Below are 72,089 nucleotides of genomic sequence, written 5' to 3'. Positions count from 1 at the left end.
GTTTGGAATATGCAAAACAAATTGTTAGGGACGTAGGATGTAGAGGGTATACTGAAATGAAACGACTAGCACTAGATAGGGAATCTTGGAGAGCTGCATCAAACCAGTCAAATGACTGAAGACAAAAAAAAAAAAAAAATTTTTTAATATTTACCAGGATTCCATTTAATTTTTAATTTTAAAATATCGCTTCATAATGTCATTAAAATTTGTTCTTTAAAGAACTTTTATTTATACCGAATAATACCCGTTTTTAAACTACACATTTTTCAAAATATAATCTAAAAATATACTACTTCCTTTAAACCAAATAGTTTCTTTATATGAGCTTTTACAAAGTGCTTCACTACTTTCTTAAACAAATTTTCATACTTTTACTTGTTAAAAAAAAGGTTGAATAAAAATTTTCTTATTACTAAATACAACTACACGTTTGATTAAATTATTATAACTACGTTTCAGATAATTTTTTTCTTTTAGTAATCTTTATGTTGTAATAAATGAGATATTCATTCAAAAAACAAAAAAAAAAAAATTTAATAAATTAGACCCTCAAAATATTTTAAATGGCAGCTAAATAACTTTTTTTTTGTTCACTTCTTAAAGGTCAGGTTAAGAACTACAAATCAACTTTGGGTTTTATCAAAATGAGAGATTATTGATTTTTAAAAGATACATAGATAGTTAAATGGAAAATTTAGCATGTTTAGACCAATGTTCAAGGGAAATTTTTCATTTTATATATAGAATCATTTATCAAAGTTGAGGATAACTTTCCGCAATCGCTATATGTATTTATTCTATATAATAAAATTGGTTCATCCGTTTTTAAGGTACAGAAATATTCATCAGTAAAAAGAAAAAAGAAAATAATTCACCCACCCAAACATAATAATTACTTTAATTCCGATATAATCAGGAAAATGACATTTACATGCATCGAATAAGAGGAATTCTTAACAAAAAAAAAAAAAAAAAATCGAATTTTTTTTAATCTTTCTTCTAGAATAGATTTTCTTATATGGAAAGGGAAGAAATCAATTTAACGATATTAAAAAAGCTGAAAAGTGGAAGAGAATAATGATAAAATAAGATGATAAATTTGATAGATAAAATCAAGAAAGTGAATGGGGTATTTTTAAGGTCTACGTAATTGTTTACAAAAGATTCTGTGAAAGGGAAGAGTATAAGCAAGAAATAAGAGGAAAAAGAAAAAAAGAAAACTGAAATTGATTGACAGCGTGAAAATTGAAAAGTCGTTGGTTGGTACTTGAGTGGATGGATAGAAGAAAATAGGAAAACGTGAAGAAAGCCAGTTTGCCATAAAATCCACGCAGAGAGCTACCTATAGGCAAATCATTGAACCAGAAAAAATCAATGATCTTGTTTGAATTTTAAAATTAAAGAAATTAAAAGGTCTCTCCATTTAATTATTAGTATTTAATAATCAAAATAAATATTTATAAAAACTGACTTAACTAAAATTATGTTTTAAAAACTTTTGCTGTAGTCTCTAGAATGAGAACTTCATTCATGAAGATAATAAAATGAAACGATAAAACATATCATTGAAATTCGTACATACATCGGCTTCTCACCTGATTGTGAAGCCATCATAATAACAACTATATTAACTAAATTAAAACTTATAATGTTATAGTTTCGTATAAATGTGTATGTTAAAATTTATATTTATATAAACTGCTTAAAACATTTTAAGCAATGGCAGTTTATTTTAATATTATTATTATATTTGTTTCAATTTTTTGTTTTATTAAATAAAGTAGGAGTATATATTACATGTTCATTATACCCAATAGAAATAATTCGAGTCTTGTGTTGAACTGATTTGATGTCAGATGCAGATAATTCTTTTTTGCTAATCTTTTAACCTCGATATAAATTACATATTTAACTTCCTCTGTTATTTGTACTATATATAAAATTTCTATATAGATTATACCTCTATACTTTCTATTTTTCAGAATTAATTATATCTTAATGTCTCAATTAAAGATCACCGACTTAGTTTGTCTCTTTTACAAGACCGTACCACTAATTTATCTCTTTTTTCGTGTTTAGACCTATTCGCTTTGAATTTCATAAATCTTAAATACTTCGACGCAATATTGCAGCGATTCTATTCTTTCCCTAGCTGTTATATCAGTTGGTCATGTTTTACTACTATAAAGCACTACTACATTCACAACAAATATTCCCAAGATTTAAAAAAAATTCTTTTTTTTTTTTAACTTTAAAGGCCGCAAAGGACCACTTTAGTCAAAATAATTCAAGTATTTTGCCGATATTTTGGCCTTAAAGTTCTTAGCTTTTACTTTCTCCCAATATTTAGTCATTCTTAATGATCTTGCTTTACGATCCTCTTATGAATAAACCCTTTTTGTATAATTAAAAGTTCTTACTTTAAAGTCGGTATTCGGATCTTTAATAATAAATTTAATTTTTCGGATTTATTAAGTAAATCTTCGTAAGTCAAATTTAATTCTTGCATGTCTTCTTTAATTTCTTTGATCCATAACGGCGGATTTTTTAAAGACCAAAATTGATCGATAATTCTCTTTTTAATCCTATCCTGCGGTAATCTTAACAAGTGCGCGCAGAAGGAAATTCGTTTATTTTTCAAAGTATCAATTAAGGATTCCAAGTTTTCGTACAGAAATTTATTAGGCAATAATCTGTACTGATTTTCATGTTTATATTTATTGTTTATGCAGTTCTAAGAATCCTGCGTTCAATTTTAAGCAAAGGTTCAGTCCTATTTTTCTGATTTAATCTAAATAAAGTCTCGCTCGCGTAAGTAATTACTGGTTTAACCACAGTTTTGTAATGTCTAATTTTAGTGTTAATCGAGAGCGATTTTTTGTTGTAAGTAGTTTTGGTTACTTGTAGCACTTTAAATAATTTATTAAGTCTTTCGGTCCAATTTTGTTTCTCGTTACAAATGCAGGTAATGATCTCTCCAAGATATTTAAATTTTTCTACAAGTTCTATCTTGTTTCCATTAAGATTCACAGAATTAATAACTAAAGGATCTATAGCCATCATTTTAGTCTTTTCGTAAGAGATTTTAAGTGCAATTTTATTCGCAAGTTCTTGCGAATACGTGTTACTTGTTATTTGTATTCTGGCTTCCGCGATACTATTAAAGCCAAAATACTAATAAAGCCAAGTCGTCGCAAATAATAAAGGCAAAAGTCCGTCGCCTTGTCTCAGTCCGGATTTTATGTAAAAAGGTTCCGAAAGTTCGCCACGAAACTTCACTTTAGATTTTGTATTTGTCAATGTTAAACCGATCATATTTATCAATTTAGGATCCAATCCAAGATTTCTCAGAATTTTTAACATCGAAGGCCTATGTATGCAATCGTACGCTTTTTTGAAATCAATAAAAAAAATAATCATATGTTTTTGCTTTCTATTATAAATATCTATAAGTAATTTCAAAGTAATAATTTGATCTGGATAACTGCCCCAAGGCCGGAAACCACCTTGGTAATCGCCTAGCTCGCTTTGTAGTTGGTCCTTAACTAAAAAATTCTTTTATATATATATATATATTTGATAATAAAGAATTTATTTTTTTTTGCATTAAAGCTCTTATTGCTTTCGTCAGTCTGTTTTGGATGTCTTTCATTTTGCCTAGGTTTTTAATTTTATTATCTAAATATGAAAATTCTCAAATTTATTTTGAATTTTTTTCCTTTGACTTAATTAGTTTGTTATTTACTTTTTTCTACCGCATTCCATCTCCTCTCTTTTAACTTTATTTATTTTAAATTTAAATTTCTAGTAATAAATGCTATTCTCATTTTGAGTTGGCGTTCTTATGCCAACTCAATTTTGATTTAACCTAAATTAAGAATGTTAGTAATGAGTTTCAACTTTTATACTTAATCGTGAAATTTATCCTTTAATTCGTATGCCTGCTTTTATATACATTAAAATATATTAAATGAAGAAGGTAACGAACGGGAAACATAATTTTCATTTTCAAAGTTACCCTTACATGGGATGCGTATAAATAGTAAGGAATCCTTTAGATTTGTCATATCTAGTTGTCTAAGGGAAATTTACAAAATTATCACCTTAGACACATCCAAAAATGAATATAAATTTTTCGATTGCCCTGTTTATTAGGTAAAATTCACAAATGAACATTAATTACAACACACAACACAGGATATTTTAACTTCATTTTTTTTTTATAGAGGAAATAAACATTTTTTCCAAAACTTTTAATGAAGTTTTCTTCCAGTAAATTTTGAAAAACTAGAATAAACCTTTAATACGTTAGTAATTAAACCTATTTAATGTGAGTGTAATGTGATATTTTAGCACCCAAATGTCTTAAAATTGTTCTATTTTGCATGCAATAAACACTATTTATAGTTAGAAAGATGGTACACCAATATATAATACGAAAGGTAAAGTCGATAGATGGGGGGAATATATTGAAGAGTTATACGGAGGAAATGAATTAGAAAATGGTGTTATAGAGGAAGAAGAGAAAGTTGAGGAGGATGAAATGGGAGAAACAATACTGAGATCTGAATTTAAGAGAGCATTAAAAGATTTAAATGGCAGAAAGGCTCCTGCAATAGACGGAATACCTGTAGATTGATAGATTATACAAACTGGTGTGTAATATTTATGAAAAAGGGGAATTTCCGTCAGACTTCAAAAAAAGTGTTATAGTAATGATACCAAAGAAAGCAGGGGCAGATAAATGTGAAGAATACAGAACAATTAGTTTAACTAGTCATGCATCAAAAATCTTAACTAGAATTCTATGCAAAAGAATTGAGAGGAGAGTGGAAGAAGTGTTAGGAGAAGACCTAACACTAGGTTTCAGGAAAAGTATAGTGACAAGGGAAGCAATTTTAGGCCTCAGATTAATAGTAGAAGGAAGATTAAAGAAAAACAAATCAACATACTTGGCGTTTATAGACCTAGAAAAGGCATTCGATAACGTAGACTGGAATAAAATGTTCAGCATTTTAAAAAAATTAGGGCTGAAATAAAGAGATAGAAGAACGATTGCTAACATTTACAGGAGCCAAACAGCAGCAAAAATGCTGTTGCTGAAAGGGAGTCCGACAAGGATGCTCCCTATCCCCGTTACTTTTTAATCTTTACATGGATCTAGCAGTTAATGATGTTAAAGAACAATTTAGATTCGGAGTAACAGTACAAGGTGAAAAGATAAAGATGCTACGATTTGCTGATGATATAGTAATTCTAGCCGAGAGTAAAAAGGATTTAGAAGAAACAATGAACGGCATAGATGAAGTCCTACAACAAGAAACAAAAGTAATGAAATGTAGTAGAAATAACAAAGATGGACCACTGAATGTGAAAATAGGAGGGGAAAAGATTATGGAGGTAGAAGAATTTTGTTATTTGGGAAGTAGAATTACTAAAGATGGACGAAGCAGGAGCGATATAAAATGCCGAATAGCACAAGCTAAACGAGCCATCAGTAAAAAATATAATTTGTTTACATCAAAAATTAATTTAAATGTCAGGAAAAGATTTTTGAAAGTGTTTGTTTGGAGTATCGCTTTATATGGAAGTGAAACTTGGACGATCGGAGTATCTGAGAAGAAAAGATTAGAAGCTTTTGAAATGCGGTGCTATAGGAGAATGTTAAAAATCAGATGGGCGGATAAAGTGACAATTGAAGAGGTATTGCGGCAAATAGATGAAGAAAGAAGCATTTGGAAAAATATAGTTAAAAGAAGTGACAGACTTATGGGTCACATACTAAGGCATCTTGGAATAGTCGCTTTAATATTGGAAGGATAGGTAGAAGGAAAAAATTGTGTAGGCAGGCCACGTTTGGAATATGTAAAACAAATTGTTAGGGATGTAGGATGTAGAGGGTATACTGAAATGAAACGACTAGAACTAGATAGGGAATCTTGGAGAGCTGCATCAAACCAGTCAAATGACTGAAGACAAAAAAAAAGTTAGAAAAGAATGTAAAACTTAAAATAATTATAATCATTATTATTTTAAAAAGTTTTTCTTTTTATAAAAAAAAATAATTTTATCAATAGATGATCAACTGTTACAACTAACTTCAAATATATAAATATTAGCGTTTTTTGAACTGCGATTATTTTCGATAGCAGTTTTTGAGATTTTGTGAAGTCTCTTTATTTTGAAAAACATGCATATTTAGAATGTAATCATAAAGTCTATTAAAATTTCATCTGATATTGTTATTTTTTTTTGTGTTAAAATATGTACTTTTCTACTCAATTTTTCAATATCTGGATAGTTTTTAATTTTGTTATATTGTAACCTTTTCTGTGTGATAAATGAAAAATGTTGATTGTGTTATTTTTTTCAGTAGTTTTATATATATGTTGTTTGTTTGTCTTTAGAATGTTTAATTTATATTAAATGGTAAAATGAGCTTAATGTTCACTCAATTTTTAATGGTGAATGGTTTAACGTAATTTTAATAAATAGGAAATGTACGATTTATTTTAAATCATTAAGGTATCTTTAAAACTTAATTTTTTTGACAAATTATCTTTTCGGTGTCATTATTGATTTTATTGCAGGTCACCCAAGACAAAAATTATTTCCAGAAATAACAAGAATTGCATGTCAGGCTAAGAAGGGGAAATAAGCGAGTGGTAAAGTGTATTTCGGGAACGTTTTCATTGAGCTATATATATTGCGTATTAGTGCACTTTCCCACCGAAATATTGCATATATTCAATCCAAATATCTATATTTTCAGTTTTGTCCTTACATCTAATTTTTACGTAGATTTTCATCATATTTTTTTTCTCAGAAAACAATCTTCACCTGAAATACACCACAGACAGATAGCTGTGTAAAGTAATTATTAATTTTTGTAATATTTTTGCTTAAGTATTAATGTAGTAGTTAGGGAGGTTACATCAATAGCATCATTATAGATTCGATTCCCGGTGTAATGCAAAATTAATATTTTATATTTTTAAAAAAAGTGACGGTAACAAATGATTTTAAAAAATTGATTGTATTTTCATAAATGATCGTATCTGGCTTTTCTGATTTCATTTGATGAAAATTGAAAAATTTTAATTATTTTTTCAAATGTAGCTTTCCCGATATGTTAAAAAAGGATGTGAAGAATATTTCAAATTATTACCGTACAATAACATATATACCTTATTACACCGTAAAATTCTAGATTTAACAGATATTAATCCATAATCGCATAAATAATAATATAATTAAAGATTAACGGAATTAATATAATTAAAGATATAATTCTAGATTTAACAGATATTAATCTATAATTGCGTAATAATAATATAATCAATAATAATATAATATTGTCCATAATATTGCATAAATAACAAGAAATCCAATCCCGTCTACATTATCACAATGGGACATAGCTTATGCGTTTTTATGCAAGAAGGAACGCATTTATATTTTTATCTTTATAAGAATAACTTATTCTACATTACAGTATAAAAAAGAGTATAGGCTACACAAACACTGTGTTCAAAACAAAATATAAACACATTAAATGTTCGTACAATATAAAATTATTTTCATCATTTAAGGTTTCGGCGGAAATCGTTCCCTCATACACAATTATCAATGTTTACACGATCACCTATGAACAGATGATGCTAATGATATGGTAGCATCACGTACTAGATGGCACACTAATAATAATGTTGGTAGTAATCTTGCCACTGCACCACTGCTACTATTCCCATGTTGCATTGCGGCAGGCTGTTCTCCTGAAAAAAATGAAATTAAAATTATTAAATTGCACTAAAAATTGTCTGTAATTTTTGTTATTATTAAGAGAGAATACTGGATTTTTGAGCATTTTCTTTTACATGCATCGATTTCTTAAGCTCAAGAAACGTTTTGTACCATTCTAATTTAATATAAAATTCTTATTTCCCAGTAAATGTAAAATTCACTCTATGTACGGAATGTACAAATGGTTATCTGATGATTATTCTTCGGATGATAGTTTTATTATAATAACCTTTTGAAAATAGAAGCATAAAGTATTGAAACTTTTAATCCAGTTTTACCTTCTTAAATATAGTCAATTTTTTGATTGTATTTAATTTTAAAAAATGTTACACTAGTAAAAAACAAGTGGAATGCTGAATGAAGGATTTTAAATACAAAATTAAACTCAGTAAAAACCTCTCCTTATAAATGGAAAAGCGACTTTAAGTTGACTCGCCGTGAACAAGTAGCGGTGACCAGACTTAGAATCGGTCACACGCGATTAAAAAATTCATATTTGTTAACCGGCGAAGTGAGACCAATGAGCGGTGTTTGTAATAAAACACTGACAATAAAGCATCTAATAGAAGAGTGTACCATATATGAGGACTTCAGAAAGAGGTTCCGTCTAAAAAAATGTCATTACTGCTGATCTGGATAATGGAAATGAACAAAAAATAGTTCCCTTTTTGCACGCCAGTGGACTTCTTAGAAGTCTGTAAAAGTTTGAAAATTTTAAAGCTGTGAGAGAATCGCTAAGATGGAAATTTTATATGTATGGGAGTCTCGAAGCGTGGCACGTGTAGTAACGAGAGGTAGCCCTCTTGCCTAGGCCATTTTGGCTCACCTGCACTCAAGAGCAGTGAGTCGGGGTGTGTCCGATGATGGCATGGGGGACCCTCAAGGGTGGATTGAGGGCGCGAGGCTATGGGTGTGCGCGGTGCATGCCTGTAGCCTGTTCATAAGAAGGAGTCAACTGCCACGGCACCCTGGCGCGACTGATATACTGCTCAACGGCGGTTCTGGTCTCCCCGAGGGTGCTTAAACAAACTATAAACGGGACTCGTAGAAGAAAGAAAGAAAGAAATGGTATTTATAAGTTGAAATTTTAATTTCATGGTCTTTTGGGAACCTTATCTCAAATTTTAATATCGGGGCCCTTTACACCCCGTAAGTGTTGTGTGTTGTACTTGTCTTTTGTGTCTTAATGTTTTGTGTAGTTTGTGCTTTTAAATAAAATGTAAGGGCCCTTTACACCCTTACATATGACGATCCAGATGGTGATAGTAATTTCTTTTAAAGAATGTGACGAGGGCTAATGACCTTAGCAGTCGATGCCCGTAAAAATTCAGATAAAAAAAAAAAAAAATATTACACTAGGAAACAGAAAGTCATATTTTCCCTGTCTATCCATTTACAGGTATTAAACAGGTAAGCAAAAACTTTTTTTCGGCTATTATTGGGAACTATATTCGTAGTAAAATTCTATTTTGTATTTTATACACGGGTTGGCTTATTTAAAATATATAAACAGATTAAGAAATACAATTCCAATACACGGGATAACAATTTTTGTTTTAAGAAAAATTCCTAATTTAAAGTAAATATTATTCACTGCATTGTAGGTGTTTTATTTCAAATGGAGAGTTAATAATTTGTTAAAACTTAACCAGTTTTAGGTGGAGCGGGAAGAAAACATTTGTTCTTATCAGTTGGAGTCACTTTAGTTACTTAATTAACCAGGTTTTATGCTTTTTCTTTTCTAGTTTCGACAATCCTTTTACAAATGTTTCTCATTTAACTTATTAACGTTTGTTAATTCAAATAGATTTTCTTTAATTTTCTTAAAGATTCATTTAAGAATAACATTGATACATTTTCAGGTTCTTTGAAAAATTGGAGAACTAGTGAAAAGTAAAGAAGGAGGATTTTTCTGTTTGAATTAAAACTTTCATGTTTTAATGCTATGAATTCGATGTAGAAATACTGTAGTTAAATAAAATCGGACCTCATCTCTCACTGGACTTGTGACGGAAGACCATAACATAATGACATCAGAAATTAAGTTTATATCAGAAAGAGCATAGCTGTAAAATTTATGGAAATTCTCCCAATTAAGAGGAGGCAAAATTGAAATTACGGGGGTAAAGCTAATTAGGAGAAAAAATTCTAAATATATAAGATGTAGATCACTTGACTGAATTATCCGGGTACGTCATGATAGCAGTTATTAAATCCAAAAAGGAAACACTCCATCATATTAAAAAAGGAAATTTAAAAATTACGTCAAATATCCAATCAAATTACGTCAATTTCAGCTTTTCCAATTCTTTTTTATATTAAGGTTTTTTATTTGTTAAATGCTGTAACAAACCGCTTGTAGGTGAACAGTAATGAAAGAAATGGCATTCGTGAAGGTAGTATGGACATTTGCATAATTAATAAGACCCGCATTGTAGATTTACAACGAAAAATGGTCAGTGAGGTGGTTTTAAGATGCCGTTCATTGAGCTTAATATATTATCGCAGATTAGCATCCAAATACCGCTGAAGTGCAGGTATTATGTAGAACTACAAACAATAACTATTCTCCGTAAGAATTTTTTTTTTGTCTTCAGTCATTTCACTGGTTTGATGCAGCTCTCCAAGATTCCCTATCTAGTGCTAGTCGTTTCATTTCAGTATACCCTCTACATCCTACATCCCTAACAATTTGTTTTACATATTCCAAACGTGGCCTGCCTACACAATTTTTCCCTTCTACCTGTCCTTCCAATATTAAAGCGACTATTCCAGGATGCCTTAATATGTGGCCTATAAGTCTGTCTCTTCTTTTAACTATATTTTTCCAAATACTTCCTTCTTCATCTATTTGCCGCAACACCTCTTCATTTGTCACTTTATCCACCCATGTGATTTTTAACATTCTCCTATAGCACCACATTTCAAAAGCTTCTAATCTTTTCTTCTCAGATACTCCGATTGTCCAAGTTTCACTTCCATATAAAGCGACACTCCAAACATACACTTTCAAAAATCTTTTCCTGACATTTAAATTAATTTTTGATGTAAACAAATTATATTTCTTACTGAAGGCTCGTTTAGCTTGTGCTATTTTATATCGCTCCTGCTTCTTCCATCTTTAGTAATTCTACCTCCCAAATAACAAAATTCTTTTCCTCGATAATCTTTTCTCCTCCTATTTTCACATTCAGTGGTCCATCTTTGTTATTTCTACTACATTCCATTACTTTTGTTTTGTTCTTGCTTATTTTCATGCGATAGTTCCTGCGTAGGACTTCATCTATGCCGTTCATTGTTTCTTCTAAATCCTTTTTACTCTCGGCTAGAATTACTATATCATCAGCAAATCGTAGCATTTTATCTTTTCACCTTGTACTGTTACTCCGAATCAAAATTGTTCTTTAACATCATTAACTGCTAGTTCCATGTAAAGATTAAAAAGTAACGGAGATAGGTAACATCCTTGTCGGACTCCCTTTCTTATTACGGCTTCTTTCTTATGTTCGAATTATGTGTAAGAATTTTAAGAACATTATTCTTTTATACTAAAAGAACAAATATAATTAATGTATTTTGTGCGTTCCGGCGGAAAAAAGAGTGAAGCAATAGAATACAGTATAAATCTACAAAGTATAGTTCGCATAAAAATTCAATATTCATATCAGTCATTTTTGAGCTGAAAAATGTAACTTATATCAAAACATTTAAAATAGTGAAAAAACTAAAGTTGAAAGCTATATATAAAGAGTAGATTCATTATAAAAATTATAATTCAGCTTGATCATTATTAAGCACTAGCAGACCCGGCAATGCTTCGCTATTACTAGATTTGATTTAGAGCTATTGCTCTCTCTCTCTCTATATATATATATATATATAGAGAGAGAGAGAGTGAGAGAGAGAGAGAGAGTGAGAGCTTAAATGAACACATTTGAAAATTTGATAAAAAAATTAAAAACTGAACATTACAGAACTTCACAAATTTTACCTTTCACTCGTCGCCTTTTCCCTTTCATCCTTTTCCCTCACCCCTCTCACAGTTTCCTTTTGACCTTTTCCCGTTTTTCCCTTTTCCCTTTCCACTTTTTCTCCGTTTTCCATTTTTCCCTTTTTCCCTTTTGCCCACGCGTAAATCAGATCATTAATTTTTTGGTCTTTAGCGTACACACATACGAACATGCCTTTTATATATATATGTGATATATATATATATATATATAGAATAAAAAAGTCTGTTTGTATATTTGTTTGTTTGTTTCGTAAATATCTCGACACCGGCCCCCACCTAGGGAGTATAGTTTTTGCAAAAATATTTCTTTTCACGTAACTAGTATTCATATTCTGAATATGAACCAAATGGGTCCATATATATAATTTTTTTAAATATCTCAACCCCAGCGACATCTAGCGCATCCATTTTTTGCAGTGATAATTCTTTCCATGTAAGTAACACGTATTCTGAATATGAGGCAAATCGGACCATAAATACAACTTTTCGAAATATCTCGACGAATTAGTTTGGACCTAGCGGGCCCAAACTAATTCAGAAACCTGGTATGCGTCCAACCATTCCCCAGAGTTTCATCGCTATCGGATGAACGGTTTAGGAAGGCATAAGAGACATACAGACAGACAAACATTCATTTTTATAATTATTATTATTATTATAATGCTTTTACGGCCAACATGGGACCACTTAAGTCAATTTTAGTTGGATCTTTTCTGAGAAAAGCGTGTTATTTTACTCTTCCGAGCTGCCCAGTATTTCTTCATCCGTTCAGATCTTGCTTTCTTTTCTTCATCCGTAAACACCCTCTTCGTTGTATTTGTTGTTGTCGTTTGTCTGTCTTTTGTTTAAATCTAATAATTTTGTCTTTTAGCTTTGTAATTTTTCCAATTTTATTCGCAGGTCAGTCAGGGAAATTCCCAATTCTTTCATATCTTCTCTAATTTCTTTGATCCATCCTACCTCTAGTTTTTGGAATCAGAGCTTTTCAATGATATTTCTTGACGGTCTTGTTTCCGGTGTCCTTATGAGATGACCGAAGAAAGAGATTCTTTTTTTCCGCATAGTATCAGTAACAGGCTCTATTTCTCGATACACCACCTCATTTGGCACAATCCACCATCGGCCTTCTTTTTGGTGTTTTTTATTGATACACGTTCTGACAAATCTCCTCTCTATTTTCAGAATTCTATCAATTCGGTTTTTCTGAGTGATTTTGAAAAGGGTCTCGCTTCCGTAGGTGACTTCTGGCTGAACTACAGTTTTATAATGTTTCATTTTTATATATATAGATTATTAAGTATGTCAGCTTGGTCATTCTTTCTTTACAAGAATATCCTTTTAAGTAAAACAGTGAAATACGAACGAAGAATAATTTCCAGAAAATGATAATTAAATTTCCAGTAAAAATTACGGTGTACTAAAATACTAGTATTTGCTAAAATTTTTTTTTTTTTTAGTTTAACCTCCGGGACCACCATCAGGTATTAATTTATTCGATGAGATGAATAATTTGTAACGTGTGTGAAAAATGCCATGCCTGACCGGGATTCGAACCCGGGACCTCCGGATGAAAGGCCGACCGTAAGGTTAGAATTGTTTTTTCCCTTTGTATTTATGATCTTAAGCCCTACGTATTCTTTATTTACACGTATTTTATTTATTTACACATATTCTTATTTAAATAAAATTATAAGACACTAGTCGGTCGGGGCTTTGCCCCCTGGACCCCGACGGGTTCATTATTCTCATGGTTTTGAGAATAAATGTTTTACAGATATTCATTAAAGAAAATCAATTAGTTATATTACTTTATTATAATTCTGTTGTCATGGTGACAAAAGCATAATGAAGTAAAAAAATTAATTTTTGTTTCTTTAATTAATAAATAATATTTTAACTTCCAAGGGGATGACCTCAATCTATAGCTTAAAACATCGCTGGGATAACATGAATATATCCTGAAAATTTTAAAACCAACGGTCGGTTAGTTCACAAGTGATGCTGTTGCAAACAAACAGACAAATTATGCATTTATATATAAGGTATATTTTAGATGTTTTTATTAATCTACGTTATCATTTATACAAACTAACATGAATTAAAATTCATTTTTTAGTAAAACACAATTAAAACATCTGAATAAGAATGAATGACTGCTTTATAAAGAAAAAACAAATTAAAAATATACTTGCTATCATTTCTATACATTGAAAACTATTAACATTTCAACAAAATATCATAAAAAGTAAAATAAACTAATTTTATCTATTATTTTAAATCCATTTCAATGATATAAATTTTCATAAAAACTTCGGCTAAATATTTTAGAATAAATTAATAAATTGTTTATCAGTAAATAATATTAGCTCAATATTATAATAAATAATATTATCAGTAAATATTAGGAGGAAATGAATTAGAAAATGGTGTTATAGAGGAAGAAGAGGAAGTTGAGGAGGATGAAATGAGATCTGAGATCTGAAAACAATACTGAGATCTGAATTTAAGAGAGCATTAAAAGATTTAAATGGCAGAAAGGCTCCTGGAATAGACGGAATACCTGTAGAATTACTGCGCAGTGCAGGTGAGGAAGCGATTGATAGATTACACAAACTGGTGTGTAATATTTATGAAAAAGGGGAAATTCCGTCAGACTTCAAAAAACGTGTTATAGTCATGATACCAAAGAAAGCAGGGCAGATAAATGTAAAGAATACAGAACAATTAGTTTAACTAGTCGTGCATCAAAAATCTTAACTAGAATTCTATACAGAAGAATTGAGAGGAGAGTGGAAGAAGTGTTAGGAGAAAACCGAATTTGGTTTCAGGAAAAGTATAGGGACAAGGGAAGCAATTTTAGGCCTCAGATTAATAGTAGAAGGAAGATTAAAGAAAAACAAATCAACATACTTGGCGTTTATAGACCTAGAAAAGGGATTCGATAACGTAGACTGGAATAAAATGTTCCGCATTTTAATAAAATTAGGGTTCAAATACAGAGATAGAAGAACAATTGCTAACATGTACAGGAACCAAACAGCAACAGTAACAATTGAAGAATTAAGAAAGAAGCCGTAATAAGAAAGGGAGTCCGACAAGGATGTTCCCTGTCTCCGTTACTTTTTAATCTTTACATGGATCTAGCAGTTAATGATGTTAAAGAACAATTTAGATTCGGAGTAACAGTACAAGGTGAAAAGATAAAGATGCTACGATTTGCTGATGATATAGTAATTCTAGCCGAGAGTAAAAAGGATTTAGAAGAAACAATGAACGGCATAGATGAAGTCCTACGCAATAACTATCGCATGAAAATAAACAAGAACAAAACAAAAGTAATTAAATGTTGTAGAAATAACAAAGATGGACCACTGAATGTGAAAATAGGAAGAGAAAAGATAATGGAGGTAATTGTGCTGTTTGGGAAGTAGAATTACATAGATGGACGAAGCAGGAGCGATATAAAATGCCGAATAGCACAGTCGAAACGAGCCTTCAGTCAGAAATAATTTGTTTATATCAAAGATTAATTTAAATGTCAGGAAAAGATTTATTTCGTTAAAGAAATGTTGAACTTCAATACGATGGAAATGTGAACGATTATTTGTCATTAGGTAATATCGATAATAATTGTACTGATGACGGAAACTGGAGCATTGATACAGTAATAAAGGTAAATAGAATACTTATTATAATGTAAATGCTTTTAATTACATTTTTATCGTTTACTGACAATATACAAATAACGGATACTGTTATTCAATCTTCTATGCTGATTTTGTTAATTAAATGGAAAAAGTAACAACATTTTTTATAAATTTTGTCAGTTTTTCAAAGCTGGGTGCGTGTGGTACATGGATGTATATGTCGCTCGACATAAGCAAAATTTACAGAATTTCGTATTTTTAGATACGAATTATCACGTCGCAGATAAAAGTGATACTAATTCTGTTTTTAAATTGAAGAACCTCAATGTAGCAAATATAAAAATCTACAGAAGGTAATTTTTTTAAGGTAGCCTTAATTCTACTTAATTGCATTCTACGGTATAATAACTGTGATTATTTTTACGTAATGGAACTGCAATATCGTTTTAATTTAAGACATACGACATACATTATTTTTCTGAATTATTTAATTGTTTAATATATATATATATGTAAAACTATTTTTTATTGTGGTATTTTTTTTTAATTATCATACAATATTTTACTACGAAAATATTTAAATGGATTGCTTCTATCTATAACAGTAAATAATATTGTTTTACCGGTAAAGAACGATTTTAATTTCCTTTTTAAACCAATATACGACCATTTTGTTATCTGATCATGTTGATCGCTATGTCAGATATCAGTCAAATTTATTGATATCCATTAGTTTGTTATCGTGCCTATCGATATCGTTCTCTTTGTTAATACAAAGCAACTGTACAATCAGTTGTTGGTTTTTATGTATCGAATTTTTTATTTCCGTTTAAAATTAAATTAGTTTACATCCGCCCTAAAATTAAATTTATTGTTGTATGTACGAGTAAAATGTACGAGATTTAATTTCTTATAAACAGAAATAACACGAGTAACTAGGTTTTTTTTTGTTTAACTTCCGGGTTCACCGTTAGGCATGTTTCAGAGGATGAGATGAATGGTTTTTAACGTGTGTGAAAATGCCATCCCTGACCGGGATTCGAACCGGGGACCTTCGGATGAAACTAGGTTTATCTGTAGCTAAAAATTTAATTTAAAATTTTTCTATAGTAAATTTAACTAAATTTTTCATGTACTGTATTCATAATAAATGAAAACATTATCTAATCAAATTAATTTTTATAGGCTTTTTGAAATTATTGGTATTTTTTTGTTTTAATTTATTTTACTTAAAGTATGAATATGCTTAGAAAAATAACTGCCACTCGTACGAAAAAAAAAATTGTTGAAAGGGTGAAAAATCTGTCTTAATAAAAGTAAGTCTGATATCAGTAACGTTTTGATTTGGCGGACGGTAGGCAAAAGATCTGTTTCTCACCGGGTTGGTCTAGTGGTGAACGCGTCTTCCCAAATCAGCTGATTTGGAAGCCGAGAGTTCCAGCGTTCAAGTCCTAGTAAAGCCAGTTATTTTTACACGGATTTGAATACAAGATCATTGATACCGGTGTTCTTTGGTGGTTGGGTTTCAATTAACCACACATCTCAGGAACGGTCGAACTGAGAATGTACAAGACTACACTTCATTTACACTCATACATATCATCCTCATTCATCCTCTGAAGTATTATCTAAACGGTATTTACCGGAGGATAAACAGGAAAAGAAAGGCAAAAGATCTGTAACGAATATAAAAGGCTAGTTTATCAAATTATAAACATTGACAACCTGTACTGGACCCACACTATATTTTGACAACTGCTACCTACCTCGCAAGGGGCAGTATCCCATTCTTCTTGCTAATACTTGTTCTGTTCATATTAGGTTGTTCAACATAAAATCTATATGTTTATAACACAAAATAAAACTATTACACAACATCAGTAAATCATATTTACATCATGAAATTCTGTTAATGTATTAATTGACTATGGTTATTTAATGAATGAAATGGTTATTTAAAAATTTACGAAAAAAACAGTTATTTAATTATTGAAAACATTAAATTTCTTAAAAGTTAATTTAAATCTAAAGTTGATTAAATTTTAATAGTAAATTTGTTTACTAGGCTGTTAATTATGCTTCTCAATGGTGTTACCCTCGTCAAGGAACGCGAAGATATTAGATTTGTGACAGAAAATGAAAGAAAACAAGTTGAAAAGTGCATCGATGTCAATGGAAGAACTTAGGAACATTTATTGTAAATTACTACAGTATAAATCACAATGAGTATTTTTTTAACGTAAATTAAAAGTATTTCAATTTTTCAAAAGTCTAAATTTATTGTATTAAAAAAAACTGGTTTTGGTTTTTCCAAATTCATAACATCTTTCTGTTAACCTTTTTGTTTTTAATAATAAAAGTTAATTTTTTTTTCATAGACTTTATTACATAAATTTTTTCAAAATTTAATTTTCTACAAGTTTTTATAATAAAGTTTATTTATTTATTAATCATTTAACAAAGTTATTGTAATTCAAACCTAAAAAAGACGTGTCTTTCGTCACCGAATTTTTCTGTTTTATGTTAGATCATGAAAACTACAGGGTGATAGATTGATGTAACCTGTTTTATTCGAAACTAAACACAAGAAACTATCAAGTTTAACTATAACACCCTAAAGATTTCAGTATTACCTCATTTAACCAGGGGTACCGAAATTCGGTTGAAAGGATTACGCTAGCCGTAACTCGATAAAGCGTTTTTGGACATATATTTTAATTTTTTTTTTTTTTATTATCTCAAGCTCTAGAATCAGTTTCCAAATTATTTTCCTTTCTTCCTGGATCCTCTATATAAGTCATTTAAACTGGAGTCAACTTGTTACTCCAGGAATCACTGTCAATAAAAACCAGTATAATCAGCAGGTTATAAAATAGTTTTTACTTTTAAATCACTATAACTGCGTTTATCGCTACTACTTATTGAAATAAATATTAGTTTCGTGAATGATATCTACTGTCCTTGCTTCAGTAATTTTCAAACACCTCATCAATATTACAAAGAAAGTAAGACAATAAAATTGGAACAAAAAATCTGATGTGTACATTATACGACATCCTTGTACGCCTATTAAATTATATCTATTTATTTATTATGTTTTTTCTTTCCGTAGAGGGAGGAAAAAGCTCTGTCAGCCGCCGTCAGGCCTGCACTGAAAGCAGTGCGGGGCTCTCATCCGCTAAAAAACCTCTCCTCTTATCATGCAGGGGCCGGATCTAAGCCATATATATGGTATGTACAGCCCCTGCATGATCACCCATTATTATTATTATTGAATTATTATTTATTGTAAAAACTTTTCTACAATTAGAGGTTAATAATTATTAATAAATCAATATATTTAAATTAAAAAGAAGTTAAAAAAAGGAAATAAAGTCGGATTCGAACCGATTTGCCTTCCCCTTTTAACATCCAAATGTTTCATTAATTAAAGTTTTATTGGGGTATAACTCTGGAACCAATGAAAATAAGTACCACTTGTGTTATATCGTTGAAAAGCTCTCAATGAGGACTTATTACTGCAGTTAAGAAAAAGTACAAAATTCAAATTTTTTTGGATACTTATAAGTTTTTGGAGAGTTTTGGTCCAGTCGATTGCATTCAAATGGGGAGGGCAAAACTAGATGTTATAACAGTCCTAAATTAAAAATTTCAATAATCTATGGCTAATCGTTTTTTAGTTATGCGAAGTACATACGTACGTACGTACAGACTTCACGCCGAAACTAGTCAAAATGGATTCATGGATGGTCAGATTGGTTAGTTTCGTTGGAATCTGAAAACCAAAATTTTTCGCGATTACAATACAATAGTCATTCCAAAGAAATGACTATGTATAAAGAATATATTGAGCATGAATCAATGCGCTCTAGAATTTAGAAATATATATTCTTTTTTTTTTAGGTTTTCAGGTAATTTTTTGGGATTATTTTGGTGAAAATATTTGGAAGATAGAAATTATTTCTAACATACATAATAATATTGTTTAATATAAATATTGATACGAAGTAATATATAAAGAAATGATGGCAAAAAAAAGTCTTCATATTGTTTAAGAAACAATTTAACAATTTCCCATTTACGTTATTTGAATCAAAATTACTCAGGACAGGTCTGAGAAAATTCCTCAACAAAATAAAATTAACTTCACTTAAATCAATACGCATTGAAGAGTACGCGGCTTGAATATACATAAAAAAAGTGTAGATCGAATTAAGTTTATTGTCATTCTTTAAAATCTATTAAAAATAATTAATAGCCTTTGAAACATCATATAAAATGAAATAAACCGAAGTCAGTATTATTTAATTTGTGATATGATATTTCAATAAATATTTTACATATATACTTTTACATTACGATGACTCTGATTTTTGCTTAGTAGTAGAAAAAAACTCCACCAGTAGAAAAAAAAGGAATACTGTCGTATTCCGTTTTTCTTCAAATTATTTTGTTTTCATGGTTACAGTCGCTGATTTTTTCCAGATTGTTTCAGAATGATTTGATTATAAGAAGACATTGTTTACCTTATTATTACTCAGCACATTCCTCTATAAAACAAAATATTTTATGCATTTCACAGACTACTGAAGCCCTGTCAAAGAATGATATTTTCCATATTTATTTATATAAAACAAGGTTACTTTCTCCCAGCGTTCTATTACATAATTAAAGAAAAGTAGTGCTATTGGTAGTAATTAATTCACCCGTTTTTGGAGTAAATCTACATTTGAGGTTCCTGAGCCGAAAAATGTTAAATTATAATTAGATAAATTATTGATTTTGTAAAAAAAGGATATGGGGTTGAAGAGATATTGATGGGGTAATATATCGTAGGGAATTAGTATTAACCCTTCTAATGCGGGCTATCTAAATAATTTGGACCATTTCCCAGCGCCTCAATTCCGGCCTGTTAAAGGTTTCAACATTATTCTATTTTCAATATATATATTCAGACAATTATACAAAAATTACACAAAAAGAATAAAAATAAAATAAAATATGAAGTAATAACAATAAATAAATTTATTTATAAACCTACTTAAAAAGTTATTAGTAAAATTTTAATTTTTGAATAATGAAATTTAAAAAACATTTTGTTCGGAAAATGTTGACTTATCGAAATTTATATTTCTGTCTTCGTAAGGAGTGAAATATATTTTACGTTGATAATTTTCTAAGAATCAACTATAAGAAAAAAAACTGAAAATTTTATTTAACTTACTCTGAAATTTGTGAAATTCATTTAAAATGATTCTAATTGATGTTACTCGTACTTTTAAGTAGTTTCGTAGGTTAGTAGATTTCAAAATGTTCATGACTGTTGGTGAATTTGGATTAACTCGAATGAATCGCTAATCAAGAAGGAATTAAATAAATTATTATCTTAAAATTAAAATACAGAAAGAATAAAATAAGATATTAGCAAATTTCAACTAAATGCTAGTAATTTACATCGTAGGTACATTTTTATCCAATAAGATTACATTTTTTTTTAATTATTAAATTAATTCGTACTAAACAAAGGTAACTATTTCTATTATGATTATTTTTCTTATGTGCTTTGACTGGTCTAGCTGTTTATAAAAAGGTTTAGTTAATGAAAAATAATCAAAAAATCAAAATTCGTTTAAAGTCGTTTGATCACCGCTCGCTTGAGCAAAGTACTAGAGAAATAGTAGGGGCTGTTAAAAGAAGTTATTAAGGGGCTAGTTATTAAGTTATTCTGAGAAAGCCAGAAAAATAAAAAAATTGGTTCAAACTGGCATTACTTAGTTGATAAATATATGTTATAAAAATTTAAGGAAAGGATTACTAACATTGCCTAACAAAGAATTTTTTTTAAATTTTTCTTCGACTTCGTGAGTCAAATCTTACTAATTTTGGGTTGAGAAAAACAAATATGACACAGAAAAATTTTTTTAGTTCTAGTTTCTGTGATATACAATAGGTGGAAGTATTTTATTTCAAAGGATTAAGAAAAAACAATACATTTTAGTTACATATACCAACAACATAGAAAGTCCATTTGACATTTTTTAATGACAGTTACATTCTAAGAGTTCTTAATTGATGGAAGAATACCTAGTAGTCGGTTCCATCTGAAGAGAATCATGTGGTAGCTTCATCATGAGATCGTTGTCTTTTGGCTTTCCTCTTATGAGTTCCGAAGCATCCCTACACCCAGACCAGTAGTAATACACAAGCATTGTTTCATTCCAACGCCCCGATATCTTTGTTCCATTACAGAAATATCCTGATGGAATTTTTCTCTTTCTTCATCACTGACCACTCCGCAACCAGGTGCAAAAAGTCCAGGTGTGAGTGGAGAAAATGGATTTTAAGGGAAATTTTGAGGCCCTTCAAGCCATGCAAATAAGTAAATACTTAGTAAATCAGATAGATCAATATCTGCAAAATAGGTTCATAGAGGTCAAAACCCTAGAAAGGAAAGCCATATTTCAGGTATTCGGAGGGGTGCCGCAGGGATCTGTCCTTGGCCCAACCTTATGGAATGTTTTTTATGATAAAATATTCAGGCTGAACTACCCCGAAGGGGTATCGATAGTAGGATACGCGAATGATATCGCAATATTAGTAGAAGACAGAGATATTAATGAACTGGAGAACAAGGCAAACCAAGCGCTTAGAACAATAGATGAATGGATGGAGGATAACAAATTAGAAATAGCTCCTAATAAATCCTGTTGCCTGGTCCTCTAGGGTAGAAGACCATTAAGAAGTGTGAATCTAAATATCAGAGGACAGAGAATTGATGAAGTAAAAGAAACAAAATACTTGGGGGTACTTCTGGACAAAAGTTTAAGGTTCAGCAAGCATATTGATATGATTTGTGGGAGAGTTACTCCTGCTGTAAAGGGATTAAGAGGATTATTTCAAAATCACGGCACACCTAAAATGGTTATTCGAAGATTGATAACCGCGGCTATCACTTCGACGGTACTGTATGCGGCTCCCATATGAGGGGGCGGCAATGAACATACAGCGAAATAAAAAGAAGTTGAGAAGTGTCCATAGACTGGCATTGCTGCGTGTAGCTGCTAGTTACTGTACGGTATCGTATTACGCGCTGTGCGTACTGACCGGGGTCCTACCCATAGACCTTCAGATAAAAGCCAGAACCCTCAGACACAGCGGTATGTCGAAAGAAGAGATGGAAGGGATTATAGAACAAGAATGGCAAGAAGAGTGGACAGGGTCCAGAGTGGGAGAATGGACCAGACGCCTAATCCCTAATATTAAAACCTGGAATAACAATAGACTCGGAGATGTCAATTTTTACATGACACAATTACTGACGGGGCACGGCTCTTTCGGTCAGTATCTGTATAGGATCGGGAAGAGAGCCACCCCGCAGTGCATCTATTGTCCAGAGAACGACGATGCCGAACATACGTTGTTCATATGTCCAAGATGGGCCGTTAACAGAGGTCAAATAGTAATTAATGGTCTTACACCAGAAAATCTCATAAACCGGTTGGGGTACAACAATGAGAACTGGGAATGGTTCTGCAGGTTCGCCGGGGAGGTCCTGCGGGCCAAAGAGGATGAAGACAGAAGAATGGGAGTATAAACAGTAGGGTAGGGCGGACAGTCACTCCATGGAGGGCCTGTACGCCTTGGTGTGCGGGTACCTGAGAAGGGGGTGAACTCCAGGGGGGTTTGAGTTTGGGTTAAAATAAAAGACCAAGTCCCGGTCGGCGGGGTCGTCCCTGCGGAAGCCTAGGCTCTTTGTGGGGTCGGCGCTGTCGATTAGAGGCCAAAGGCGTAAAGACCGAGTCCCGGTTCCCTGCTGAGGCGCTGGGGGACGGCATAGCCGGACCTTGGCTCTAAAGCGGGGGATTAGAGGCAGGCAATGTAAAACAAAAGATCCGAGACCGGGGAGGCCAACCTGCCGTGCCGGACGTATAGCCGGCGGGTGGGCGACGCCTCCTTTGAGAGTAAAAGGACACTCTCCCCGACTGAGTATACTTAATTGGATATCCGGTCGGGGAGAGTAGGGAAAAAAAAAAAAAAAATTCAATAATACAACCTTCCGAGGTGATGGTATTTTTGCAGAAGTACTGTCACCAATTGACTGTAGTTCTCATCTCTTTTACTACCTAAATACCCATGAATGACTGCCTTTAAGGCTTCCCAAGCTTCCTTTTCTTTCCTCTGCAAAATTCGCTCAAACGCAGGATCCATTACAAGTTGTCGAATTTGTGGCCCAACAAATATACCTTCCTTAACCTTTATATCAGTTAATGTAGGAAATTTGTCTCTTAAGTACTTAAAGGCCGTTCTTCTCGGTTCATACTTTTGATAAAAGTTTTCATCAAACCAAGCTTTATATGAAGGGGTAGAAGAAGCACTTGATTTGGGTCCATGAGAGGCTCGGCAACAACATTTTTCTCGCTAGAGTTCTTGCAGGCCAGTCTGATTAAATATAATGTTATTTCCTACCCCTACTGTCTCACATACATAAAAAACAGCGGAATTTAATGTACCCCAGTTGCATTTCTAAGAGTACAGCGATGACCTTTAGATCGCCACAGATTTTCCATTTTTGTTCAGTATATTTGATTGAATCTAGAAGGATTGCAATATTTTCATAAGTCTCCTTCATGTGATCTGCATGACAAACAGCAATATACGGAAGACGGTTGCCATTGTGAAGTAATACAGCTTTCAAAACTAAGCTTGAAGGAATCTATGAGTAGCCTCCAATCAGTTGGATTATGATTCAAATTCAAACATTTCATCAACCCATTGACGTCGCAGCAAACAACAACATTGTGTTTCTTCTCAAAAAAAGAAAGCAGTTCCTTATGATGACGTCTGTACTGTGAGACCCTGAAATCACGGAGAAGATTCCTTTGCTGTAGTCTTAACCCTAGAAGTTCTGCCTTCTCCTTCGACCAATCAAGGTCTCGAATGAGATCACACAATTCCACTTGACTCAGTCTATCCGGTTTATAATCTTTTTTCTCAAAATCAGTCATGGGATGTGGAAGGCTTGTTGGGCTCTTCTTCCACACTGTCTTCATTTTATACTTCAAGCTCATAATTTTAGGGTGGAGTAGGAACCGGTAAACTATCTGAATGTGGAATAGGTCGAGTAGCATGTGGAAGATTGAGGTATTGAACTTTTCCTATTTTCTTCATTGACAATTCTGCCTTTATAGGTGGTCAAGCAAAAGTAGCAGTTATCTGTATGGTTTGTAGGCACCCGCCAAACCACAGGCACAGCAAAAGTTATATATAGATCGGTTTTTATTTTTCAGACATTCTCATAGTATAATTGAACAAGAGTTGCAAGTTATATGTGGTGCCCATGACTTATCCTGGTCCCCTACCTTCATACCAAAATAATACTGATATATAGTCTTCACAAGAGGTATCATATTGCATTCCTGTGACGAAAATGTTATTTCACCAGAAATGTAACAAAAGTTATTCACCGAATTTTCACATTTTCATGGCATATTCATTTAACAAATTTTTCACTTCAAAAGCAATTGAAAACCAGAAATTCTACACTAATTACAACGCAAACAATATAAAACTCACTAATTAGTAATAATGTTTATAATCTACAAACAGCTGGAAAAGGTTGAGTTTTGTTATTTAACAGGTGTGACAACTCTAAAAACAAAATTACCCCCAAACTAAAAATGTTGATCGGGTAAAAAATATAAGTCATTATATCTCAAAAGGAAGAGGTAATCGGTCATTTTTATGGTGATTTTTTAATTCTGCAGATGGAAATACATACGAATGAGCTATTTTTGAGTCCGAAACATTTTCATTAATAGGGGTAATAGAACAAAATTATGCAATATAATCTCCTCTTACATTAAGTAAATCTTTAAATAAAAACAAAATAGAAAATTCTAACCTTTTGGTCTAGGATTAGAAAATTTTAGTAGAAAATATAAGAAATGAATTTTTTTTTTGTCTTCATTCATTTGACTGGTTTGATGCAGCTCTCCAAGATTCCCTATCTAGTGCTAGTCGTTTCATTTCAGTATACCCTCTACATCCTACATCCCTAGCAATTTGTTTTACATATTCCAAACGTGGCCTGCCTACACAATTTTTTCCTTCTACCTGTCCTTCCAATATTAAAGCGACTGTTCCAGGATGCCTTAGTATGTGGCCTATAAGTCTGTCTCTTCTTTTAACTATATTTTTCCAAACGCTTCTTTCTTCATCTATTTGTCGCAATACCTCTTCATTTGTCACTTTATCCACCCATCTGATTTTTAACATTCTCCTATAGCACCGCATTTCAAAAGCTTCTAATCTTTTCTTCTCAGATACTCCGATTGTCCAAGTTTCACTTCCATATAAAGCGACACTCCAAACATACTCTTTCAAAAATCTTTTCCTGACAAGAAATGAACTGGAATAAAAATAGAAGAGTGAGTGAGTGAGGGTGATTGAGAGATGAGTGAGAGAGGGGAGAGAGAGAAAGAACTGGTATAAATCTTTGTGAATTTGTACGACAGGGTTACACGCAGAGACTACCAAAGGGTTTAAGAAAAATTTAGTCTTAGGTACTACTTATTCGTTCAAAACGTATTATCACAAATACCTCTGAATATAAAATAATGGAAAATATTTCGAAAATAATTATGAAAAATCATTTCCAAATTTTAAATAAAGTTCTTAGATAATTAATTTCTTTTGTTAGAACCTTAATTTTAATAATATTCAAGGAAATTTCGGCTAGAATTTAGTGGCATTTGAATGCTCCGCAGCGCGAAACCTGACTAGAAATCGATGACGGAAAATTTTGGATAAAAGGCTGAGATGCTATTACTCCATCACGAATATTTTTATAATATGAACGAAGTGATATCCGTAATAACTACAGCATTTTCTTTAATTACATAAGTTATTAATAGTTTAATTTTTTAATTATTTTTTCTGTAATTCAAGAGGTATCTGAATGGTAACAGTTTACAGCCCTTTCAAAAGGAAAGGATTAGGGTAATAACTTCTCATTCATAAAAAAAAAACAGAAGATAGAAAATTATTTTAACGTTCATATCTTATTCTAAATGTTTCGTCAAAATGAGGTTATTTTAAAATCAAAATTTTTATCTTTGTCATGAAGGTTGAGCACTGAGCATGATGAGCTTGATGATTAAGAGTGATTCCAAAGCAATTAATTTCTTAAAAGAAAAATCTCCATTTGCATTCTTTTTGCGTGAATTATCTATATTTAGTTAATTTCTGTTTCTTTGTTACAGTACATTGTAGTAAAACTAGTAGAACATTTCATAATGAATATTATTGTTAAAAAATGTAAAAAAAGTAAATACATTTAAGTATAAGTAATATATATGTAAGATAAATACTAATAAAGAATTCATATATATATTATTTAAATGGATGTACTTTTTTTAATATCTTACAGATACGTATACATTTTTTGGAATTGAATTTCCATTCACACTTTACTCAATTTTTTGTTTTAATAGTTTTACTTTTTTTCCAAGATTCATTTGTTACGCTCAACGTCGACCAATTGTTCATAAACTGATTTCGAAGTCAAGAGTTCTAAGGTTTAAATCCTAATAAAGGCTTTAATTTTATACAGATTTGAATACTAAATCGTGGATACCGGTTTTCTTTTGGTGGTTGGGTTTCAATTTACGGTGGTTCTGGAGGCTAAGCAAAAGAAAGAGTTGTTCATAAAAGTAGAGAATATTGATGGTAAAAGTAAATTATAATTGCAAAACTTTAGTAAATATAAATTATTCGATCGGGACCTTTAACCACCCTCTCTTGTCAACGCCTTTGTTTTATAAGATGAGAGTGTATGTGAATTTAAATTATAATAAGTATGTGTTATTAAAAGAAAGGATGACACGGAGGTGGAAGGAAGGAAAGTTTAGTACGTACAGCGAGATCTTAATAAGTCATTATCTCACATTATAATATTGGTTGAAAAATCAATATACTTAAATTACTAAGCTTACTTTTCAACTAATTCATCTGCTAGTTCTAGTCAAATGATTAATAATTAAATATCTTTTAAAAATTGTTTTTTTTCCACTTTTAATTGATATCAGTTATTTTTTAAATTATCAAAGATAGCTTCAAATAGATTAATTGTGATCATATAAAAATCAAAAAAATTACAATTTTATTAAAAAATCAATATGACAGCTGAAATAATTATTAATTATTTCATAAGTCAAAAAATTAAATAATTAATATAACAAATTTTAAGTAAATTAGTGAATGTGTATGCAGTATAAAGATGTTTTTAACTATAAAAATGTATATATCGCAGAAAGTTTTCTCAGGAATTGAAAATTACGAACGAAGTGATATCCGCAATTACTACAGTACTTTCTTGAATTAAAAAATTGTAAACTTAGAATTATAACAAATTAAATCTTGTTCTACTTTTGCATTACTCTTGAGGTTTGATTATGAATTTATTGAAATTACAGCTATTTACACATAAAAAGTATTCTGTTTATGACTGTTATCGCGGTATTGTAATTTCACCTTCCTATAACATTGTTAATAGATTACACAAAAAGATACTGTAAAAGGAAAATTTAAGAAAAGAGATTAATCTGGTTTTTTTTTAATTATTTCAATGAACAGTATGATTTTACGGCCTTTATTAAAAAAAAAAAAAAAAAAAAAAAAAAAAAAAAAAAAAAAAAAAAAATACTTTTAAGTTAACTAAAGATAAAAAAGTTTTTTACATTAACTATTGTTTTAACAATTCAATTACGTCACTCGCATAACTGTATAATTTCATTTAACAAAAGGGCAGAAAAACGGTTGTGAAGGAAAAAAGAATTTCAATTAAAACGAAGGGAATTTTCACTTACAGGAAAGAGTGTACTTACTCATAATCGTGCAGTATAGTACAGAGGTTCTTGTCTGTAACCCGTTTCATTGTAGAAAACCACATGACCGTATTCTTTTCTATGAAATAGCCAAAAAGGTTTATTGGAAATTCTTTATTACTTCACAATTTTTTTTCAGTTCCATTCTTACTTTTGTTAATTAAAATATGAAATATACACACTGCAAAATTTTGTGATTTTAAAATAGGTAATTGAGTTAAAAAAGAACTCTAAAGTTACAGGGAGGAATAAAAGGCAGACTGTTCTTAAATATAATTAAACAAAATATGCTTTGTTAAATAAATAATATGGATCGTAAAATATAACTTTCCAAAAACAAGTTTTTTTTTAGTGAAAATATTAAACTTAATTATATTATGTCTTGTCAATGAGATTAAAATTTAACATTTTCTAGTAAAGGAATACATTTAAATATGAGTTTAGTGGCGGGAAGTGATGGAAAATGAAATTTAAAACCAGTGTACATTTAAAATAGAAATATTTTATTCTTCGATAACGATTTCAACTTCTAGAAATTTTATTTCATTATTGAATTTTTCTTAAAAAAATATTAACCTTTAGAATTAAAAATTTAAAAATAACATTAAAAGTAAAATTATTTTAATTAATGAAAAAAAAGGAAAAATTACAAAAAACCATCTAAAAAGTAAAAAAAAAGAATTAAATCAAATTGAGAATTTTAAACAAAAAAATACAATATATTATCAGATATAAAAATGCACTGAAAAGTAAATAATAAATTATATAAATATCTAATAAATAACCAATAAATAAATGTATTAATTATTACATTTTAAAATTATAAGTAATGAAAATATTTAGTTAAATAAAAGCGTGGCGCATTTTTTATAATTAATTTAAAACACAACATTTATTTTTACAACAATTAATCTTCATTTTCATTTTCAATAACGACGCGAGGAGGCGGAAAGGTCTGCTGGAACCTCTCCAGTTGAGACTGACTAGCTACAAGTAACTATCTTTTTTTTTCTTTTTTGTTTCCTTCTCTCTCCAACCGGATATCCATTTAAGTATACTCAGTTGGGGAGAGTGTCCATATACCCTAAGGAGGCGTCCCCCACCCACTGGTTGTACGCCCGGCACAGCAGGTTAGCCTCCCCGGTTTCGGATCTTTTTTCATTTCAATGTCTGCCTCTAATCCCCCGTTTCGAAGGCGAGGTCCGGTTATGCCGTCCCCCACCCCTTCCACGGGGAACCGGGTCTCGGTCTTGATGCCTGCCTCTAACCGACGATGCCGGCCCCTCCCAGCAAACTCCGAAGAGCCCCAGTGCCGACACCGCCGGCCGGGACTCGGTCTTTTCTTTTCTTTTCTCCACTCAGTATCCCCAGGGGTTCCATCCCCATCACAGGAACCCCCACACCTCAGCATACGGGCCCTCCGAGGATGGACTGTCCTCCCTTCCCTACACCATGCCTAAAGTCCTTGGCGCCTCGCATCTTCCTATTTCGTTCTGAGGACCACTGCAGCGAAGTTTGCGAACCAATCCCAATTAGTATTGTTGCTAGTTAGCCAGCTTACTAGATTTTCCACAGTTAAATTGTTATTATTATTTCGCGCCTTAAGTTCTCCCATCTCTGACACGTGAAAACCGTGTGTTCCACGTTATCCATCTCTTGGCAATAGATACATTGAGGGCTTGTTCGCTTACCAAATCTGTATAGATACTGGCCGAAGGACCCGTGACCAGTCATTATCTGCGTCATATAAAAGTTCATGTTACCTTTTTCTTTGTTTAGCCAGTTATCTAAATTAGGTATCAATAGTCTAGTCCATATCCCCTTTTGCGATCTAGCCCATTCATTCTGCCATTCACTCACAATGGTGGTTTCCACCTCACTTTTAGGCATTCCTGCTGTTTTCAATCTTCGCTTTTTAATTAATAATTCTATGGGTGGCACCTCCGCCAGAACACACAACGCCCCATATGAAATTGTTCGATACCCCGCTACTGTTCTTATTAGTGCTAGACGGCGTGTACTCCTTAGTTTTCGCATGTTCCTCTGTACGTTTATTGCCTCCCCCATATTGGGGCAGCATACAGCATCGATGACATTACCGCAGAGGTCATCAACCTCCTGACCGACGTTTTGGGTGCGTTGTGGTTGTTGAACAATCCCCTCAGTGCTCTGGTGGTGGGAGCAATCCTTTTGCATATCATTTCTACATGTGCACTAAACCTGAGGTTTTTGTCCAACATAACTCCCAGGTATTTCGCGTTATTGACTTCTTGTATACGCTCCTCTCTTATTTCCACATTGATATTCCTAATTCTTTTCCGGCCCGAGAACACAATGCATTGGGATTTTGCAGTAGATATCTGCAGCTGATTGTCACTTAACCATTCATCAATCAGGATCAAAGCTCTATTGGCTTTATTCTCTAAATTGTTTATATCCCTTTTTTCCACCAGGATTGCCACATCGTCGGCATAGCCGACGATAGTCACACCCTCCGTATAGTTTAACGTAAAGACTTGGTCGTAGAATATGTTCCAGAGCAGGGGACCGAGCACGGACCCCTGTGGAAGGAAGCCATCCGGTAGAAGCCTTCAACTGTATTGACTTCAATATACCTCTCGTGGAGGTATTGTCTGATGTGATTAATTATACAGTAATATCCATTCTCATCAATGCTTCAACTATAGCAAACCATGGCACCGACCCAAAAGCGTTTTTGATATCTAAATGTATAATTAGGTGTGTACGTCTTGTTCTCCACGTGCCTCTTCTGACTGATTTTGCCCAGTTTGTTACTCTGCTTAGTGCATATATTGTGGAAAAACCTTTTCTAAATCCAAACTGGTTTAGGTGTAAACAGTTTATCGCATCAAGTTCTTCCTGCAGTCTGGTGGCTATCATACGTTCAACTGCTTTGCCCATATTATTGATTAGACTGATGGGCTGGAAGCTTTCCTGTCCGTTATTCACCCCTGGCTTAGGTAAAATCACTGTCCTTGCAGTCTTCCAACATTTTGGGAACGTACGATGCTGTAGCCCATGACTAGCTACGTCCAAAAATTCCCATGGTACGATCTCTGCCAGCCCCTTCATAACCGCCGCCGGTATTCCATCCGGTCCCGGACTCTTTTTGTTCGTTAGTTTCTTTATTGCATTCATGAGTTCTAATTGGGTGAATCTGGCCCTTTTGCAGATGATTGTCTGATGATTATCCCTCTCTTTTCTCGGAAACAGGACTCTCATTTGTTGGGTAGCCTTTTCGGTGTTAAGGACTAGCACATATCTACCTAACCGTTTCGTTATGATCTGGAATGCCTTCCCCAGGGGTCGGCATCCAGCTCTCTACACAACTCTAACTATTTGTTGCGTTTAGACATTTTGATCATGTAGTTGAGTTTTGTCCTGGCTGTCCTGTATCGTTCTAACGCTAGATTGCTTTCCTCTGTCATTCCCGTGCGCGCTCGCAGTCTTTAGGCTCTTCTCTTACTATTTTGCATCAAAGTACGTTGTTCTGCAATCTCGTTAGTCCACAAGTATACCGGGTGGTATCTACTTGTGTTTTGGGGTTTTTTAGATATTTCATCGACAATTATGCCCTGAAATACATCAGGATCCATATGTGTACTTGTCATAATTTTATTAGCTGATCTCCTTATTACCCGTTGTATTTGATTATTTGTTAATCTAGGGTTTATACGTGATTGTAATGATCTTACATGGTGATCTCTGATGATGATATAGATTGCTGTATGGTCACTTACAGTTTCATCGTTGATTCAACTGTGTCTGGGTGAATTCTTCCATCGATTATCGCTAAGTCTATAATAGACTCGTCTCCTCTGGCACTATAAGTGGGCGTTCCGTCATTTGTACATACAAAGACCGTGGTCTCCAAGAATTCCTCAAGGATTCTTCCTCTTACGTTAGAGGATTCTGAGCCTGCTAACGTGGTTTTACTATTAAAATCCCCTAGGATTAGCACTCGCTTACGTGACTGTGTGACGACCCGTTGTAAACAGAACATTCTGTATTGGAAATCCTCTATTGTGATGTTTGGGCTAATGTATACTCTGACTATCATCAGTTCGGCCAACTCGACAGCTATAATGCCCTCGTCACGTGAATGAAGATTATAATCTTTGTTATAATCGGGGGCGGAGGAAAATTCCTCCGCCCTCTGGCTCCCCTTAACTCTCACTTCCATTTCTTGGTTCTTGCCTCTTCTTATTGACACTACATCACCGGCCTCGTCCGCAGTGACGTTATTCTTCATAGTCTTGAGTAAGTCCGCATAGGACTTGCCTGGTGCTTTAACAACTATGCTCTTACTATCATTAACTAGCGGTGTTCCCCTTTTTGTGGACGCCGACCTTGATCTGGCTCTCATTTGTTCTCCTAGATTGGGTAGAACCATTCTGGAAAGAGTTTTCCCTTTTCTCATTAAATAAATAACTATTTTTTTAATTAACGTGCCTGTCGGACCAGAAGGGATCACGAATACTGAGGATTTCAGCTTGCCAACCGTTGTTCTAAGAGCCTTGATAACATAAGCCGCCATGGTCCTAGAGTCGTACAGCACTGTATATCTTGTGCCTCTTGTAGTAATTCTGTCTTCTTCTAATATCGTGGAATCCTGGAGCACCATTGCTGCAGGACTCGCACCAGCGTATTGGCTGTTGGGTTCCACCGTAGCTAGATCAATTTTTTTTTTTTTTTTTTTTTTTTTTTTTTTTTTCCCTACATCCCTGGGCAGGACATCCAGTTAAGTATACTCTGCCCAGGGACGTGTCCATAAACTCTAAGGGGGTCTCCCCACCCACCGGCTGTATGTCCGGCACGGCAGGTCAACCCCCCCGGTATCGGATCTTAACGTGCCTGCCTCTAATCCCTGCCATGGGGCAGCATGGCCCGACTATGCCGTTCCACGCCCCCCCCACAGGGACCGGGTCTCGGTCTTTATGCCATTGCCTCTAACTGACGGAGCCGACCCCAAAGGACCAGCACCGCCAGCCGGGACTAGGTCCTTTTTTTTTTTTTTTTTTTCCCACAGTTGACAAAGACTCCCTGGAGTCCCCGCCCCATCATCGAAGCCAGCACACCTCAGCATGCTGGCCCTCCAGGACAAGGCTGTCCGCCCTACCCCGCACCGACGTCACTATCTTTCGCGTCCCCTTGATTCCCTCTCTTTAATACGGAGAATAGTGGCTGCAAAACTCCTAAATCTGTCCCAGTTTTGTTGATTCGCTATCAGCCATTCAACCAGGTTATCTGCCGTCAAGTTATCTATACCCGATGCAAATCTGTGCTGTGCCCACCTTTGACACTTAAAAATTGTATGTTCTGCATCATCCATTGCTGGGCAGTAATCGCAGTTCGGGGTCTCCCGCTTACCTATTCGGTTAAGATATTGACAGAAGCAGCCGTGTCCCGTCATGAGCTGAGTAATGTAGAAATCCATTTCTCCATGTCGACGGTCTATCCAGGCGTCCAGGTCACCGATCAGGCGCCTGGTCCAAGCAGCCACCGTCAAGCCGGCCCACCAGGTTTTCCACTCTTGTCTTATAATTGCCCCAATTTCATCCTTGCTATGACCCTCATCCGTGAGCCTTCTTCCCCTGACCTGAAGGTCTATAGGCGGGACCGCCGCTAGGACACACAAAGCATCATACGACATGGTGCGATATCCCGATACCAACCCCAAAAGGGCCATCCTGTGCATACTCTGCAGCCTTCGTCTGTTACGTTGAATATTCATGGCCTCAGCCCAGACTGATGCCGCATATAATGCAGAAGATACCATTACCGACATGATCAATCTTCTTGTCGAGGTCCTGGGTATGGAGCGTCCAGCGAACAAGCCCCTAATGGCTTTAATGGTGGGCACCACGCGTTTACACACCGACTCAATATGACCGCCATATTTCAGGTGTTTATCGATTATCACGCCTAAGTATTTAGTGCTATTGACCTCAGCAATAACCTCACCCCGGATCCTGACATTGACTCCCCGAAGTCTCCGTCTCCCGGTGAACAGGATACACTTGCTCTTGCCGGGGGACACCTCCATATTGTTGCTTGTCAACCAGTCATCTATTAGTTGTAAGGAGCGATTGGCCTTAACCTCTACATCATCCAATTCCGTGTCCTCGACCAACACCGCCACATCATCAGCGTACGCAGTAACTTTAACTCCATCTGGGTAATCCAATCTGAGTATTTCGTCGTAGAATATATTCCATAATAAGGGACCCAGAACAGATCCCTGCGGGACACCCCCGAAGATCCGATATCTCTCGACACCTTCCAGCGTGGACACTTCTGTCACCCTATTATTCAAATAACAGTTTACCTGATTAAGGAGGTAGTCGCTGACGTTTAACTTGGTAAGCGCACGCATGATTGCTGACCAAGGTACGGAACCAAAAGCGTTCCTGATGTCCAATTGTATCACAAGGGGAATCCTTCTGGTACGCTATGTGACCCGACGAACCTCTGCCGCCCAGTCCACCACTCTCCTGATCGCCTGGACCGTGGAACGGCCCCTCCGGAAACCATATTGTTCCTGATGCAGGCCGTCTCGGTCTTCTAGTTCCTTGATCAATCTATCCGCCACCAGTCTTTCGGCAACCTTGCCCATATTATTAATGAGGCTAATAGGACGGAATGTTTCGGTGCCCCTCTCTGCACCCGGTTTTGTCAAAAAGACCGTCCTAGACTCCTTCCAACAGTCGGGAAACAAACGATGCTGCAGTCCATAGCTAGCTATATCGGTCATCTCCCACGGGATACGTTTCATCAGGCCCTTGATAATCGCAGACGGGATTCTATCTGGACCAGGGCTCTTTTTATCCTTGAGTTTGTTAATGGCAACAGTCACTTCGCACTGTGTGAATCTGCCACCTCCACACAGGACCAACCCAGTCCTCGCTTCCTCTTCACATGGGAAGAGCACCATCATCTGCTGGGTCACTTTCTCTTTATTTAGCGTTGGAAGACGTCTTCCCAAACGCTTAGTGACGACCTGGAAGGCGCGTCCCCAGGGGTCGGCATCCAGCTCCGCGCACAGATCCCTCCATTTTTCTTTTTTTGCTTTCTTAATCATGTAATTTAACTTCTTTCGCGCCGCTCTATAATCCAGCATCGCCCGTTCACTTTCGGCAGTGAGGCCCATTCTTATTCTGTACCTTTGAGCCGTCCTTCTACATCTTTGGAGAACAATTCTCTGTTCTGCAATTTCAGAGTTCCGCCAGTAGACTGGGTGGTGTCTGGAAATAGTGTCAGGCAAATGTTTGATCTCATCCATAATTATCTCCTGTAGCGCCTCCGGGGTAGGTCTTCTTTCCTTTCTGATCCTTAGCGCCGCTCTTTCGACTACTCTGTTTACTTGCCGTTCTGTCAATCTACGCACAGGTTGAGGCACAGGTTGAGGCACATTAGAGACTACAACAGCTTCCTCGATAACCAGGGAGACTATCAGATGATCGCTCCCAGACTCTGCATCCAGAACTTGAGCCGTAACCGAATCATGGGCAATTTCACCATCCATTATCACCAAGTCAAGAACGGATTCATGACCCCTAGCTCTGTATGTGGGGGTACCGTCATTGAGGCATACTGCTCCAGTGGCCGCCAAAAAGTCCTCCAGCACCTCCCCTCGAGCGTTAGAGGACCACACGCCAGCAGCGACCGTTCTACAGTTAAAGTCCCCCAAGATAATGACTTTCTTGGGAGACTGCATCACAATTCGCTGGAGCTGAAAAATCTTGTTGTTATAATTAGCTAATGTAATATTAGGACTGATGTACACTCCGAAGACTATGTACTTGTCTAGTTCGACGGCCACCACTCCTTCACCTCTGTAGTAAAGGCAGTACCCCCTGTTGCCAGTAATTCTACGGATAGCCACGTCTCCAGCCATATCCGACACCCACTGCCTCCTAGCCACAGCATATACATTAGGTTCTGTAGCAACCACAAACTCGTAGCCTCCTCTAACAGCGATTTCCTCAACCAGGTCGCTAGAAAGGAGGCTCCTGTTATTATTTACCATAAGAAATCTAATCATGTTTGTGACATTTCCAGGCCCCAGTCCTATGATCATGACTACCACAATCAAGACAAATCATAGGTTCCTTGCAGTCTTTAATCCTGTGATCTTTGCTGCCGCAGTTAAAACATAGATCCATTCTGTTGGGACCCTTACACTCATGTCGCTGGTGCCCTGATCCCCAGCATCTAAAGCATCTCTCAGTATCGTCCCTAATGTAGGCACGGCAGCTTACCCAGCCAATACGTATTCTTTCCTCAATTAACTTACACGCAGCTCTATAGGATGTAACAACAGTGACATTTTGCGTTTCAGCAAACCCTTTCCTGAGCGACGTGATACTCACTTCCTCATTGGTCCCCACACGCTCCGTGATGGCAGCCATTATCTCCTCCCTTGTTGTGTCCAAATCCACGTCTCTGACATGGACCACAGTTCGTCTACCAGCACGCGATCGCACATCGACCCGTAGGTCTGCTGCCCTCTCCCTCAGGTTGCTGGTAAATTTTTCTGCATTCTGTGCCCCCAATATCCTCACGTGTAACTCATCGCTCCTGCCCTTCCTAAGCGATATAACCTCCTTCGTCTCCTCGCTACTAACCACCGATTTCATTGATCTCAACAGATCAGCATATGTCTTACCTGCCGCCTTAACCACCACCGTTCTGCTGTCCGCAGCCGGAGGCGTAGCTTTCTTAATATGCGTCTGCCCTGTCCTCAGGGTTCTACCCTCCGCGGGAAGCGTTAAAACTTTAACCTTCCCCTCCTCTTCCCTAAGCAAGTAAGAAACTAACTTCTTTAAAAAATTTCCAAAATTATTGTTCGGCACAATGAACGCCACCTTCCTTGTCTGGGTTACCACCTTTCGAAGAGCCTTCAATATGACCTCCATTATTTCTTTATCTGTGGCGTTGGAGTCATAGTATACTCTATATTTTCGTTTTATACTCTCTTCGTTCTCTCCCAGTATCATCTGCTCGTCCCTTCGCACATCACCAGCCTTATATATTGTCTTACAGGCCTCCAGATCCTCATTCCCTCTAATTTTGTTAATATCAATGATGCTACAAACATCTCCCTCAGCCGATAATTCAGTTACTGCATCCAATTTATTCCTTAGATTATCTGGCCACCTTTTTGGTAGCAATTCAAGCAGTTGCTCGTCACTCAGTTCCCTGCTCAGAATCTGCTCCATATCATCCTCTCTAGCCATAGGATCCGTCTGCGTGGCCTGTGTTATCGACGTAATCGGCTTGGATGTCTCTGTCAACGCATTCAGACCCTCATAAATAGATTTGAGCTCTTGCTCATGTACAGTAATATACCTGGAAAGTCCAGGACCCATATGCTGTTTAAGGGCCACCATTGTGAGGCCCAACTGATAAATCAGGCTGCCTAGGGTTTCCGGTAACCCTTCTTCCTCCTCAGAAGATCCTTGACGAGGTCTCTTTTTACACTTCCCTTCCGCCTTCTTAGGTAACACCGTCTTCTGTGAACTTGAGGCTTTTTTCATGTCTTCCTCAGTTGGGAGAGATTCTCTGCGTCTCATAGTAGCAAAAATGAACTACGGAGACAATTCCGCATCCGTAGAGTACCCACAAGGTAGGGTGCCCCCCACAAAATTTGGGGGGGGGTTGGGGGGGGGGGGTAAAATGTATCTGCCCAAATCTTGGGTCAAAAATTTTGGGGGGGGTAATTTTGGGATGGGGGGTCAGGAGATAGGAAATTTTATGGGACGGATAGATATATAGGTATAATGGATCTAGGATGAGGGGTACTCAAAATAATAAAGAAAAACTATTCCCCTAATAAACTCTTCCAAGGACTTAGAAAAAATTCCACTAATATAAAATATTTTGTGAAAATTTTCTAAGTCGTTGTTTACTACTAATAATCACTTGTACAAACTTGTACTAACTTGTCAAATAACTTAGAATAATTCGGCTATTATAGGCTCTATTATAACCTCAAAAAACTCTTAAAAAGCTATTGTACAATAAGTCTACTCACTTTTTATTCACACTGGTAGTCTTCTCGTTATTGATAGACGACACCAACACTTTAACACACTATAATATCTAAAATGTAGTGAGTAAAAAGCACAAAAATATTGATCTCACTAATGAGAACAAAAAACTGTAAAAAACTTGGTAAATCCGTATCCAAATAACTAAAAAATGATAGTTCGTATTCCTTATCCAAACCACTTAAAGTTCCAATCCACCAAATCAATATATAAACCAAAAAACCAATCAAAAACTTCAAAAAACGCGGAGCTCTAGATAGACACGTCTACACACCGTGCAGTCCACAACTCGACTAAGGCGCTCACCTGGGTCAGTCTATTCATCACCCAGGAGGACCACCTGGATGACAGTCTATCCATAAGCTGTTCATCGGTCTAGTCGGTATCTAAGATGTCCGACATTCGTTTTTGGATAACCCCTCAGTCTGTGTACTCTGATTAACAGTATCCACCGATTCCTCGTTGATCCTAAGTTCTTGTATATTTCAGTATTTGTATATTTCAGTCAGGTCACGTTCATGGGCTTTCATTACTGTCATACTTGTTTTACCCAATTTCTGTCTCATTTGACTTAACACAGTGCCTAATTTATGCGTTACCTCTTTAAATGTTAGAGGAGCCTCCTCCTCCTCTGATGAGCCAGCTCTAGCTCTTTTGGCCCCTCTGCCTTCAACCACTTTCCAATTCTTTTTGTCCTGAGTGGTAATTATCCCGCCAGTGCCAGTATCCATTACGTCAGACTGCGTTGTTACATGTTCTTTCCTTCCACCAGTCCCTCTTGAGGGTCCGGCCACTTGTGAGGTCGTATCCTCAATAGGAAGCGACCCACATCGTCGCATGTCGCGTCGCCGGACTTAGGAATAAATTCCGCGTCCAACGCGACACCCCATACGGACGGGTGCCCCCAAAAAAATTTTGAAGGGGGGTCGGGGGGTGGGATAAGTGAAATGTATCTGTGGTTGGAAAAAATGGGGGGGAGTTTTTTGGGGGGGGGGGTCAAAAGATGGGAAAAGTTCTGGTTCGGATAGATCCGTTGGAATTTTGGAAATATTGTATCTGGTATTGGAGATATAAAGGAAAAGGAAATGCCCTTATAATTGTGGGTCTAAAACTTGGAAAAATTCTGTCTTATTAATTTGTTGAAATAAAAACTAAGTCGTTGTTTTAAGTTAATAATTATTACGTCATCGGCAAGCTTTTGCCTGTCGATCGACTTAGGAAATTTTCTTTCTATAATACGTTATTAGTATAACCTTAAAATACTAAAAAATAAGTCAAAAAAAAAAGGTTCTTATCTCACTCTACGACTGTAATAGGTTCAGTTCAAACACGAGTTATTGAATGTCACTCTCACTGATCAATTTCAACGGCCCAAAAGGCCGGAGAAATCATAAAAAAAATAACTCACTGTACTCAAAATTTATAGTTTTCAAAAAAACGTTAATAACTTTAACAATCCACAACCAAAATTCACAAAATTTTGTATATAAGTCCGTTATCCATACCACAAGAAATACCAATGTCCAGTTCCAAAAAATTCACCGAAAAAACCACCAAAAATTAGCAAAAACGCAGAGCGAATAAATCCTGTGTGCACACAAGGAAGTCTCCAACTCGACTACAAGTAACTATCTGGGAAAATGCACCCACACGCTTTCTTTGTACGTGTTCTCACATATTTGAAGTTCATCTTCAACTATGTTAGTTGAAGAACTAGTTAGTTAGAAGTCTGCTTGTAATCTAAGCCAAATTGAACGCACTCATTCGGCTAAAAGTTTAATTTTAATTAATTATGAATTTTTATTTAATTAATTCATAATTACGATTACAATTATAATAATGATAATAAGTAATAATTTTTTCAGATTACCGTCAAAATATAATAACTTTGAGCAAGATTTCTAAATTTAATTTTTATTTTTAATCTTATTAACCCTTAAAGGTTATCTCGCTGCAAATTTGAACCATCAAAGAATTAAAACTTGAGTTATTTTATTACAGATAAATAAAGTATATACATATACTAAACAACTTCATTAACCAAAAAATATTTTTAAAATACAGCAAATGTCTATAAATACTTATCCGAAAAGATTGTTATAAAAACTGCGACACGTTTTTATTTAACTAAATATTTTCATTACTTTTAATTTTAAAATTTAATAATTATTACATTTATTTATTGGTTATTTATTAGATATTTATATAATTTATTTTTTACTTTCCAGTGCATTTTTATATTTGTTAATGTATTATATTTTTTTGTTTAAAATTCTCAATGTAATTTAATTCTTATTTTTTATTTTTTAGAGGGGTTTTCTAATTTGTTTCCTTTTTTTTATTAATGTTATAATATTAATATTAGTTAAATAAAAGCTTTTTTAAAAAATAATTTTTTATATGTAATCAAATATAATTTTGTAATTTTTATTGTGTTTTTGTATTTTTTTCTTTTTAGTCTTATTGAACAATAAACTTTTTACATCCAAAAAAAAAAATATTCTTAATAATATTTATAACTGAATATTATTGTTTATTTATTAAGACTAAAAAGTAAAAATATTTATTTTTACACATCGAAGTTACATACGTGTATCAAATTTAATTGATTTTTATACGATAGATGAAAAGATATAGCAGTTGCAAGATTTTATTATAACTAAAGCAAGTTAAATAAAAGCTTATAAATATTAAAACATACTTATCTGAAAAATACTGTTTCCTTTTGTCCTAATCCAAATTTACTTTTTTTAAAACACTGAAAAATCCTGCCTTGATGATTGGAAAATAACTTCTTTTAACGGTAATGATAATTACTTTTCAGTATACTGAAAATTACTGTACTCTAACAAAGTAATTCTAAAATTTAAACATTTTCATTTATACAAATAAGTCAAGAATACTAGTTATTAGTATTTCATTACTATACACATCTTCTTATTCAGCTTATCAAAACGAACTTTTTTTTAAAATGGCAATAACTGTTACCAACTAAAATAGTTAATAAATGAAAATAAAACTATGGACTAAACCACTGCTCAGTGGTTTTATCAAAGGACAAATTATTTTCTCTGATAAATTATACATTTATTCTAAATAATAATAAATGAAAATATTAGTAATTAGGCAGCTAATAAAGAACATTTTTATTTTTTACACTCGTACGCAGCATACGAGCGCGCACACTAATAATTTTACTGTTTTAATTTATTAATTGCTTTGATTTTCAATGCTATTATCCGAATTGGTCATTTTCCTGGACCGTGGGAAATTTCACAGTTAATTATGATAGAAAAACCGGGTAAAGATCCGACAAATGTAACATCTTATAGGCCTATTAGTCTGCTTCCTGAGCTCTCCAAGGTGTTATATAAGCTCTTTTTGAAAAGACTGAAGCAGTTCGTGATCGATCACATTTCGGCTCACCAATTTGGGTTTAGGGAGCAACATGCTGCTGTGGAGCAGGCAAACAGGATTTTTAACGTTATAAATCATGCTATAGACGAGAAGCAGTTCTGTTCAGCGATTTTCCTCGATATCAGTCAGGCTTTTGGCATGTAGGGTTGCTCTATAAACTAAAAAAGATTTTGCCACATATTTTCTATGTGGTACTAAAATCTTACCTAGAATACAGGTGCTTTCAAGTTAAACATGGAGAGGTTTTGATAAATTTGTTCCTTATACTATCAGGGGTACCTCAAGCAAGCGTTCTCGGATCCATCTCGTATGCTCTTTTTACAACTGACTTGCCAATTACGGCAGATACCACAGTTGCAACGTTTGCTGACGATCCTTGCTAGACGAGAAGCAGTTCTGTTCAGCGATTTTCCTCGATATCAGTCAGGCTTTTGACAAGGTTTGGCATGTAGGGTTGCTCTATAAACTAAAAAAGATTTTACCACATATTTTCTATGTGGTACTAAAATCTTACCTAGAATACAGGTGCTTTCAAGTTAAACATGGAGAGGTTTTGATAAATTTGTTCCATACACAGTCAGACGTACCTCAAGCAAGCGTTCTCAGATCCATCTCGTATGCTCTTTTTACGACTGACTTGCCAATTACGGCAGATACCACAGTTGCAACGTTTGCTGACGATCCTTGCTAGACGAGAAGCAGTTCTGTTCAGCGATTTTCCTCGATATCAGTCAGGCTTTTGACAAGGTTTGGCATGTAGGGTTGCTCTATAAACTAAAAAAGATTTTACCACATATTTTCTATGTGGTACTAAAATCTTACCTAGAATACAGGTGCTTTCAAGTTAAACATGGAGAGGTTTTGATAAATTTGTTCCTTATACTATCAGGGGTACCTCAAGCAAGCGTTCTCGGATCCATCTCGTATGCTCTTTTTACGACTGACTTGCCAATTACGGCAGATACCCAGTTGCAACGTTTGCTGACGATCCTGCAATTCTTGCTGTCCACGAAAATCCGACTACTGCGTCTCGTTTTATTTAAGATTATATTACTCTCCTCGAATCGTGGCTTACATGTTGGAAAATAAAAGTAAACGAAACAAAATCAAAGCACGTCACGTTCACTCTTCGTAAGGAGCACTGTCCTCCTGTTTCTATCTTCAATGTCCGATTGATCTCAAGACTGTAAATATTTGGGTTTTCATCTTGATAGACGACTTACTTGCGGAAAACATATTACATCTAAGCGGAAACAGCTGGATCCAACTTGTCCAGCTCAAGTTTAAACACATGTACTCGCTGATAGGACATAGATCTCGGCTTTCAGCAGAAAGTAAATTATTGATTTATAAATCCGTTTTAGAAGCCTGTTTGGAATTACGGGCTTGATTTGTGGGGTACGCCATGCAATTTCGGTATTGACGTACTTGAACGCTACCAGATAAAAACACTGCGGTAGGTAAATGCTCAACATACCCTGGTACATAAATAATAACTTCATGTATAATGATCTTAATTTGCGAATCGTTCGGCAGGATATCTTTCTGGTCAGCCTACGTTATCAAATTATTTGGATGTCACCGAATTATTTTGTGGTCAATTTATTAGATAACACATCAGTGATTTTTCTAGATTGCTGAGGAACAATATTCTTGGTTGGCCTTACCGTTTCAATAGTCTGGCCATTCGGAGGGCTCTTCGATTTCATTATTAAGTCACAAGCTGCAGGGTCTGTGGCTAATGTATCGTTATAATTAAAAAAAGAAAAAAAAACACTAAATTACGATTGATAGTTTCCTTTAGTACTTTAGTTTAATTTTAATTGTATTAATTTTAGTTCTATTCCTTAATATCTTAATTCAGCATAAAATAACCGAGATCAATAGTTGACATAATAACTATTTTATAATTATCTTTCTTTTAAGAATGAATAATTATTTAATTCCTAAATATGATTTTTTTATTTTTATTTATTCATATCCTTACTCAATTTATTTGTTGATATTGTACAAATTATTGATTTTAATTAAGTAGTCCATGCTATAAGTACAGCTATATAGTATGAATAACTTTTGTTTTTTTTTTTTACCAAATATATTTGTTTTTTTAATATTAATAATAATAAAATAAATGTAACATTTTAAGATAGAAGGCTTTAACAAAAAGATAAATGATATCAAATGTCCTTCTAAATGACAACTATTTTGACAGATATATATGAACTTCTTTTGTCTGTAATTAATTACTGTACAACGCAAAGAAGATTTTCACTTACAATTATTAATACTAGTATTTCTAATGGATTTTTTAAAATTATTTTTTACGATAAAAATATCACACTATTTTTCATACCCACATATATTTTTCTAACTATTTACTTTTCTATTGTGTGTTACAGAAGAAAACTTCTATTAGCAAAACAAAAAAAAAAAAAAAAATTAGGGTTCAAATACAGAGATAGAAGAACGATTCCTAACATTTACAGGATCCAAACAGCAACAGTAATAATTGAAGAACATAAGAAAAAAGCTGTAATAAGAAAGGGAGTCCGACAAGGATGATGTTAATGATGTTAAATCCGTTAAAGTCCGTTAATGATGTTAAAGAACAATTTAGATTCGGAGTACAAGGTGAAAAGATAAAGATGCTACGATTTGCTGATGATATAGTAATTCTAGCCGAGAGTAAAAAGGATTTAAAAGAAACATTGAACGGCATGAATGAAGTCCTATGAAATAAATACCCCATGAAAATAAATAAGAACAAAACGAAAGTAATGAAATGTAGTAGAAATAACAAAGATGGACCACTGAATGTGAAAATAGGAGGAGAAAAGATTATGGAGGTAAAGAATTATGTTATTTGGGAAGTAGAATTACTAAAGATAGACGAAACAGGAGCGATATAAAATGCCGAATAGCACAGGCAAAACGAGCGTTCAATCAGAAATATAATTTGTTTACATCAAACTTAATTTAAATGTAAGGAAAAGATTTTTGAAAGTATATGTTTGGAGCGTCGCTTTATAAGGAAGTGAAACTTGGACGATTGGAATACCTGAGAAGAAAAGAATGTTAAAAATCAGATGGGTGGATAAAGTGACAAATGAAGAGGTATTGCGGCAAATAGATGAAGAAAGAAGCATTTGGAAAAATATAGTTAAAAGAAGAGACAGACTTATAGGCCACATACTAAGGCATCCTGGAATAATCGCTTTAATATTGGAAGGACAGGTAGAAGGAAAAAATTGTGTAGGCAGGCCACGTTTGTAATATGTAAAACAAATTGTTAGGGATGTAGGATGTAGGGGATATACCGAAATGAAACGACTAGCACTAGATAGGGAGTCATGGAGAGCTGCATCTAACCAGTCAAATGACTGAAGACAAAAAAAAATTGTGTATATATGTTGACGAACTATGAAATTATTTTCAATCACGTACATCACCTGACTTGACTTAAAAATTATTAAGTAAAACTTTTAAATTTTTTGTAATTTAATTTCGTTCACTAAAGACTAGCTTAATATTTTTTATGAAAAGGGTTTTATTAGAATGACTTTAACATACTATATTGTAGCTATATTTCTTTTTAACAATTGACTTATCAATTCAAGTTCTACCTATCATCTCAAATAAATATATATATATTTTTTTTGGCTTAATGAATTAATTCATCACAGATGCTTTGAAATCTTGTATGTGGGAATATGGAAGTGGAATTTCGTAGCGTATGAAAAATGTCATACCTGACTGGGATTCAAATTCAGGAACCCCGATTAAAAGCCCTAGACATTACAACTCTGCCACGGAGATCGATATTGATAGGTATTGTTAAAAAACCTTTTTGAAATTAAAATAATGAATTCCTTAAAGAGTATAATTATAACTAATTAAACTATTCCTAATTTTTTTAAATTTTTTTAACTTTTTTTTAAAAGTGAGTAAACAAATTTATTACTATTATTATACAGACATGTTTAGGAAACCTGTTTTTGTCAGAGGTTAAATTCTACTTTCTAACTCAGGTGGCTTAGTTCTAACGTATTAAAAAATATCATTGAGAAAAATTTACAAATGGTGTAGTAACTATCAATTAAAATTCACTGTTTTTTTTATTGGTTTGGCGCTACGGTTATTATTTTTAAAGTATAACATAAAAATTGACAAGGTAGAAAGTGGTTGATACTGATCTTCAGTTTAAATGCAATCCAGAGAAATGAAATTGGGTTCATAACGGTAATGTTTCCGCTCAAATGAAATCCTTATATCGTGATGAATAATTTGGTATGCGCCTAGATAAATGAATATCATGCTGCAAACACCAGGAGTACCGATATTATCAAAATCTTCATTTTATTTTCGATACGGCATTATCACCTGCGTTAAGGATAATGCTTCAACTAGGAAGGTTTTAATAAAATGATATATTTATTTTAATTTTAAAGTCGCATTTGTTGACAGAGAAGTTACCTAAGGCAATTTTTCTCTTTTACAGGAGAAATTACGACACTATTTATTCTGTTTTTCTTTTGTAATTTTAAATTTATGATAGCCATTTAAAATTTGTCCGTTTTACATTCACACCGCGGTTTGTGAGGAAAAACAAAATTCATGACGTTCATGAGATGGTTTAACGATTCAGTTTGAAATATAAATTAAGGCTAAACAACATTTAAACCATCTGGCTGTGAGTCAGATGGTTTGGTTAATAACAACGAGGATATTATACGGCTGAAACGACTCCTTTAGTTGAACCGGGAAGATACTGCGTGATATTTGTGGTGGAACCTCTTCCCTAACGTGTTATTATGCTTTGTCTCATTATTTTGCATAGGAGTTAGTTGATTATATTTGGTTTTGTTATTTTATTGTTTTATTTCTATTTTTTAAAACTATTTTTAATGATGTTATTCATAGTTCTGTTTCTAATTTAATCACTAAATGATGGATACTTTTCATATGTGTAATGTATACAATTACTTGTCTGTATTTCTTTGAAGAGTTTCAATGGAAAATTCTGTTCATGCCGTTATTTTGTGATCTAACTTACTTATAAGTGGAACTTTCTATATGAGTAGAACTGATTGTAAATAAACCGAGGTAAAAAAATAAAAAACCATGAATATGTGTTCTTATTGACTTATTTATTTTTTAATTAAGTATCTGTACTCGTTAACATGTGGTAGTTATTATTACATAAAATTTCAAAAGAATTGAAAATTTGAACACGGTGTAGGTAATAATTATGAATTTTAATATGTTTTAGATGAGCCAAGATCCGGACAATATTCCAGTTGCAGTATCCAAAATTGTAGTATAACAAACACCGACTGAGATCTTAGGTGTCTTTAACCGGATGCTGAAGAATGAGTATATATGAGTATAATGAGTATATATGAGGCAGACAGCTTGGACACGACGGCCCTTAGACAAATTTGTTTGGTCAATACCTTTACCAAGATGTTTGAGCGGCTGCTCACGTCCAGGTTACTGGCGGGAGGATTTAGCGACCGGAATATGGGTTCTGACCCGGGCGATCCACAGTGGATGCTGTGACAGCCTTGCTGGAAAGAGTGGATATTGCAACCCAGGGGACATGGAGGACCAGACAGATTTCGTTGGTGGTCCTCTTAGATATTTCAAATAATGCTCTGAAATGGAAATTCATACTTAAATCAATGAATGACTAGGACATTAGTCCATATTTGAGACGCATGATACAGACGTACTTAAGTGACACATGGTTAATATACGAAGAAGGTGCGGATAGCCGACGTTTTAGGATGACCTGTGGAGTTTCTCAGGGATCTATATTAGGTCCCCAATTATGGAACATCGTTTTTGACGGGATTCTGAGAATGGCTCTTCCAGATGGTGTCAATTTGTTCGCCTTCGCTGACGATCTGGCATTGGTTTTGTTGGCAAAATCGGAGGCGGAAATTGTTAGAAGAGTCGAAGAAGTCATTAGTCGGATTGAGATCTGGTTGGGCGAAGCCGGGTTAGAACTTTCATCAATGAAAACTCAAGCTAATGACCAGAAGAAGAAGGATTCAGTCAGTGAATATTAAGGTAGAGATACAGAGGTACAGACACAAAACCAGGGCTTATATCTCGGGTGTGGTTGGATAGGAAACGGACCTTTAGCCCGTCACATTAAGGAGATTTCTCATCAAACTGAAACACTGGTAAACAAACTGACTCGATTCTTCGTAATATTGGAGGGCCTAGCTCTAAGAAGGCAGAGTTATGTGGTCATGTGACAAATTCCTGTTTGTTGTAAGCTATATCGCTGTGGGGAAGACTATTGCAGTCAGCCAGAAGTAGACGATTGCTTGAATAAGTACTGCGCAAAATGGCGGTGAGGATAGCGACGTGCTACAGATCAGTCTCGACCGATGCAATACAAGTCATCGCTAGGATACCTCACGTATCATGCCTGGCAGAGATGTGAACAGCGATTTATGGAGGCTGCGACAGGGATATCGAATACAATAGAATGCTGGACGAACGGCAAAATAGATGGGATACCTCTAAAAAGAAAAGGTGGACTTACGAGTTACAAGCCGTGGTTCGGAGAAACACTGGGGAGCTGAGCTTTTGGCTCTCGCAGTTATTTACGGGCCATGGCTGTTTCAGGACGTACCTGCGTCGGAGGAGCCGTGTAGAAGATGACAGATGTCCCTATTGCCTACTGGTGGATTCGCCAGCACAATATATATTTCAATATTTCAGATGGGAAGCCCAAGGACAGCACTTGTACAGAGTTACTGAAGGGCCCTTAGACACCAGCATTCTTATCAGAATAATGCTTACATCGGACGAGGAATTTAATACCATTAAATATTTTGTCCACGAAATATTGTGATATAAGGACCGACAAACATGCGTCACATGATTTGGTTTTTGCACAGCCTGGTCGCCAAGAGCGAAGATGGCGGCTACCAAGAAGACGCCTTGAAGGCCTCATGAAGATCTGGGTATCGAGGAACGGCGATGCGGGAACGATGAACCGTCGTCTGTCCGCACAAGTGCGGGCGGATAGCGGTAACGATGCTCCTAGGACACCAGATCCCCGTGCGCGCGACACCCCTCCGTGAAACCGTCACCTTTTGGTGGCATTGAAAGGATGGGACTGGAGGATTACACTGTCTAATGTATCCCCGCTAAGGGTTCATACCTGTCTGGGAGTTGCGCATACTTTTGGTGAATCCGGTTCCTTGACTGGGAATAATGGTAAGTTTTTAGTTTAGTGGGCTCAACTCCCACATACTGTTGTGGTGGGGGGGGGGGGGGGCGTCATGCGTCGGGCCTTTTGGGCCTGCATGGCTTCGAGAAGCGATACCCACAACTTTGCTCCTTCTGTTTGGTATTGGTTTGTTTGGTATTTCTCCCGACACCACCTCATTCCGTCGCCCTAAAGCATAAGACCGAATGTCTGTGCCACAAATGGCAACTGAGTCTCGAACAGTTTAGCGACCAGTATCCTAAAGAGCTTACCTAAAAGCGTGAGCGAACTAAGCGCGGCGCCATACACCACTCTTTGCCTTACGTGTCCCAACCGCTCACTTGTCATATATTTGCTAAAATGGGCAGGCGCACTCCGCCAACTACTAAAAGTATATATGGCATCCATAAAATAAAATTTATTTCGTCTAGACAGCAATTCGCTGCCACGCCTAGGTTGCTGAATGCCGCAAGCAAGTACCTGTTCACCATATTAAAGCGCTTGGAGCCTTAATTGGCTGGTGGTCAGCCATATTTATCTGTAGGTTAGCTTCCCACAGCAGTGCGGTAGGAATCTTTTTCCTTACGTAAACGACTGATATCGGTTGAACAAAGCAATCGCATCAAGGAACTCCCACACGGTCCGACAATGCGGCTCTCGCCACGTTGACTCCCCGCTTGTGAGTGGCCAATTTTCCTCTTGACCTCTAAGTTCCACTATCTCTAGCTCCCCAAGAGCAGGGCAGTCAAATATCAGGTGTTCATTTTACTGAACCTCTCCTCAGACGCACAGCTTATCAGCTGCCAAAGTCTGAACCGAAACAGACTTTGATTTAAATTGACATGGTTGGTGTGCAACTGAACACCCGTTGCCCTTAAAAACGAGCTCGAGTCATACATCCCTCCAGATCCTGTATAAATTGGAACAAGAATCTTCCCTTAGTTGTGGTGTGCCATTTCAGTTACCATGCATCCATCTCGAGGCTCTCCAGCCTCTTCCGCAGGCGGAAGATGAGAAAATGAACGGTGAATTGTGATCACCGTTCCGCTCCGGTACTGGCCAGGCTCGAAACCGCAAACCAAATACCTCGGCCTTCCGACCTCTTTGTAATCTCAACATGGCTGCTCGAACGTTTACCACTAAATCGATTGGGAGAGCCTTTCCCAATATGGTGGTAGCCCACCGTTCCGATCGGTATGGCGGCCCGGAGACTGAAATAGTTTCCCGGAACGCAGCTCTAGCCGCCTGACGAAAAGCGGTAGCTTTTTTTTATACTAATAAACTTTTATTCGAGTCGAAAGCGCTACTGGGTTGTGGCAGTTTCTTATTTATGCAATATTTTTTCATTCGTTCTTTTGTCATTTTGTTATTAATCGTTAATAACTAACGTGTAAAACATCATGTTTATTATGCTTCCCTATATTAATATTATAACTTTCATTCTGTCCTATCCATTTTAATGATGTTTGCTTTCAAACTGAATTTCTTCCAAAGCACCAAATAAATTTCATTTCATAGAAGTGTGAGCTTTTACAATCCAAATGGCATGATCTGTATATGAAGTTTGACATACCATTGTAAATGAAAATTTATTTTAAAATAGATTCTAAATCTTGAATTATTTCTCTGTAGGACATAAAGATTAGTATTATCGTTTTATTTTAAATCACCTTCAATTAAATTACTGCTTTTGTGAAAAATTTTTCGTTGTTTTACAAATTTTTTATGTAAAATTCTAGAGATTTTAGAGGTACCTTGAATACTGGAAGTCCTATAAAGAATTGTTTCTCTGCTCGGTTTGCAGAGACAGGCGATAATCCACCCACTTAGATAATCCAAATTTGTAGAGCTTCAGTAATAACACTATTAGATTACTGCTCACCTAATTTTTTTCTTCCAGACTAACAACTTAGGATGAAAGAATAAATTATTATTTTTTTTTTTTGTCTTCAGTCATTTGACTGGTTTGATGCAGTTCTCCAAGATTCCCTATCTAGTGCTAGTCGTTTCATTTCAGTATACCCTCTACATCCTACATCCCCAACAATTTGTTTTACATACTCCAAACGTGGCCTGCCTACACAATTTTTCCCTTCTACCTGTCCTTCCAATATTAAAGCGACTATTCCAGGATGCCTTAATTTGTGGCCTATAAGTCTGTCTCTTCTTTTAACTATATTTTTCCAAATGCTTCTTTCTTCATCTATTTGCCGCAATACCTCTTCATTTGTCACTTTATCCACCCATCTGATTTTTAACATTCTCCTATAGCACCACATTTCAAAAGCTTCTAATCTTTTCTTCTCAGATACTCCGATTGTCCAAGTTTCACTTCCATATAAAGCGACACTCCAAACATACACTTTCAAAAATCTTTTCCTGACATTTAAATTAATTTTTGATGTAAACAAATTATATTTCTTACTGAAGGCTCGTTTAGCTTGTGCTATTCGGCATTTTATATCGCTCCTGCTTCGTCCATCTTTAGTAATTTTACTTCCCAAATAACAAAATTCTTCTACCTCCATAATCTTTTCTCTTCCTATTTTCACATTAATAATTTATTTTTTAATAAATTATTAAAACTTTCTAATAATTACTAATAAAAATTAATAAAACTGATTTCAAGAAACCCACTAAAACATGATATAATTAAATTCTTTAAATTTCTAATTTCTTAAGAAGGCACCAAATTAAGAATTAGAAATTTCTCCGTAATTGTTTTCATTTGGTACCATCATAAAAATAGCAGGAATTTAGACAACGTTATTAAGATTATTATTAAAATATAAGTACTTAGATTCTGAACATTTTTTTTTTCATCCTGTTTGGATTTATCAAGCTGTTTTAATCAAGATTTTTACCACACTTTTCCTTAATCCATCCCGATAAATATTTAAGGGTTTTGTTTATTTTTACCTATTAATATACTCTTTACCAATTCATACTTTACTACATAGTTTACAATCGTGTTATAATGTGAGTAAAATGATAATTTACATAAAAACCTTCCATAAAAAGCATTAAATTAATTAAAAATTTATAAAATTAAGGCTTCTCCGGGATATGCTTGAATAGATGAGTAAATAAATTGTTCAGAGTATGTCCTAATTGGTTTTTGTTTGTGCCAGTCTGAATTTGGAATTTATTAAAAACATTGCATATTAAAACACGACTTTTTCTCTTTCAGCGCAAGAGAATCAAAATTAAACAAATTACAACAATGCTTTTTTTCTTTTAAATGATTCAACAATTAAAAAAACCCTTATCTTTAGTATTACGTCTTTTTTTAGTACATTATAATAGGATAATTATTCTTTGTAAATATATTCTAATAGGTTAAAGTAATATTAAGCTAATATAAAATCAATTTATTCATTCCTGAAACAAAGTTTATCAGTACAGAACAGTTTATATTGCAGGAATTAGTTTATATCCATTATAATAATTAAATTACATCAAATCTGTTTGCGATACATCATTGGTAATGTACAAAGTATAATCCAATTACACCATAATAATTGTCACAGATAATTCATTATACAGAAGGAGAAATAAGCTCTACCATCGAACAATATAACCAGTTCAATTTGTAACATTTTGTCTAACCGTATTATACAATTCTATATTCCACAATAAGCTTGAATAAATATTTCAGTTCGATAATTCGATTAAACACACTTAAATCTAATCTCTCTCACTCACTCTCTCTCACTCGCTCGTTCTCTCATACTCTCTCTCTCTCTCCCTTTCCTATGTATGTATGTGTGTGTGTGTGTGTGTGTGTGTGTGTGGGTGTGTGTGTTTATGTGTGCGCGCGCGTGTCTATATTGTGTTCAGATTTGTTTTGGCTTGCAGAAAATGCCATTTAACTCAAAGCCATGCTCAGAAAATAATTATAACTCAAAACAAAAAGAAAATGAAAACAAAATATGTTTAAAAACATATGATGTATTCTTATCAAGTTAAGGCTTCATCGGTCGATTAATTACATCTCAATTATAATTTTCTTTGTTTGTATTTATTTATCTAAAACACCTGAATAACTCACTGCTCATTCCTAATTTATACAAGAGAAAAAAATTACTAAAAAAATTGTTCCATTTGGTTTTTTTTAATGTTTATGTTTTTAATTTAATGTTAAAGTTAACTTAAAAAAAAAAAAAAAATTAGAAAATAAATAATTTAGAAAGGCTTAAAATATTCAAATTTAATTTGATTTTCATCCTATTTAAAAATGGTCGAAAACGAAACTTTATTTTCAGCAGATTGCAAAAAATAAAAAATAGAAGAAAACACATAACTATTTAATTAAGCCTCAATTTTTATTTTTTATTTATTTTATAGAGACAAATGACAAACTAATATCAAATTTGAAGGAAATTTTACAAGAAGTTTCTTGATTTTTAACTTTATAACATATTTATTTTTTAAATAAATCAACGAAATAACAATTTTTTTTCATTAAAAAGTGATAAACCTAATTTCACAGGTAAATATTTTTACTAACTACTATACTTTATTTCTTTCTAATTTATCCTATAACATTCGGGACGATAAAAATAGTTTTGCCGAGATAAAAGAGCCAAGTTCAAAATTTTAAATTTTGTTATTATAATGTTAAATCTATTCTTTTAAAATTTTTTACTCTTAAAAAAAAGTTATAATAAAAAAATTAACTTGCAAAAAGAACTAAATATTTAATTTTTGTTCTTTTTAGTTTCTTAATCAATTTTTTTTATACTTTCATTGTTTACTTACAATCGGTTACATTTATATTAACCTGGAGTAAATTAGGTCATACTCGCAATCACATGATAAGGGAGTTCCCAGCGAAACTTCTCAAAGACTACTCTCTAGTATTACAAAGAACTTTAGTGGCAAGCAGAACATACACTAAGTAATTATGAACCTGTAACATCTAACAGCAGAACAAAAGGAAGAAAAACAAAAGAAGTCATAAATAGTAAGAAAAACGATGAAAACGATGATAAAAAGAAAAAGAAAAGAATATGCAGTAAATTTCAAAATAAAAATTGAAGAGATAATATATAGCAATCAAAGCTATAGTTACAGTTAAGACACTATAGAATCACTAAACTCCAAAACGTGTAGCCGTTTTAATCTTCTAACGTCATCTCCGTTGTTACGGAGTTCAAAGCTAAGTGATTCACGTGGTTGGTAAGTCACAGTTCGTACTTTGAATTGAAATGATTCATTTTCTCTCGGACGTATGGTAAACCTTAATATTCGTGTATTACACTATTTTCTTGCAAACCAAGTTGTTATACATGTCGCTGATATATTTTGAAACCGCTGTAAGATTTTAACATTGGACTTTCTCGCAGTATCCCAAAGTTGGATCCTGTAGGTCCAGATCGGTTTTAGAATTATTGAGTAGACTGACAGCTTATTATATAAAGATAATTGAGAACGCCTGCCCAACATTCAGAATATTTTTTGAACTTGAGATAAAGTTGCCTTTCCATCTTTCTTATATGAAATTTCCACGTTAGTCGACAGTCAAGGTGTAAACCTAGGTACCTCAAGCTCTCAGTTTCCAAATTACAACGCCATCAACGTGGAACCATCACGATGAGGGAGATGACTGCCCACATATCCCTCATCGTGAATGTCACATGATTCGATTTTGCTTGGTGAATGCGTATTCTACATGCACTCAACCACATGATGATTAAATCCAAATCAAATTGTAGACTATTCAATGCTATATCGGGCTGGCTTCAACAGCGAGAACAGCTGTGTCATCCACAAAGGAAGGGATAGTAACTTTGTCTGTAGGCGGAAGGTTTCCAGTAAAGGTGGAGTACAATACGGGTCTCAAGAAAGAGTCCTGAGGAACCCCGACTTGATTTCGAAGAATGTGGACAGCTTCTGGGTATATTTCACCTAAGATAAACGTTCTTCTAAGTAGTCGCATTCAATGAAATAATAAGGTCGACGAACGGTCATCCTCAGTTTGTACAAAAGGCCAAGGTCAAATGCCTGCTGGATGTCTAAGAAAGCTGCCGAACAGTATATTTTTCTCTTCAAGGCTTCTGATTACGTTTACGAGGCTATGTATATGCTTGATAGTAGAATGATTAAAACGGAAACCGAACTGATGGTCAGGGATTACATGGCCATGCAGCAAAACAGGCTACATCCTCTGAAGGAACAACCTTTAGAACACCTTCGATATAATAAGTTACAGGCTTATGAAGCTACAATCGTATTCTTGTTTGCTTGTTTTTGTGACCATGATTATTTGCGAAGCTTTCCACTCCATTGGGAAGTATGTTTTCCGGAGAATGCCACTAGATAGATGTGTTATATATACTATGGCTTTGGAAGGTACCATAAAGAGTATTTTATTTGTATTTAAATCAAAGCTAAGGCTCTGCTAAGAGTTTTTTCTTTTCCTGATCACATGAATAACACAGCTGTTGAGAAAGGTTTAATAGGAAAAACCCATCGGTATAGGGATATTTAAGAAATCAACGATCTCTTCGTTACGAGGACTTCGTATTTTAAGTTGTTGAAATACATTACTAAAGAAAGTGGCAAATATTGTCAGTGATGCCTCCTTATCACTCTTAGCCCAACATCCATATGACGTTTTCAAAGAAGGATGTGAGGATGGAGGTTTGCGGAAGCTCCTCATGGCCCTCCATAAGGCGTAATTGTCTCTACGTAAAGGCGATTAGCATTCAAGTTAACACTTAAATGACTCATTCTAACAGCTTTTCAACAGCCGTTTCAACTAACGAGCGGTCCTGTTTAGAGATGTTCTATCTCGTCTCTCCGGTATTGTTGCCACCTCCTCCAGAGTCTCCTTTTCGTAGCAATAAGGTCTAAAATTTTCCTCGGGTTGCCTGTGTTTGTTCAACTTTCACATTTAAACTTCAGTGTTGATCGGCAAGCAGCCTCCTGTAGAACTGAGGTCAAGTATTGCGTCGCATTATCGATATAACCGGAGATCTCAACCCAGTAGGAATACCAACTCATCCACAATCCAACTACACAACGAAATCAAGTATGTTTTATTGTTGTAGGGTACTGGTAATGTCTTCTTAATTACTAACATACTGATAATGAGCAGAACTGATGAGTGGTCAGAAGTCGAATCAAAGTTGTTAAACAACTTTGCTGTATACCCGCGAAATTCCCGAGGATTCGAAAAAGTCTAATAATTCAGGGAACTTATTAGTATCCGTCGGCCAATAGGTAGGCTGTATATTGTAGATCACATTCTGATGCGTACTAATAAACGCAGCCCTTCAGAGCCCCTCCTCTAGGGGAAAATAGTCGAGATCCCCCGAGAGGATGCTTAGCATTCCAATCGTCGCCCACAATAAAACGTAAACTAAGAGTTGAGAAGAAATCAGAGAAAGTTGCAACAGTTGAGGAGGACACCTATACTGCAGACACTCTAAGCAGTCCAAGCCAATCGTGGATCTCTGCTGAACTCGTCTGAATGAGATATGTTCTGTACTCCGGCAGTTTGTGATGTTTTATGATGTCTTTAACTATAAACGCGGTACTCCCCCGTGTGTTCTACTATGGTATGGTTAGGGTAGTAGATAGAATAACCTCGATCACGAGGGAACATCCGATCAGTGAAATTCGTTTCTGAAAACAACGTCTAAGAATTCACTAATCAATAAAATTCTAGTTCTTCTCTTCGATCTGCCGGCCGAAGGTACCGCCGCCGGCGAACGGCAACAGGCTCGCGGTCCAGCCTTGTATGATTGCTGTTCACCAACATTGGATTTCTCCTAGGGCTTAGGGTGACTGACTCTTGTGTAACGGCTGTTCACAAGAAACCCTTTACATCATCCCTCCAGGCCTTCGCTATATTATTTGCTACTACCACCATGATCTGCACTGACAGCGGCTCCAGGCAGGCTCACGTCTAGACCCTTCTGCGCACACCGCCGCGCACCTCCTACTCGTCAGTGCTTAACGGCCGAGCCGGCCGGTAAAACCGGCGGGCAGCAGCCCACTTTGCCGTTGATGGCCCGGTTTAGGCACGACACATAACGTCATCTATTTTCAGGGCTAGTTGCTTCGGCAGTTAAGTTGCTACACACTTCTTAGCGGATTCCGACTTTAATGGCCTCCGACCTGCTGTCTTCAGCAACCAACGCCTTTCATGGTTTTCCATGAGCGTCGATTAGGGCGCCTTAACTGAGCGTCTGGTTCATCCCAAAGCGCCAGTTCTGCTTACCAAAATTGGCCCACTCGGACACGGAGATCCAACGCCGACCCAATATACTGGAGCGGCCAGGCTGAATGGGCAATAGTGGAGAGTTTTGTAGTGTACTTAGCAAAAGAAAGTATCGGTGAGGGGATCTAGAGCCCTGTTTGGATTTCTATTGTATTATGTTTTTGTTGATGTTTTATTTGATAGATTATGTTTTTGTAGATGCTTTGTTTGATAGATTATGTTTTTGTTGTTTTTATTCTTTGTTTTTTTTTTCAATGTTACTTTGTTCTTGTTCCATGAAATATTTTTATGTTTCTTGTTGTGTGTTCAACTCACTTTTATCTTCTACGGGTAGGTAGTTCAGTTCCTTTCAGTCTTACTTAAGGCTTGGGAAGATGTGTTTTATTTTGAACTCATTAAATAGTAATTCACCGATGGGAATGTCACTCGTGGCATTCGAATCGGTGGCATCCTGGCCGAGCTGGTCTGAAGTATGTCAAAGGATGAGGTTTCGAAGATTACCTTCGGTAAAGCCCATAAGGGCTAGGAACGGAGGGTGTCTTCCTGTACGGGGGTCAGGATAACTCAGTTCTTACTTATTACTCTCAATTTTACTCTGAGAAAAATAGAATGTCTACAAATAATAAAAAATTAAATATAAAGAATAAAACCCTTATGTCTCGTGATCCAACAAATCACATTCACTAGAATGATGCACTTAAACAAAAAAAATACTCCAAAAATTAAATAGCAAAATTTTAACAATCTTGTTACTTAAAAATGCTTATTCAGACGTAATTAGTTAATAAATTTATTATGTTACAGGGAAGATAGATAACTAAAAGCCTGAAAGAAAGTTTTAACTTAACAAAAAAATCAATTTTTTTCAACACTGCTCAAGATTACACAAATTTCACGAATATTGTGAGCATTTTACTTAAATATTCATAAAAATTAAACATTTTTTCAAATGAAAAAAAATGAGTCAGAATATATTAAATTCTGAAATAAAGTGAAGCATGGAAAATAAAAACTAGTTTACTATAAATCCTGGCATATAAGTAGAACGTTTTTATGGGTCTTGAATGTATATGAACCTTCATATAAATTGTCTTTCAATTATAGAATTGCATCTTCTCATCATTAAAATTATTTATAATTTCATTTATAATAACGAAAGTTCCCTTCCATTGACCACCCCCACTCGAAGCTGAATATCCCACTTATCATAACCTAATTGAATGTTGCTGAGTTCAATCATTATTAGCGTCTGTTTCCAAAGAAGCAGAAGCTAATAATTAATTAAGAATTATATTGAAAAAATAAACTTTTATTATGTTTTTAATACCATTGTTTTATAACATTGTGTGAGTAATGTTTTTAACATTGAATGTTATTAGTAATATTTTTTCAGAATTATTAGAAAGTATCCATATAATTGTTATCATTTAATGTATTTTTTAACGAGTAACATTTTTTAGAATATTATGTGATAAATATGGTATTTTAAAAAATTAAATAAAAATCGAATTAAAAAAAAAGAAATATTATTTATAGTCGCATCAACAATTAAGTCCTAGTTCAATTCCTAGAATTCCTACAATTAGTCCGTTCAAGTCCTAGTAAAGCCAGTTATTCTTACACGGATTTGAATACTAGATCGTGGATACCGGTGTTCTTTGGTGGTTGGGTTTCAATTAACCACACATCTCAGGAATAGTCGAACTGAGAATGTACAAGACTACACTTCATTTACACTCATACATATCATCCTCTGAAGTATTATCTGAACGGTAGTTACCGGAGGCTAAACAGGAAAAGAAAAAAGAACCACCAAAGAACAATGGTATTCACGATCAAACAAAATAGATACAACAGAGATTAAGAAAATATATAAACAAAAAACACCTGAGTAAATTTAACTTCACTAGTAAAAGAATAATATATTTTAGTAACACCTACATTTGGGTGGATGAAAATCTACATGAGACTGCGACAAGACATTTCCAGCATACATTTTCAAATAATGTATGGTTTGTGATCAAACATTATTTGATCGCATCAATTTTCTTAACAAGGGGGCTTACAGGAGAAGCGTACTTAAAACCTTATGGAAACAAACCTTCTCACCCTCTTGGAAGATATTTCTCATGAAAACAGGTTATTTTTGCATGACGGGGCACTTCCTCATTTTATAATAATGTAAAGGATCATTTAAATAATACTTATGTTAGACAATGAACTGGTAAATGTACCAGTGAAATGACCACCATGAACAGACTTTTTTCTGTGGGATTGGATGAAGTCAATTGTTTATTCTAAACGGATTAACACAAAAGAGGAACTAAGAAATAGCTTAACAGAAGCTACAGAAACTATTAAGAATACTGTTAAGAACTACTAAGAATACGCGCTAGAAAAGAATGGATTGTCGAGCGAAATCATGTATTGAACAAAATGGGGGCCACTTCGAACAACTTTGAAGGTAATTAATAACGCTTTCACTAATCTTTAATGTCATTTTTCTGTTGTTTTCAGTGTTAAATTACATTTTATGTTAAAAGCTATTTTCAACCTATGGAGAAAATTAGTTATTTCAAGATGTTAAATTTTTTTTCACAATTCAGTCTTTGTTTATTAATAAAATTAAATTTCAATATCTTTTATTCAATTTTTTTTTAGGTAATTTACATAAATTTTTCCGAATTAAATTTTCTACATTGTAATACAAAAAATAAAATTTAATTAACCATTTTGCAAAGTTTTCTTACGTTAAACAAAAAACGTGTTATTTTTTACCCCCAATTTTTTATTTTTACGTCAGATGTCTTTAAAATAATGGAGGTACAGTTCTGGGACCCACTTTTTAAATATTTTCAGGTCAAAAACCACAAGAAAGAACTAAATTCGTCCCTTTATTTATCTTCTTAGAATTTCAGGAAGTTCTTATATCTCCGGTGGAACCGAAAACTGGGAGAAAACATTTGCTCGCCGTAACTCGTTAACGAAGCGTTTTCGGGCCTATGTTTTTTTTCTATTTTTAGCTACATTATCAGCTCCTGAGAGTTTGCTGTATAGTTTTGAATCACTCTGTATATGCAATAAAAATTTAATTAAAAACATGAGTATTGTTTCATAAATAAAAATAAATAGATAATTTAAAATGGGTATTATATACTGTATTTCTGATATAAATTTTTCTATATTTAATGTATAATGCTGAGTTTATTTTATAATTGTTTTGTTTTTTTAGTTTAGTCTATATTTGTTGTTTATTAAGATAAATAGCCATGTTATTTTTTTATATTTTATTTATTAAATTGTAAGTGAATTAAGATTTATTATTATTATAAGGTATTAAAAAAACATATATGTGATTTTCTGGAAAAAAAGATTTTTGTTTCTCGGTATGGAAACAAAACGGGATACTTATCTGATTTAGAAAATCGTAAAAAAAATGGGTACATAAAAATTTACCTAAGAAACGAGGCCATACTTAACGTAGGAAAATTTTTTGTTCTTAGCACGTGGTTAGCGTGCATGTGAAACTACTATCATGCTCCACGAATACTCATTTTCGAATTTGGGTTTTATAAAGGGCAATTTATTTACTTTTAAGACACAATAATAACTGAATTATTTCATCCTTTGCAATTTTATGGTTTAGTACCGCCAGTGAATCTGTGTGTGGATTCGAGTTTCTCGCTGATGGCTGTACTCAAAAGTCCAATGAATTATTCTATAAATCTTTTTTTTTTTGTCTTCAGTCATTTGACTGGTTTGATGCAGCTCTCCAAGATTTCCCTATCTAGTGCTAGTCGTTTCATTTCAGTATATCCTCTACATCCTACATCCCTAACAATTTGTTTTACATATTCCAAACGTGGCCTGCCTACACAATTTTTCCCTTCTACCTGTCCTTCCAATATTAAAGCGACTATTCAAGGATGCCTTAGTATGTGGCCTATAAGTCTGTCTCTTCTTTTAACTATATTTTTCCAAGTGCTTCTTTCTTCATCTATTTGCCGCAATACCTCTACATTTGTCACTTTATCCACACATCTGATTTTTAACATTCACCTATAGCACCACATTTCAAATGCTTCTAATCTTTTCTTCTCAGACACTCCGATTGTCCAAGTTTCTCTTCCATATAAAGCGACACTCCAAACATACACTTTCAAAAATCTTTTCCTGACATTTAAATTAATTTTTGATGTATACAAATTATATTTCTTACTGAAGGCTCGTTTAGCTTGTGCTATTCGGAATTTTATATCGCTATACTGTTGCTGTTTGGTTCCTGTACATGTTAGCAATTGTTCTTCTATCTCTGTATTTGAACCCTAATTTTTTTTAAATGCTGAACATTTTATTTCAGTCTACGTTATCAAATGCCTTTTCTAGGTCTATAAACGCCAAGTATGTTGGTTTGTTTTTCTTTAATCTTCCTTCTACTATTAATCTGAGGCCTAAAATTGCTTCCCTTGTCCCTATAGTTTTCCTGAAACCAAATTGGTCTTCTCCTAACACTTCTTCCCCTCTCCTCTCAATTCTTCTGTATAGAATTCTAGTTAAGATTTTTGATGCATGACTAGTTCTGAAGCTAATTGTTCTGTATTCTCAGTATTGATATTTGAATTTACGATCTCAATACTGAGATCTGAATACTAAGATCTAAGATCTCAATACTATAAACCTACAACTTATATATATATATATATATATTTGTATAGTTTCGCAACTCGTGTATAAAAAGCATAGAATATCAATGTTAAAAAATTGGGATACTTTTTTTTTTATTAAATCATTTATATCGAAGTAAGAAAATTTTGGAAAAAATTCATCGGAGAGGTTTAGGAGAATGTAGAAATATAAAATAGATTCTTTAATTCTCCACCCCTAAAACCAAAAAATAAACAAAAAAGTCAGGAATAAGATTTGTTGAGTACTTTTTCATTATCTTCTATCTTCTACATAAGTACAATTTAATGGCTAATAATTATAGTAACCGGATATTATTCGTTTATTTTCGATTATGGAATGACAAATTTAATTGGAAAAAGATCTGACGCTCAAAGACTTGTGAAAAAATAATCGCTTGATCTGGAGACTGAATTAGAAAACGAAATTAAACCCTATCATGTGTAAATAAAACTAGTCCTATAAAACACAAATACCAGCACAGGAGAAGATCTTTTAGTAACTACTGAAGTAGATTTTAAATCCAACAGCTATCCAAATTTTGCAATTGCATGTAATTTGTAAAAAGAGAAAATTCATGTCCCAGAATCGTCAAATGCCTAGAGTTTGTTATGTATAAAGCATAAATTTTAAACAAAATTATCCTCAAATTTTCTACTTCAAAAGTGCGAAATTTGTTGTTATTACTTGTCTATGTTTATTCCTTATTGTTCCTGTTTCTTTATTATTTATTTTTGTTGTTTATGATCATGTAGTATTACTTTCTTTTTTTTTTCTTTCCGTAGAGGAGGAAAAAGCTCTGCCAGCCGCCGTCAGGCACGTACTGACGGCGGGGCTCTCACCCGCTAAAAAACCTCCCCTTCTACCATGCAGGGGCCGGATCTAAGCCATATGGTTTGTGCAGCCCCTGCATGATCACCCAGGCACTCCACTATCCGAATCCGTGTGACCGGAAGGCGTCCCCAGGGAACGATCGACGAGCGACGACTCCGAGGAGTCCCCGCCGCCCACCCCCAGAAGCTGGCCTCCCTTGATCACCCATCATCGAACTCCAAGCCTCTATAAATTCGCATCAACTCATTCTGCCGTCGTCTCTCTTCATTGGCCTTCTCTCGTATCATTGATGCGATCGTAGTCGAGACACACTCCCACTTGTTGCCATTGCTGAGCATTACCTCGATTATATTGTTGGTCCCCTCCACACCCTGACCCTCGAGCACTACGCGGAAGTTGCAAAAAAATAAAAATAAAAATCTAGGGCAAAAAAATACTACATGCTCTGCTGTATCCAGTCCGCCGCAATCGTGACAGCGACTTGTATGGCATCTGCCCATCCTGTACAGGTAATCTCGAAAACATCCATGTCCAGACAGGAACTGGGTGAATTCATAGCTTGTATTACCATGCTTTCGCTCCACCCAGTTCCTGACGTCTCGTATGAGCCCATAGGTCCACGTTCCTTTGTCTGAATCTTGCCATCTGTCACACCAAACCATGTAGAGACTGTCAATTGCCTCCTTTCTGTCCCTTCCTTCACTATTGCAGCTCTCATTTGCGCTTGTAAGTCTATGGGCGATACTCCAGCTATAACCGAAGCCGCCTCGGCGCTGATCGTTCGATACCCTGCGATGAAACGTATTTTCAGCCTACGTTGTTGCATAACCAAACGCCTGACGTTCCTTGCCCTCGCCAACGCTCCCAGCCATACAGGAACTCCATATAACACCACAGAAGAGTACACACTGGCCAACAGTTTCTTCTTACCAGTCTGAGGACCGCCCTTATTTCTCATCATGTTGCTCAGCGCCTTCACCACATTTTCGCCCTTTCTCGCCGCCTCCTCAACATGTACAGTAAAGAATCGGTTCTTGTCCAGCCACACACCTAATTACTCCGCGGCTGGACTAGGATGGACTATCGTGTGTTCCACTCTAAAACGCAGTGGAGGCAGTCTGCGTCTTCCAGCCATATCAACCACTTGCACTTTGTCTTCAGCGAGCCGTAGACCATGAGCTATTAGCCACCTCTTAACCACATCAGCCGCTTCTTCACCGGCCACCATCAGTTCTTCTTCCTTTTTGCGCACGATTACAAGCGCCAAATCATCAGCAAACGCCACCGGGGTGACGCCCGCCGGATAGCACTGCCTTAGAACATTATCGAAAGCAATGGTCCACAAGGCCGGAGTGTTACTTAGTTGCTAATGACTGTAATTGTTGATGCGACTGTAAATAAAAGCATCAAAAAAAAGTGCGAAAAGTTAAGATAAAGTTATTATATGTATTGTATATTTTCAAAATTGTATTCTTATCATGAATGAAATTGTTTTTGTTTCATTATAATTTTTTTACAATTTACAAAGTCATCTATCCTCTTTTGCCTGTGCCTAGGGGCCTCAAATTTTTAATCCGCCACTAGATAAAATCACGCTTAGTATTCTTCATGTTTTACTTGATTAATGAGCAGAAACATGTCTTCTAATTTTAGCTATCAAATTTCTAATAATCGCAATTCAATGTATCGATTAAAATAGAAAAATTTAGTTTAATGTGCTTTTTCATGGTGAAAATTTTATAGGTAGAACTTTATCGGAAGGAAATAATGAAATTAAGAAGTTATTTTGAGATTAAATATTTATATATTTGTGTGAAATTTGCCAAAAACCTTTTTATTCACATTGCACGATAACATATCTTATTTTGATATACTCTTGAGTGTTTGCTTAAAGATTTTACCTTCTTATGACTGATTTCGATTCAGTGTTTAGAAAGTTTCTTCTATAATCCAGTGTAATGATGTAAAAAAAATAAAGAAAAACTGTTCTAGTGAGTGGAAAGAAGGGGCGAAGCCGAAGTAAGCGTACAATGTGTTAAAAAATTGCGTAATATTCACTACTCAGTATATATCTTTTGAACCATGTAGACACTTAAAATTCATTATATATAATAATACAGAGTATCCGGAGAGTTGAAACAACTTAATTATAGAAAACCGAGTATGACTACTTTACCAGAATAAATGTAATTGATTACTGTATCAAAGAAACTATTCTGAGTTGTGTTTGAAATTATTGTCGGCTATTTTGGAACGCCAAAATGAATTTAACGTTATTTTTTTAAATTGCATGATGATTATATTAGATATTATTTCAGTATAGACTGAACGGGAAAGACCTTAGTGAAAACCTTGCATTCATAGTTTCATCCGTGCTTTAGATATGGACCATTAAATTGTCCGGATCGGGGTAAAACGGCCGTCTCCAACGTCCATTCGAGATAAATATATTCGATAGAAAGAAGGATAATTACACATTATACAACGTTGTAATTTTATGCTGGAAACGATTCTGCAAACTGTTTTCCAAAATCGAAAGGTTACGTGTGGTAAAACGCCATTTGTTGCGTTGTTGAAGTTAGTGCAAATAGTTTTTTTGATCATCGTCTTCAAATGGATTGTATAAATTTTTTTAGAGTTGTTGCCACCTAATCGCGTAATTTAACCACTTGGATAATTCGGTTCAGGTGAATAAGTGAGAGGACATCTAATGAGAAAATATCCTGGTGAAAGTGGTACTTGGTCTCTATGATTTGTGGAAATAGCAAAAATAGGGTGAGAGTTAAGACAAACCACAATTTGTGTCAACACTGAATGAAATTACTGAAAGTTTAGAATTGTTTTTTTTATTACTTGAAGTATATGTTATTTGACACCTCTGATTGCACATTCCCATAAACCACCAAAATGGGGAGATGAAGGAGGAATAAATCACCAAGTTATCCCTTGTGATGTTGAAAAAGGTTGAATATTTGTTTTAAATTGGTCTGAATTTAAAAGTTGGTACAAATTGTACCAACTTTTAAAAATATAGTTAAAAGAAGAGACAGACTTAAGGCCACATACTAAGGCATCCTGGAATAGTCGCTTTAATATTGAAAGGAAAGGTAGAAGGAAAAAATTGTGTAGGCAGGCCACGTTTGGAATATGTAAAACAAATTGTTAGGGATGTAGGATATAGAGGGTATGCTGAGATGAAACGACTAGCACTAGATAGGGAATCTAGGAGAGCTGCATCAAACCAGTCAAATGACTGAAGACAAAAGAAAAAAAAAACAAATTGTACAAAATATTTTTATCAGAATAAAAGTTAGCACCGTTATCAGAAAATGTTTGAGTAGGTATTACCTCTGCGTGAAATGAATCTTTTGAAGGCAGAATAAACGATTGTGAAGTCAAATCAGAGTAAATGAATAACCTTAGTGGCTAAACATATAAAAAACGCTGTCTAAGCTTTACTTAGTGTGTTAGATCTCTGCCCGCCATGACGAATCATAATTAGGCCACCATAATATACCGCGCAACAAGAGAATGTTCGGGAAGGAATCACTCTAAGAGGCGGTAACTGACCAAGTTGTTGGGATTGAATTTTTACATTAAACCTAAAGCATGTTAAACACTTATGAATGATTGACGAAATGATTCTTTTTGCATTTATTATTCAGTATCTCTGTCGCAACAAATGATGTGTTAATTCTACACCAGAGTGTAAGAGTTATATGTTCAGAGTTGATAATTAATTTCGTAATGTTCACACTAGAAAAACGATAGGATTTTTAACGTGATATTATAGCAGAGAACGTTGAGGTCTACCTTCTACATGGATTGACCTAAATCATTCAAGAATGGATCCAGAGAATTAAGCTTACTTCGTTTACCAATAACCTGATTAATTTTAAGATCCTTATATCATTATTAAAATACATGGATTGTGATTAATTTATAAAAAAGTCAAGAGTATGATTTAATTCCTTTGTGGTTTGAGTATTAAAGTTATGTTCAGATGGTTTTGATTTAATATTGTGAATGAATCTAAAACAGAAGATAAATGTTGGTAATAAAGCATGTAAAGATGAAAACCTTTGTGTGCAATCACAGACAACATTAGATACACATGAAATTAACATAGTTTTACGCCTTTCTAATAAGCATTCAGAATTGAAATTACCATCACTAAAAGTAATATTACGATTCTTTGACCAATGGGAAGACGATTGTAATAGCCAAGGAGGACCATGCTACCGCAGTGACATATCAAGTAATTTGCTTGGTGAGCAACCTCTAGGACAGTACGTCTGCTGGATTATCAGAGTATTTGATGTAATGTCAATTGTTTGCTGAATTTCAGAAACTTTATTACATATAAATACTTTCCAACTCGAAGAATTTCCTTGAGTCCAACAAAGTGCTATTGTGGAATAGAAGGCGGAAGGCATGGTAAAATTATTGAACGCTTTACTAACGCCGCAAAGTGTGTCAAGGGCGTCTAAGAAGAAATAGGTAGTGTCAACAATAACATCGTCAATCTTATATGCAGCACCAGTGTGGGGGACATCCTTACGCATAAAAAGGAATTTGATTAGAGTTAACAGCGTACACAGGAGAGCCCTAATAGGAGTAGTTTCTGCCTACCGCACGGTATCGTACGAGATTCTCTGTGTTCTCGCTTCAGTTCCGCCAGTCGACCTTCAAGTGGGAGAAAGACTGAATATAGCTCATGGCTCGAGCAGGAGAGACGCTAGAGAACGAATGGTGACCGAATGGAAGAACAGGTGGCGCGCAAGAGGTTTGGCACAATGGACCAAGCGAAGTATACATGACCTAGACGAGTGGAACGGTAGGAAGTTTGGTAGAAGTAAACTTCTACATAGTGCAGATATTAACGGGGCATGGTAATTTTCAAGATTATCTGCATAGAATAGGCAGACTCGCGTCACCGTCATGTTTTTTTTTGCGATGACGAGGACTCAGTAGAACATATAGTCTTCAAATGCCGAAAGTGGGACATACAACGGAATAGGGTGGGTATCGCACAGTGCACACCAGATACCCTTGTGAACTACATGTTACAAAGCGAGGAACATTGGAGGAGAGTCAACACATACGCCACGGAGGTAATCAGGAGTAAAAATCAAGAGGAACAACGCCGGGACTGTTAGTATAGGAACGGGAGGACAGCCCCAAAGGTGAGGGCTGGCATGCCCAGGTGTGCCAGTGCCTATGATCCTCTGGGGACTCCAGGGGATGGTAGGCACAGTAAAAGAGAAAAGATACGGCGCTGTGTTTTGGGCAGATATGTCCGGACACGTCGTCAAGAAAGGGCAAAATAAAGACTCCTCAAAAGAGCTGACCGGCGAGCCGACCTACCATACCGGATATACAGCCGGTTGGTAGGAAGGCTCGTTAGAGTAACCAGACACTCCTCTGGATGGAGTTATACCCAACAGTCTGGACCGACCAAGAGGAGTAGAGGAGTAGAGGAAAAAAAGGGGGCTAGTTTCGATTTAGAACATAGTAGATTAGATGTAATTATATGGTTGGCGAATAAGGAGCAAATATAAAGGCAACAACCGTAGCCTTTAATAGAGGCATCAGGAAATCCATGCAATTGAGTTGAATGCATTTTATTATTATCGTTAGGATTAATGGATCTACTTATCTTAAGTGACTCAATTAAATGTAATTGATTATAAATAATTATACTTATACTAATGGTAATTATACTTAATGGTTTGGGTAATATTTCGTTCCAGTCAATTTTCAGTTGTCATAATGACTGCATAAACTGTTGGTATAAAAATATGATAAGGCCAATGAGTCCTAAAGAATCATAGATACCTGCTATGATAGTGAGAATATTTCTTTTTGTATAAATTTTAGAATTGTTAGAATGAGTGATTTGGAAATTTAATGTATCTGAATTGTTGTTCCATATAACTTCTAGAGTGCGTATGTCGTGTTCTTGTTTAGATGGTATGTATGAATCATGATTAGCCGCAGAAATACTGCAATAATTAGAATACCTTGTGTGAAGTGAAAAAACCGTACTGTTATAATAATTTGGTGATATCATCCTTTAGTTGAATAACTTCATTTAGGTTATCTGAACCTGTAGTGAGATCATCCATATAGAAATAATTTTTAATAGCTTTAGGAGCTTGTGGGAAATTATTTTCATTTTCAATTGGTATCTGAATGAGACATATTGTGGCTAAATATGGTTACAAGAGGTTCCATAAGTTACGGTTTTTAGTGCGTAATTTTTTATCTCTTGTTTTGGAGAATTACGCCAGAGAATCCGTTGTAAATTAGAATCATTGGATTTAAGTAGTTCCTGTCGATACATCTTTTTTACGTCTGAGATAATGACGTAACTATGAATTCGGAATCTTAACAATATAGAATATAAATCTTGTTGGATAACAGTTTCATCTAGTAGAGTATCGTTAAGAGAAAAATCATTAGTGGTTTTTAGAATTCAAGGAATTCTATGTAATCTTTGAAAGTGGGAGACCTTTGAATTGAAAGTTTCTCCTTCCATAATCTGGAGGTATTGTAATCTAACTTTGATGTTAACAACTGAACAATAATAAATACATATGTACTGGTTGGAATATGCATTGCTTCAAGATCATTAATATATAAGGATACTTCAATAATAAATTTGAATAAATTATCCAAAGATTCTCCTTTTATAGAATTTAGTTTTCAAATACGATCTGCATTGTGAGATGCAATTAAATACTTATTGTCGCCTTTTTAATAGATCTATTGCAATTGTATAATTTTCATTACTAATTGGTAAATTTCTAATAAACGCTAACGCTTCGTCCTTCAAGGAAGTATGTAGATAGTTGAGTTTTAAAATTACTTAAATCGTTTCTATTATGTATTAAATCGCTACATAAGCTATAATAATGTTGCCAGTCAAGAAAATTACCTCTGAAAAATTATAAATTAATCGATTGTAATTGCGTTTGATTAGTTGCTGTAACTATATTGACTACCTGATCAATTGACGTTTGCTTAATAACATTGTTATTTACATTCAAAAGTGCATAAATCGTCTTTACCATGTACACTATCTGAACAAATATCCTCATCTTCCATTTCAAATTGCGTTTGAATGGCATCATATTTGCCCTGCAACTTTTGAAGATTTCTTTGTTTAATTCGTAAAAGATGAATATCATCTTGCGAGACATTATATTTTTCAATAAATGTACCGATTCTTGGTGTACAGGATTTAATTGATCCTGTCAGTCTAATTACTTGTTCTCTGTTCATTATGAATTAACAATCTTTATTACCAATGTTAAATATAAATACGAATTAAATAAGAAATAATTAAATTAAATTAGTTGATGGTAATGAAAAAAATAAGTTTTTGTTGGGTGTATTTCATTTGAATAATTGGCAACATTAATGATTAACCGTTAAATTGATATGTTGAAAGATTTTGAATATATAACCTGGGTTCTCTTTGATTGAAAAGTGTCAAAATAAATCAAATCGGACGTTTTATTGCCATGTATCCCACTGGATTCAAACGAGACTCCTTTCGAGTTCAGACGCTTGCAGTTTCCCGTACGGATTGCTTTTGCTATGACAATTAACAAATCTCAAGGGCAATCGCTTCAAGTGTGTGGTGTCTATTTGCAAAATCCATGCTTTTCACACGGGCAACTGTATGTGGCTTACTCGCGAGTTGGTAACCCCACGGATCTTTTTGTGTACGCGCCCGAAGAAAAAACGAAAAATGTTGTGCATTTGAAAGCACTACAATAGTTAAGGAATATTTAATTGCTTTTTTATTAATGATTTTGTTAATTATAATCCTTAAGTATTATTATGGAATCCAAGTTATTCTTGATTATGTTTTTTGTAATTTTTATAAATCTCCATGAAAAGTATCCGTGTAGCATTGAAAAATTGAAAAAGAGTTTAAATTGAGTCCCAAAGTTTTCAGTTACAAAATTTAGGTTGAAAATTTATTACAAAGGATAGCTGAGTAAAAATGAACCCTAACTAAGAAAAGTATTGTATTTATTTAAAAGTGATTCATGTAAAAAAGTTGAAGTTATTTTTCCAGACTGTATGCAAACATTAGAAGGTAAGGTGTTGAGAGGGGTTTCCCACCGCAGGTAAAAAAAAATAAAAATCACGTCGTTTTTTCCGAATTATCTACCGAAAATGTTTTCACAGTTGTTATAAGGGAGTTATTTTTTGAGGGGGGTTTGGGGGCGCAACCCCCATGTGGGTAAATTAAAAAAAATGGATTTTCTCTTATCAGATAACGTATCTAAATTGCATGAAACTTTTTCTAAAAACATAAAGCTCTTAACTTGGAGTAAAGTTGATAACGTCAAAATTTTCCAGTTGAGAAAAGAACATTGGAAACCTGGAAAACCAAAGCGCCGAGCGAAGGGAGGCCTGGCTGGAAGGTCCAGCGAAACCGAGCCTAGCGGCTAGTTAAATAATAAATAAATAAATACAATGAATCAGTCGTTTCTAATTTTGTTAGAATTTCGTTATCGAATATCATAATGATACCTTTCAAATAAGCAAGTAACGAGAAGAAATTTTGGAAAAGGGTTTGCAGAGTCGTTTTCAGCAAGAAATTCAATGTTATGATGAATAATTATCCCCTTACTACCGAAAATATTTAATTTGAATGGAGGTTGGGACCGCCGTTTTACCCTGATCTGAAACATTTAATGGTCAATATCTAAAACAAAGATGAAGTTATAGAAGCGAGATTTTCATTTACTTTTTTGCGTTCTAATCTACATTGAAATCATATGTAATATGACCATCATCCAATTTAACAAAAAATAAAATTAAATACAATATTAAAGCGACTATTCTAGGATGCCTTAATATGTGGCCTATAAGTCTGTCTCTTCTTTTAGCTATATTTTTCCAAATGCTTCTTTCTTCATCTATTTGCCGCAATACCTCTTCATTTGTCACTTTATCCACCCATCTGATTTTTAACATTCTCCTACAGCACCACATTTCAAAAGCTTCTAATCTTTTCTTCTCAGATACTCCGATTGTCCAAGCTTCACTTCCATATAAAGCGACACTCCAAACATATACTTTCAACAATTTTTTCCTGACATTTAAATTAATTTTTTTTTTTAATTTTTGTTTCAAAAATTAAAAAAGATATAATAAAGAATATATAAGAAGAGAGAGAAGAAGGCATACGTACAACAGGATGAAAAATAAGATACGTAGATTTGCTAATGATATAGTGACTCTAGCTGATG

This window comes from Lycorma delicatula, chromosome 1 (genome assembly GCF_047948215.1).
Source record: "Lycorma delicatula isolate Av1 chromosome 1, ASM4794821v1, whole genome shotgun sequence".
NCBI lineage: Eukaryota > Metazoa > Arthropoda > Insecta > Hemiptera > Fulgoridae > Lycorma > Lycorma delicatula.
The sequence above is the reverse complement of the archived record's forward strand: the minus strand, read 5'-3'. Positions refer to the sequence as shown.